General features: G+C 50.5%; 3 protein-coding genes across 10 annotated transcripts; 1 reads left to right on the forward strand and 2 right to left on the reverse strand.

The window, feature by feature from the left end:
• Nucleotides 1-1,157: 1,157 nt before the first annotated feature.
• VTN (vitronectin) lies at nt 1,158-4,137 on the reverse strand. The gene is made up of 8 exons (XM_059147600.1): nt 3,963-4,137; nt 3,745-3,864; nt 3,348-3,668; nt 3,128-3,267; nt 2,710-2,866; nt 2,354-2,506; nt 1,597-1,941; nt 1,158-1,356 (listed from the first exon to the last, which is right to left on the reverse strand). Exons 1-8 carry the CDS (start codon nt 4,024-4,026, stop codon nt 1,244-1,246), a joined length of 1,413 nt encoding a protein of 470 aa, XP_059003583.1. The 5' UTR covers nt 4,027-4,137; the 3' UTR covers nt 1,158-1,243.
• A 1,084-nt stretch (nt 4,138-5,221) lies between these two features.
• On the forward strand, nt 5,222-28,514 carry SARM1 (sterile alpha and TIR motif containing 1). Of its 7 annotated transcripts, XR_009347824.1 has the most exons (10): nt 5,222-6,242; nt 12,716-13,334; nt 13,770-13,982; nt 14,244-14,335; nt 14,433-14,668; nt 17,219-17,424; nt 17,511-17,690; nt 22,988-23,088; nt 23,456-23,577; nt 23,667-23,684. XR_009347824.1 is itself a non-coding variant. In XM_059147597.1 (9 exons), the coding sequence occupies exons 1-8, from the start codon at nt 5,773-5,775 to the stop codon at nt 23,043-23,045; spliced, it is 1,971 nt and encodes a 656-aa protein (XP_059003580.1). In that variant the 5' UTR covers nt 5,225-5,772; the 3' UTR covers nt 23,046-23,088; nt 23,456-23,569. The 7 variants fall into 7 exon arrangements, 5 of the variants coding, with proteins under 5 accessions (XP_059003580.1, XP_059003582.1, XP_059003581.1 ...); XM_059147597.1 differs by lacking the exon at nt 23,667-23,684 and having other exon boundaries at nt 5,225-6,242; nt 17,322-17,424; nt 23,456-23,569; XR_009347825.1 differs by lacking the exon at nt 22,988-23,088 and having other exon boundaries at nt 5,231-6,242; nt 17,322-17,424; nt 23,667-23,683.
• Nucleotides 26,984-33,789, reverse strand: SLC46A1 (solute carrier family 46 member 1). Of its 2 annotated transcripts, none has more exons than XM_059147601.1 (5): nt 33,493-33,789; nt 32,176-33,028; nt 29,957-30,040; nt 28,128-28,284; nt 26,984-27,586 (listed from the first exon to the last, which is right to left on the reverse strand). In XM_059147601.1, the coding sequence occupies exons 1-5, from the start codon at nt 33,718-33,720 to the stop codon at nt 27,529-27,531; spliced, it is 1,380 nt and encodes a 459-aa protein (XP_059003584.1). In that variant the 5' UTR covers nt 33,721-33,789; the 3' UTR covers nt 26,984-27,528. The 2 variants fall into 2 exon arrangements, with proteins under 2 accessions (XP_059003584.1, XP_059003585.1); XM_059147602.1 differs by having other exon boundaries at nt 33,444-33,580.
• Between the last annotated feature and the right edge of the window lie 29,049 nt (nt 33,790-62,838).

The raw sequence follows: 62,838 nt of genomic DNA on the forward strand, positions 1-62,838 counted from the left end.
CAGGAGGCAAAATAAAATCCCTGTCTCTAGGGCTCCCGGGGCTTCACCAGGTCCTTCTAGAGCCCTCACTGTGCTGTGCTGGCTGCCTTCAGGGGAGAGCGGGTGGACTCCTGTGCCACAGTGGAAGGCTGGGCAGGATGAAGAGGAAGACTGGGACGGCAGGGGAACTGCAGCCACTCCGCCCCCAGCGGGGCCGGGGAGCAGATGTCACCACCAGCCTGCCCTCAGGTCCACCTCAGAGATTCATCTGCATTCAGCCGTTTCTCCATGGCCCCTTGAAAGCCCAAATGGGCTTCTTGGAGTCCAGGAACCTAGAAGCAGAGGAGGTTCCCCGGAAACAATTGAGGAGTTCTAAGGAGATGTTTGTTTTTATAGAGTATTCATCCTTTTAAGGCTTCTGAACCACTTTCCTTTTCTTTTAAAGATTTTATTTATTTTGACAGAGATCACAAGTAAGCAGAGAGGCAGGCAGAGAGATAGAGAGAGGAGGAAGTGGGCTCCCTCCTGAGCAGAGAGCCCGACTCGGGGCTCAATTCCAGGACCCTGGGATCATGACCTGGGCCAAAGGCAGAGGCTTTAACCCACTGAGCCACCCAGGCGCCCCTGAGCCACTTTTCTAAGAGAAGTGGGTCCATTTGAATACCCTTCTAGTTCTTGCCCTTCCCCCTCCTAACATCAGTGACCCACACCCTAGACTCGACAGGCCTCAAAGAGAGGATCATCCTAGAGGTGCGTTTGGGGGGGTGGGGGCACAGCAGCCTCCCAGACCAACCACACTGCAGCTCAGGACAGGCAGAAAAGCTAAACCAGAACCCCACTCCCTCCACCCCTTCTCTCTCTCCAAGACCCTAGTCAACTCCAAGAGGCAAAGCAAGCCCAGGGCTGGGAGGGGCACCGGTGGGCATCATCAGTGGGGTTCAAGTTCCTGCTGATGTTGGTAGGTTGGTAGAGGCTGCTTAGCTCAGGCAGAAGGCTAGCACTCACGAGGCCCTCCCCAGCCCAGAGTTTTGGGGGTTCACAGGGCCTGAGCCCAACGTGGACTGGACACAAGGAGGCTCTCCTCCCCCAAGACATCATGACACTCCAGCCTCCCCTCCTTTCCCAGAGCAAATCCGTGCCTCCTGTCTGTCCACCCCAATCAGGACAGTAGTCTTAAATTCAGGGTCAGGGGATCTTTATTGGGCTAGATGGAAAAGGTTGAGGAAGGAATAGTGGAGGGCCCAGCTGTGTGGGCTCAAGATTCCTACTGGTGGCCGGGGCCTGAGCAGCCCAACCAGTACTGGGCGATGGAGCGTGGGTAAGGAGGGCTCACTGTGTCCACTCGCCGTGTGCGAAGGTTGACTCGGTAGTACTTGTCTGAAAGAGAGGTTGGGAGAGGGTGTGTGAGACCCAGCCCCACCCTGCCCATCCCTGCCCTGAGAAGGAACATGTGGATGTCTCCTGGAAGGGTAAGTGAACATCCAAAATGCAGCTAAGGACTCCCACCCTGTCTTTCTGGAGTCACCGCCCAAGAGCCATGTTCAGCCCACGGGGGACCAGGGACAGCAGGGAAGACCCAGCTGGGCGAGGAGCTGCAAGGATGGCAGAGACCCCCACCTTGTGAGAAGAAGTAAACACTTTGGATGGGTTCGCAGGTGGCAGGCACAAGCCAGTCCATGTCGTAGTCATAGTTATAGGTGCCCAGGCCGCTCTCCTCACTGGAGAACCAGGACAGCCAGGTTGAACGGGATTGTCGGTGGGGGTTCTGGCTGCGGCCTCGGCCACGGTGACGGTTACGGCGTGAACGGTAGCGCTTACGGTTGCGGCGCTTAGACTTGGCCTTCTTGGCCCAGGATCGGGGAGCTGAGCCCGAGATGTAGATGCGGCCGGCCATGGCCGCGTCCACCTGCGTGGGCACACCGGGCCAGTCCTGGCTGATGAATCGGGGCTGTCCAGCACCACCTGTGGTGGGGGATGGGTTAATGAAAGCCCTGGGGACCTGTAGAGTTCATCTGGTACCCAGCAATAGGCTGTTCCTTTGCCCAAGGACACCGCAAGCTCATGGCAGAGCACAGCACCTGGGCCCTCTGACTCCCTGTCCAGTACTCTTTCTCCTGGCCTTTCTCCACGACAAGCCTCCCCACTTGCCTCAGTCACAGCCCCTCCTCCTGCCGGCCATGCCCTTGGCTGTGCTAGGCAAAGTCCAGTGTGCGGGGTCCAGGTGGACCTCCCCCCAAAGGTCAACAGAAACAAAGTCTGGCCTGAGCAAACAGCTTTTGACCCATTGCTCCGCTATCACAGCCCCCTCTGGCTGGCAGTGCCCTGGCCCTCCTGGCCCCAGGAGGAGAAAGCGAGACTTGCCCGCCCTCCATACCGGAAGGTCTGTTCCAGAAGAGAAGCTCGAAGATGGTCTCCCAGCTGTCCCTCTGCAGCAAGGCAAAGTGTTCAAACACGGCAGACAGGGAGCTGCCTTCACACTCCTCCTGACTGGGCTGCTGCTGGAATTCATACTCCCAGTACTGTCTCCCTGAGTGAGGAGCCGGGATGGGGGAGGGAGGCCGGGGGTGGGGAGGAAATGTGTGAGCAAGGCTGGAAAGCCAGCCTCAAGGCTGCTGAAGATGGGAGCTCCTGGCAGGGGGTGAGCCTAGTTTGACCTTGCCACTAGAGGGGTGTGGAGGCAAACCGAGACCACCCCACTGCCTGCTCTTTCTCCCACCCCTCCCTTGGTACCCTTGAAGAAGTAGACTCGCTCCCGGCCACTGTAGCTATGAGCAGGGAGAGCCAAGGCTGCATCCACGTTGTCTGGAATGCCCTTGAAGCCTTCAGAGATGTTGCGGGGGAAATCGGGGTCCAGGACACCATCCTCAAAGCGCCAGTACTGATTACCCTAAGGGGTAGAGAAGGAGGAGGGAGTTAGGAGGTAGCTGGTTGGGTACAGGCTGAGTCCTCCACCCAAGGTGCAGCCATCCCAATTCTAAGCTTGTCACCTGGGATCTAGAGCCCTGGGTTTCCCTGTCCTCAAGAGCCCCAGTCACGAACCACAGGCTGGGATCCTGCCTTCTCGCCTGCCCTAGTCCCGGGCACAGCAACCCTCCTCCCCTGCCCAGATTACCCTTGACCCTGACCCTCAGCCTCCAGGGCCTGATACCTTGAAGAGATAGGTCTTCCCCTGACAGTTGATGCGGGTGAAGGCAGCATCAATGGGGCCCTCAATGCCCCAGACATCTTGGATAAGCTTGGGATATCCAGGCCTCACTGCCTCTTCATCCAGCTCATAACAGTACCGCCCTAGAGTGCGGGAGGCTGTGTGAGGGAGGGGAGGTTCCAGGGGCAGACCCCTACCCCCCAAGACGTGCCCCTGGAGTCACCTCGAAAGGCAAAAAGGGAGCCATTCTTGAGGTCAGTGAAGGCATCAAAGGGCTTCCCACTGCATAACTCCTCCTCTGCTGGGGACTCAGGGATGACTTCAGCCTGTCCCTCAGGCCCTGAAGCCTCCTGTCCAGGTCCCGGCGCCTCTTCCTCTGGGCTCAGAATCTGTATCTGGGTGGGAGTCTCTTCAGGCTGGGGCTGCAGGCCAGGGCTCAGCGTGGTGCTCTCTGGCTGTGTGAGGACGCCCGCCGAGGTCCCCTCAGGGTAGTCAAAGGCCCCGTACTCATCTTCTGGCAGAGTGAACACGTCCCCACGAGTCACTGCAGGCAGAGTGGGTGGTGGTGAGTGTCCAGCCGGAGAGGGAACCCCAGGCCCACCCAGCCCCTCCAGACACACCTTGGGGTTTGCACTCGGCCACGTAGTCCTCGCAGCAGCTCTGGTAGTAAGAGCAGAGCTCATCGCACTGACACTTCCTGTCCGCATTGAAGCCCTCAGTGCAGCGGCCTTTGCAGGACTCTGTGGGGGAGGACAGGTCAGTTGGCATGGCCAAGCCCAGACCACCCTTGCCCACCCTTCATTGGCCCCAAAGGCCACCGGTACCCTCTTTCTTGCACCTTGGTCAGCCAGAACAACCCACGCCAGCAGGGTGAGCAGCAGCAAAGGCCTCAGGGAAGCCATAGCAGGCCCCTAGCTTCCAGCCTGGTGAACTGGGCTCTGTGCTCCTGGAGGTCTCCGCTGTGGATGCTTGAGGAAGGGAGGGAAAGGTGGGGACTGGGAGGGAGGGAACCAGAGAAGAAGAGTTGCCTTCTCTCCTGTTCTGTTTGCTCAGTCTCTGGCCCAGCCCCCAGTGCCCTGGATCCCAGAGGCTGCTGTAGCCAAGGGTCACATTCCTGGAACTCTGGGCCTGGGAGAACTGTGATTGGGATTCTTGCCAAGCTCAGTGTCCTATCCGAAGGGAAGTGGCACAGTGGATCTGGAGGACAGAATGAAGGCCCACTGTGCCCCTCGCAGGCTGTGTGACTTTGGGCAAATGGTTTTACCTGCCTTGGCTTTCTTTTTGGTCAAGTGAGACTAATTAAACCTGCGTCGTGTTGTGATGGGGGTTACACAAGCTAAAGCAGATGAAGCAGGGCCTGGAGTAGGGCCAGCTTCATTCTCCGTAAATGGTTATTTATCTGTGATCTGTTTGATCAGGCACATCCCCGACTGAGTGTCTCACCCACCCACTGTGTATTTAGGGCAGGGAAAGGGGGGTTGGAGGAATGCTGCTAAGCACCCTGGGTAAATGTTTTTATTTAAAAAAACAACAACAACAACAAACAAAAAACAGATTTTTCGTGTTTAGGTTGAACTCTTGGTGCATTGATTTCCCCAAGCTGGGCTTCACAGCATAGCAGAATTGGGTGACTATGGACCATTAGGATTGGATTGGATTCCTTGGTCTCCCAATAATTCACTGCTCCTTGGCAGGTACTGCTCCCTGTCTCCACCTCCACCCACCTTCTGTGGGTAAAGAATAGCCTTGTTCCCCACACTTTTAGACTAAGTGGCATCCCTCTTTCCAGAAAGAGAAGGTCCGATTTTGTGCCCACTCTCAGGGGTCCATGGGGCTCCTGAAATCCTGCCACCACCTGGAAAAAAATTATTCTTGGCGTTTCCAACAGACTTTTTCCGTTCCATAATCAGAGAGGGCTGTGTCACTTTGGGCAATCTCTTTTCTATGAGCTCCAGTCAGTTCTGCTGTTAAATGGGAACGCTAACCCCTATCCTGTAGGCCTGTCACAAGGCTTCCCTGAGAAACAGGCATAAAGTTGTAGAGAATTGTTCTTATGATTGCTTGAACCAGGGGAGGGGGCACGCTCCATGGTGTTGCCTTCACGTTGCAGTGTCGCGGGATTTGCGGGGAAACCGAGGCAGCCCTCCCGCTCTGCACCCTCTCGCCCTAGTCGCCACCCCACCCCTCAGCTACCGTGTGGAGGTGGCTGGGGGAAGCCTGGGTGTGAGGCTACGTAGGCCGCAGGGGAGGAGTCCCACGTGACAGAGAGGCGGGGTGTCAGCTCCGCGACTGTGACTTCTCAGGGGCGGGGCCGCTGCAGAGCATCTCCCAGCCGGAGCCCCCCTTTGTTCCTCTTGCTGCCTCCTGGATCCGCCGGCGTCCGGATCCATCCCTCGCTCCCCTCTCGCTCCTCCCGCTCACCCCTTGCATCCGGGCCCGCACCCCTTCACCCAAAAGCTCGGTCCCAGTTCCTGCCCTTTTCCCTCCCCCAGACTTCTGGCCAGCGCCTTTGCCTGGTAGGTAGCCTTCTGTCCATCCCTCCCTCCTGCACCTTCTTTTCCCTGGATCCGTCTCCTGTCCCCCTTATCCCCAAGTCCCGAGTCGCTCCGCCCTTTCGGACCGGGGATGTCCCCCGCAGCCCCGCGCCCATGGTCCTGACGCTGCTCCTCTCTGCCTACAAGCTGTGCCGCTTCTTCACCATGTCGGGCACACGGCCAGGCGGCGATCGGCTAGCGGTGCCGGGGCCCAACGGGGGCGGCGGCGCGGGCCCATGGTGGACCGCGGGCGGCCGCGGGCCCCGCGAGGTGTCGCCCGGGGCGGGCACTGAGGTGCAGGGTGCCCTGGAGCGCGCGCTGCCCGAGCTGCAGCAGGCGCTGTCGGCGCTGAAGCAGGCGGGGGGCGCGCGGGCCGTGGGCGCCGGCCTGGCGGAGGTCTTCCAGCTGGTGGAGGAGGCCTGGCTGCTTCCGGCCGTGGGCCGTGAGGTAGCCCAGGGTCTGTGCGACGCCATCCGCCTGGACGGCGGCCTCGACCTGCTGCTGCGACTGCTGCAGGCGCCGGAGCTGGAGACGCGCGTGCAGGCCGCCCGCCTGCTGGAGCAGATCCTGGTGGCTGAGAACCGGTGAGGGTGCTCGCGGGCTGGAAGGTAGAGCGCGGGGTGCTGTGGGGTGACAAGGGCGGTCCGCGGCCTGGGTCTCTCGTGTGAATCGCCCTGTGCCTTTTCCCGCCTCACCTCACCAAACCCCTGTACTACCCGTCTGTTGGGGATGAGCGTGTCCGTTTTACAAATGAGGCTTGGGAAAGTTTCATGCCTGTCAGGGAGTCACAACACAGTGAACTGATGGTTCAGCCAGGATTCTCCTGGGACTGGTGGGGTGAGGAATGAGACAGGGAGAGGAAGAATAGAGTATAGCAGGACAGGAATTTGTCCCTGGTTCTGAGGGTGGAGCTGAGACCCTAAACTCACAGACCTCCTCCCCACAGGCACAAGTGCCCTTCTAGGCTACCTTCTCACTGCCACTGAAAGGAGGAGAACACACTGCTCAAGAAATGGGGTAGGATTACTGAAATGAGTGCTGATCTGAGGGTTACTTGCCTCCTTTAGGCCACCCCCAATCCACCTTCTGCTTCCTCCTTCTTCATTTTGGCCCACATAACAAGCCAGACATGATCTCATCCTGCGGCTGCTCATGGGGAACAGAAGGGTTTCTAGTGGGATCAGTGGGTGAGAGAAGAGGAAACAGGTGAGGAGCGAGGCAGGGGCCAGAGTGTGTGTTCTCCGTCCCTTCCCCACATTGGGTCGAGATACAGTAGGGGTTGTCCAAGTGGGGCCTGGAAGCCCCTCTCTTGCCTGCCTCTTGAGATCTCCCCCAGAATATGAGGACTCTTGCACTCATTTTCTCTCCCCTTCTATGCCAGAGCAAATCAAACTGTCACTCAGTAGTCATGTGCTGAATTCTCAGGCTCCTCAGATTTAGAAGGGTTTGGGAAGGGTCACTTTCAATTCATGCAGTTTTGTGATGTGTGATGAGTTAGGGATGCTTTCCTTACCATTTAAAAAAATTAAACATAACCTGTGGATGATGGAAATGAGAACAACCATCAGAAATACATGAATGGAGCAATTTAAGTTGGGAGAGCAAGTTAGGGTTCTGCTTATTCAGAAAGTCACTAATTTCCCATCTACCATCAACCATCAGTACATTTGGAGGACTAGCAAACGGAGTGGGTGCTCCCTGGATGTGGTGGGGCACAGGATGACGGCGTACCTGGTAGCCTGGTATGTGGGGTGTGGCAGCTATAATTAGAACCCTTGGAGAAGCGGTGCAGCCAACACCCTAGGAAGAGGAGGGCGGCAAGAGGCAAACTTCACTGATATTTTTTTTCAAGGTTGAAAATAACAACACTCACCTCTTACAGAATTACTGAAGGGAGGAGTCACACTCACCATTGTCCCTGATCTGACTGGTCCTGACAGCACTTCAGCACCAAGGACAGAGCCCAGCAAGCCCCTTGGCTGTCGGATTTTTTTCCCCAAAGAGAGGCAGAAATCTCCTCAACTTTTAGTCTACTTTGGGTGGAGGCTGGAAGGAGAGAAGGGAGGTGACACACTGAGAATTTGTGTTGATGAAATCTTGCCCTTCATCAGCCAACCTCCTCATAAAGGAAGTCCCTCAATCAGTGCACCGCTCCTTTTCCCATTCCCTTCTTCCCAGAGCGCTGCTACACCTGTTGACCAGGAGCCTAGATCACAGCGTCCCGCACCCCCAAATGTCAAGAGAAATCCAACAGGGTAGGACCCTCTGAACTTGATCCCATGACACCAGTGAGGGCCCCATGTGACTGCTAGCCTTTGAAATTTATAGTCCAGCCCCATCAGGAGACCAAAATTAGGTTAAATGGTTTAACTCTGGTTGAATGAATGAATTTCCCCAAAATACATAGTTAGTAAGTGGAGGAGACATGTTTAAAAAGTAAAACAAGGGACGCCTGGGTGGCTCAGCCGGTTAAGCCGCTGCCTTCGGCTCGGGCCATGGCCCTGGGGGCCTGGGATCCAGTCCCACATCGGGCTCCCTGCTCAGCGGGGAGGCTGCTTCTCTCTCTGCCTGCCAGTCTGCCTGCGTTTGCACGCTCTCTTTCTCTCTAACAAATAAATAAGTAAAAATCTTAAAAAAAAAAAAAGGTAAAACAAAACAGAAAGCTATTGCATATAAATTCAAAAAGTGCAAAGGTACAAAAAAGTCCCACACTTAAGAACTTTTCTTTCTACCCAGACCCCCTTCCTGATGCAAGCCAGAAAAACAAGTTGTTGTTGTTGTTTTAATATTTCATTTATTTATTTGACAGAGATCACAAATAGGCAGAGAGGCAGACAAAGAGGGGAGGGGAAGCAGGCTCCCCGCTGAGCAGAGAGCCTGATTCGGGGCTCTATCCCAGGGCCCTAGGATCATGACCTGAGTTGAAGACAGAGGCCTTAACCCACTGAACCACTTAGGTGCCCTGCAAAACAGGTTTCTTGCACGGTATGTCCTCCCAGAACAATTATATACGTACAAGGATTTACACATATATGTATATTATATATACATGCTGGTACGTGTATGTGTATGAATTCACCCCTCCTTTGAAGCTGGAATTTGAGCCCAGACCCACAGCCTCTCAGGCTGAAGAAGCTGGGAGCTGAGTGTATAGTTCTCATTACAAGGACATAGTCCAAGTTCTGTGAAGGTGCCAAGGGCATAGGGAAAGGGGAGGGCTGGGGGGTCAACAGATTCAGAATAAAGTCCTCTTAACAAAAATTAAAAATGGGGTGCCTGGATGGCTCAGTTAGTTAAGTGTCTGCCTTCAGCTCAGGTCATGATACCAGGGTCCTGGGATCGAGTCCCAGGTTGGGCTCCCTGCTCTTCAGGAATCTGTTTCTCCCTCGTTCTCTCTCTCTCAAATAAATAAAAAAAATGTTTAAATAATAAAAAATTTAAAAAACAAAACAAAGCAAAAAAAGAATAAAGTCCTCTCTGCATTAATATTCCTGAGCAAGCCCTTCCCTTCACTCGTCCTCAGGAAATGAGAGTGTTGGATTAGATTATTGCTTAAACACATCTCTTGGTTCTGATATTCTCAGAGTTTATGTGGCCAGATAGTTCTGGAAGCACAAAGTATAGATGAAGGATCTTAACCTTGGATGGAAGACAGATGCAGGTTTGGACCCCACCTATGCCTCTCACCAGCTGTGTAACTCTAAGCATGACATGTAACTTCCTGAACTTTGGCTTTCTCCTTGGTAAAAGGAACAAGTGAATGATTGGAACCCACCTGTTCTTTTGGACTTTAGGGAAGCTCAGTGATCAACTCAGAAAAGTTGTTGTGCCATGTTATGGGCTCAGCTGGGACCTACAGTGGACACAAAGTCACAAACGTCACTGTGATGCTCACTGGGCAGGGACTCCCTGCCTGGCTGAGTCTCTTAAGTCTTTAGGGGTAATGTCAGTTGTGGAGGACATCATTTGTGGAGGTCAGGGAGATAGAAAACTTTCACCTCTGCCTAGAGTGTGCCAGCTTTCCTGCCTGCTGTGCTGGCATCCACGCTCCCTCCCTTGGACATTTCCTCCCTAGAGCAGTCAGTTTCCTAAAACCCATGTAAGAGCAGGTTACTCCCCTTCCTGAAGCCTTTCAATGGCTCCTCATTTGCCATCGAAATAAAGTACAAATGCCTGGAGAAGGCTCAGAAGGAACCCAGGACCCTTTCCCTGCTCTCCCCCTTTGAATTTTCCACCTCAGCCACTAGAAATGGCTTCACTTCCATGTGGCTGAGGTGGGGGCAGATCCCCAAATGCACCAGCTCTCAGATACCACCCAAGCCTTTGCATACATCTGCGCCTATAATACAATGTCCACAATCTCCCCTTCTCCTCTTCATGAATGTCCCACCATCTTCCCCAATTAATACCCTAGGCACCCAACCAATATACTTAATGTGTGTCTTTATATCTGTGTCCCGGTAGGAACTTTATTCTTGTTTTGTGTGCATGTATTTTTAATTTACACAAATGCAGGGATGCCTGGGTGTCTCAGTTGGTTAAGTGTCTGCCTTTGGCTCAGATCATGATCCCAGGGTCCTGGGATCAAGTCCCTCATTGAGCTCCTTGCTCTGGGGCGGGGGGGGGGGGGGTCTGCGTCTCTCTCTCCCTCTGCAGCTTGTGCTTTCTCTCTGTCAAATAAATATAATCTTTTAAAAAATTTATACAAATGGTGCTGTTATATAGCACATTCCAGTTCATATTTTTATTCACTCAGTAGTATTTTTTAAAGATTTTTATTTATTTATTTGACGCAGAGAGAGATCACAAGTAGGCAGAGAGGCAGGCAGAGACGGGGGGTGGGGAGTAGGCTCCCCGCCGAGCAGAGAGCCCAATGCGGGGCTCGATCCCAGGACTCTGAGATCATGACCTGAGCCAAAGGCAGAGACTTAGCCCACTGAATCACCCAGGTGCCCCAGTAGTACGTTTTTAAGATCCTTCCTTCATGTGCTATGGTATCATCTGTTCAGTCCCTTGTAACTGCTCCATAGCCTTCCAGAGTGGGTAACTGCCATGTTACCTCTCCACTGTCCCAGGCTCGACACCAGAATGCCACTATCTTCCCCCCTCACAAACAACCCTGCAGCCTTTTCCACATTCTTTTATGGATCTGTGACAATTCCTTTTTTTAAAAAAAATATTTTATTTATTTATTTGAGAGAGAGACAGTGAGAGAGAGTATGAGCGAGGAGAAGGTCAGAGAGAGAAGGAGACTCCCCGTGGAGCTGGGAGCCCGATGCGGGACTCGATCCCGGGACTCTAGGATCATGACATGAGCTGAAAGCAGTCGCCCAACCAACTGAGCCACCCAGGCGCCCAATCTGTGACAATTCTTAGGGATATAAACTCAAGAGCCCCACGCATCCCAGCCTGCTTTCCAAATTGACCGCCCCAGCAAGCACCTCTACCCAGAGAGCTTCAGGGTAGTTCATGGCCCCTCACACTGCCAACCTTTTCTGTTACCCAGCTTCTGCTTTTTGCCTATCCAATAGGTGTAAAGTGATAGCTGATTTAATCTTCACTTCTCTAATTACTAATGAGTTAGAGCATCTCTTAATTTGCTTGTTAACATTGTGGATTTCCTCTTTTGTAAATTGCCATTTATATCCTTCGCCATTCCCTATTGAATTTACTGTCTTCTTCTTGTTGACTTGACTATTCATATCTTCTATATATGAAATCTTGTTGCTTTTATATTTTTCCTTATAGGTTTTAAATATTGCAAATATCTCTGGCCTTCTTTCTATTACTCAAACATGCCAAGCTCACCAGCCCTCAGGGCTTTTGTCCTTGCTGTTCATTCTGCCTGTTACATTCTTCTCCCAGACACCTGCAGACAGGAGTCTCTGGATATTGCACTCTTAGATTTCACCTCCTCTGCCGCCCACTGTCCTCCTCCACTGTCCATTACATCACCTGCATTTGCTAGCATAATAGCCATCTCACTCTTGTCCTGTTCACTCATTGTTCCCTTGCTTATTGTTTGTCTCCATATTAGCTGTATATAAGTTCCAGGCTCTCTTAGGCCCTGCTCAGCTTCAGTCCCTAGCATAATGCCTGACACACAGTAGTTCCTCAATAAACATCTGTTGAGTAGATGGATAAATACACCCCAGTCACACCACATGAAGTGAGAGGTTTGAGGGCAAGGCAAAGAGGGGTGTACTTAGAGTGATGCTTCAAATGATGATAAGAAGTTAACACTTAGTAAGTCTTCCCGATGGCAGGCTTCCCCTGTGGGAAGCACTTTTTTGTTTGTTTGTTTGTTTGTTTTTTTAAGATTTTATTTATTCATTTGACAGACAGAGATCACAATAGGCAGAGAGGCAGGCAGAGAGAGGAGGAAGCAGACTCCCTGCCAAGCAGAGAGCCCGACGCGGGGCTCGATCCCAGGATCCTGGGATCATGACCTGAGCTGAAGGCAGAGGCTTTAACCCACTGAGCCACCCAGGCGCCCCAATGTGGGAAGCACTTTACATGGATTTTCCACACTGGTACTCATAATGACCCTGTGGGGTGGGTACTCCTTTTATCTTATTTATGAGATGAAGTTCCTTATTTAGGAACAGAAGTTGAATAAAGGAAGGCACTCAAGGTCCCACACATTTCTAGACCAAAAAACAACAACAACAACAACAAAAACCACACCCCAAAACAAACAAACAAACAAACAACAAAAAAACAAAACCCAACAAACAAACAAACAAACAAAAACCCACCAGCTCCCAAGGGATCTTCTCCAGAGTTAGGGTTCTTAACCACACACACTGCAGGGCAGGAGGCAGCGTTAAGGGAGGAGTTGGGTGTGGCCAGGATGGAGCACCCTTATAATCGTAATGGGAGGAATCTGTCCTTGCAGGGCAGGTGGAAGGGGGAAGCAGGGAGGTTAATGCTCTCCCTCACGTTCTATATGACACCAATGAGGCCAGAGAGGTTAAATGACCGGAGAGGTTAAATGGCCGGCCTTCACCGGTGGTACCGCCATTCCATCATCCCTTGTCCCACTTTGTTTCGCCAGGGACCGCGTGGCGCGCATCGGGTTGGGCGTGATCCTGAACTTGGCAAAAGAGCGGGAGCCGGTGGAGCTGGCGCGGAGCGTGGCCGGCATCTTGGAGCACATGTTCAAGCACTCGGAGGAGACGTGCCAGCGGCTGGTGGCGGCTGGTGGCCTGGACGCTGTGCTGTACTGGTGCCGCCGCACGGACCCGGCGCTGCTCCGCCACTGCGCGCTGGCGCTGGGCAACTGCGCGCTGCACGGGGGCCAGGCGGCGCAGCGGCGCATGGTGGAGAAGCGCGCGGCCGAGTGGCTCTTCCCGCTCGCCTTCTCCAAAGAGGACGAGCTGCTGCGGCTGCACGCCTGCCTCGCGGTGGCCGTGCTGGCCACCAACAAGGAGGTGGAGCGCGAGGTGGAGCGCTCTGGCACGCTGGCGCTCGTGGAGCCGCTTGTGGCGTCGCTGGACCCCGGCCGCTTCGCCCGCTGTCTTGTGGATGCCAGCGATACAAGCCAGGGTCGCGGGCCCGATGATCTGCAGCGCCTCGTGCCGCTACTGGACTCGTCGCGCTTGGAAGCGCAGTGCATTGGAGCTTTCTATCTCTGTGCCGAGGCTGCCATCAAGAGCTTGCAGGGCAAGACCAAGGTGGGTGAGGAGTGGGAGTGGGGACAGGAGTTAGAGAGCATCTGGGAAGGCTTCCCAGAGGAAGTGACATTCAACTGGGACTTGAAGTACACATTAGAGTTAAGTGAAGCAAGCAGAAGGATGAGAGACCAGTTACTGGCCTTGAAGGCAAGACCGAGGGTTTTAAGCAGGGAACATGCCTGGCATTCGTACTGAGAGCTCAGCCTTTATCCCAGGGAGATGGAAGCTGTTAGAGGGGAGACATGAGGGGGAGAGTCGAGAGAGTTTCAGGAAAGGGAATGAACGGAACTAGGTGATCTATAGGATGAATGCAGGGCTAGGGCAGATGATGGGAGTTTCAGCGCTGAGAAGAGGCGAGGGGAAGGACTGGGAATCTTTGTGGGGATGGCTGGTGAACTGGGGGACCCTAGACACTCTCTCCCCTCCCCTCCCTAGGTATTCAGCGACATCGGAGCCATCCAGAGCCTGAAACGCCTGGTTTCCTACTCCACCAATGGCACCACGTCGGCGCTGGCCAAGCGCGCGTTGCGCCTGCTGGGCGAGGAGGTGCCGCGGCCCATCCTGCCCTGCGTGGCCAGCTGGAAGGAGGCCGAGGTCCAGACGTGGCTGCAGCAGATCGGCTTCTCCCACTACTGCGAAAACTTCCGGGTAGAGCAGCGCATCCCAAGGGCGCGCGGCCGCTAGGGGCGCCCTGAACGAGGCAACAGCGCCCCCTTGCGGCCCGAGCGCCCGCGGCGCCAGGGATGATTTTGGGGGTGGAAGCCTGTACTCCACCACTTTCAGGGTAACACTAATCCGGGTCCCATCCGCCTCCCCCATCGTCGTCTCCGGTTGTCTTTTTTTGCATCTTATGCTTGGGGTCCAACGGCTGAGGAGGAGCGCTCTTCTTACGTCTGACCCCTCCCTTAGGAGCAACAGGTAGATGGCGACCTGCTTCTGCGGCTCACGGACGAGGAGCTCCAGACCGACCTGGGCATGAAATCCGGCATCACCCGCAAAAGGTACGGCACCTCCTGCCCACCAGTCCTCACCTTCTGCCCCTAGCCAGTCCTAGGTCAGGACCTCAGCGTCCTCTTCTCCCCCTACCCCTGGCTGCAGATTCTTCAGGGAGCTCACGGAGCTCAAGACTTTCGCCAACTACGCTACGTGCGACCGCAGCAACCTGGCTGACTGGCTGGGCAGCCTGGACCCGCGCTTCCGCCAGTACACTTACGGCCTGGTCAGCTGCGGCCTTGACCGCTCCCTGCTGCACCGCGTGTCGGAGCAGCAGCTCCTGGAGGACTGCGGCATCCGCCTGGGCGTGCACCGCGCCCGCATCCTCACCGCCGCCAGAGGTCAGCCTACCCACCGGGGAGCCCAGCCCTCGTCCAGCCTCAGCCCGGGGTGCTTACAGAGGGTAGGGGTGGGAAGACAGGGGGCTTAGGCGATTAGCCAACAGCTTACCAAGTACGGGCCTGGAGGTGCTTTAGGAAGGTCACGAGGGCAGAATGGAATCTAGGGCTCTAGCAACCCTTTTAATTTACTAATTTATTTTAATTTGCTAATTTACTATTTCGCTAATATTGTCAGTTACTATATATAAAGTTTTAAATATTATCTTATTAATATCTATATCCATTCTATTCAGTGGGTATTAATTTTAATTTTATTTACTTATTATCTTTTAAGATTTTATTTATCTGAAAGAGAGGGAGTGAGCCGGAAGAGGGAGGCGAGCAGAGGGAGAAGCAGACTCACGGTTGAGCAGGGAGTCCATCCTGGGGCTCAATCCCAGGACCCTGGGATCATGATTGAGCCGAAGGCAGAGGTTCAACCAACTGAGCCACCGGGATGCTCCTGGGTGTTAATTCTTTTAATCAACTTGTCACCATGTTGTGCATTACATCCCAGAACTTACTCATCTTTTTTTTTTTTTTTTAAGATTTATTTATCCATTTTAGAGAGAGAGAGAGCAAGGCAGAGAGCAGGGGTGAGGGGCATGGGAAAGAGAGAATCCTCAAGCAGATTCCCCATTGAGTGTGGACCCCGGCTAGGGGCTCACTCTCACCACCCTGAGATCATGACCTGAGCCAAAATCAAGAGTCAGACACTTAACCGACTGAGCCACCCAGGTGCCTTTCTATAATGTACTTTTTTTTTTTTTTTTTTTTTTTTAGATTTTATTTATTTGTCAGAGAGAGAGAGAGGGAGAGAGCGAGCACAAGCAGACAGAATGGCAGGCAGAGACAGAGGGAGAAGCAGGCTCCCTGCCGAGCAAGGAGCCCGATGTGGGACTCGATCCCAGGACGCTGGGATCATGACCTGAGCCGAAGGCAGCTGCTTAACCAACTGAGCCACCCAGGCGTCCCTCTATAATGTACTTTTTAAAAATTTTTAATAATGAGAGCTACAGCTTAAAAGTGTCCAATTTGAAGAGTTTTGAAAAATGCATACATGTGTAACTACCATCATAATCCATCAAGGGTGTTCTTTTTAAAGATGATGAAACTAAGTTTTAGGGAATTTAAATATATTTCTCAAGGTTATCCCTTGGGGAATCCCAAATACAAACCCCAGAGCCATTAAGTAACAGAACTAGGATTTGAACCTCTGTCTTTCTGCTTCATAAACAGACAGGGGCTGACTGTGAATACTGAGACTGAATATTATATGAAGATGGATTCTTTTCATTCATCTCAACAAGTTCAACCAAAGCAGATCAGCTTTCATTATTTTCACACTGCAGGTCTCAGTATAACCCCAAGATTTCTTTTTTTTTTTTTTTAAGATTTTATTTATTTCTTTGTCAGAGAGAGTGAGCACAGGCAGAGGCAGAGGGAGAAGCAGGCTCCCCACTGAGCAAGGAGCCCGATGCGGGACTTGATCCCAGGATACTGGGATCGTGACCTGAGCCAAAGGCAGCCGCTTAACCAACTGAGCCACCCAGGATTCCCTAACCCCAAGATTTCATTTCTTAAAAACAAGGAGGGGTGCCTGGGGGGCTCAGGTTTGCATTCAGATTTCTCCTGCTCCGAATCCTTTCTGGAGTTCCAAATGGCACATTTTCCTTCTATGTTGCTGGCTGAGTCCTCTGGTTTGGCTTTGGAGCCAAGCTTCTGCGGGTTGTCCCCTCATAACCCAGCCTGGGGTTAGGGTTAGGGCCAAGGAGCATGGAAGGTCCGGTCTGCGGGCATTGTGGCAACCTTCCCGGAGGGCTGAGTTGAGGGCGTGGGTTAGGGTTAGGGTTAGGGATCCAGGGGAAATTGTGACCTCGGCCAAAGGCAGACACCTAACCAACTGAGCTACCCAGGTGCCCCCCTCCGTACACCCTTTTTAAGTGGATGCAGTGACCCACTGAGACTTAGATTTTAGAAGGACCCCTGCGGTTGCTGTGCAAACAGATTGAACTGGGCAAGTGTGGATTTGGGGAGACCACTGAGAAGGCTGAGTTGGGGGCCTGGACATAGAGAAGGCTCTGGGACTGGAGTCCAGGATGTTTAGTAGGAAGAATGCAGAGCTTGGAATCAAGTGTTGTGAATGTCTATCTGTTCTGTTCACTGTCGTATTGCAAGCCCAAAGGGTAGTGCCTGGCACATAGTAAGTACTTAGTGAATATGCGTGGAATGAATGAATGAGAGGTAGGGGTGGGAGCCGATACCCAGGTTCTGGCTGTGGTGGGAACTAGGAAGGCAGGGGCCTGGGGAAGACTTGGGATGTGTTGGGTGTAGTGTCTGTGGGCAGCTGCCCGTGCAAGTCGAGTTCTGGAGGGAGAACAGGGCTGGAGGTGCCGATCCGTGTCCCTAAACACAATGCCTCTCTCCTGAGAGGGACTCACCAATAGTGAGCAGCCTTCCTTCCTGTAGGCCCAGCTCTCTATCTCAGTGACTCTCTTTTGCACAAGCCAGGTGGCCCGGGCCAGGCTGCGCTGAGAAGGCTGAGTAGACAGCAGGTGACACCCCATGGGGAGTCAGGGGGGACTCTTACTGAGCGGTTGTCTGTCTGCCTCAGAAATGCTACACTCCCCGCTGCCCTGCACTGGCGGCAAGCCCAGTGGGGACATCCCAGATGTCTTCATCAGCTACCGCCGGAGCTCAGGCTCCCAGCTGGCCAGGTGAGAAGGGGTGGGCAGGTGGGCGGCCCAGGGGCTGGGGGTCGGGCCGGGGCAGTGATGTGGGACCTCTCCCCAGCCTCCTGAAGGTGCACCTGCAGCTGCACGGCTTCAGTGTCTTCATTGATGTGGAGAAGCTGGAAGCAGGCAAGTTCGAGGACAAGCTCATCCAGAGTGTCATGGGTGCCCGCAACTTCGTGCTCGTGCTGTCGGCCGGGGCCCTGGACAAGTGTATGCAGGACTATGACTGCAAGGACTGGGTGCATAAGGTAGGTGCTGGCCTCCGTGGTCCCAGTACTGGCCCATGGCCAGAGGACAAGGTCCTCCTCCCTTTCCTTCTCATTCGCACCCCCAGCCATCTCCGCGGTCCAGCGGCGAGGCAGGAGCCACAGCTCTGTCTGTAATTGGTCTTTGGCAAGTCACTTAGGCTCTCTGGGCCTCAGTGTTCTCATGCAGAAAATGGGGATAACGTGCCTGTCTTACTCACCTTGTGGGATGACCATGAGGGTCGGAGAAGGAGGGAAGCGCTTTAATAAATAACCTCAGTGAGGGAAGAGGGGCAAGAGAGCCTGCTGACAGGCACAGTGGGATCGTGAAAGGCACAAAGCTGTGAGTTTGAATCCCAGCTCCGGCCTTGGGCAAGTTGCGTAACTGCAGCGAGCTTCGAGCTTTGTTTTGACTACTGTGAAGTGGGAGAAGTATTGTCCCGGATTCCCTAGGATATTGTTGTAAGAATTAAAAGAGCTAAAATCTGTCAAGTCCTTAGCAGAATGCCTAGTTCTATAGTAATTGCTCTATAATGGCAGCATTTATCCTTGTAATTAGTATGAGTGCTTCCCGTTGTTTAATTAATGCCGTTCTATCTTCAGTGCCTGGCATATACTAGAAACTTACTGAATACTGGCAGAATGGATGGATGGATGAAATGGGTTCATACCACATCTGTGGATTATTAATTATTAATCAGTGAGGGATACAGCAGTCATCTGATCTGGAACCCTTGTCCTGAAGCAGCTAAGGAAACAAGACGTGTCGAGATCATATAGGGGTTGGTGTCGCCGCTAAGCTACGTAGGTGAACTCTCACTCGCCATAGAAGCGTGGAGAAGGGGGAGAACGTTAAGGGCTGGAATAACCGGGGAAGGCTTCGTGAAGGAAGCAGAACTTGAGAAGAGACTTAAGAATTTAGGTAAGGGGAAGAGAAGGCATCCCAGGCAGGGCGACTGTGCGAGCAGAGGACAAAAGTGGGGATGAGGAAGGTGCATCCCCGGCGATTGCTTACAGATGAAGCGGAGGCTCAGAGCAGTAGAATTCTTCTTCCGCTGGCCACGCTGCTGTAGAAATCCAAAAAGCTGGCCTCTGAACTCCCATCGCTCTGACTCCAAAGCCCATGCTCTTTCCCAGCACCTTGTGCTCTTTCCCAGCACCTTCCGTGGCTCAGACCTGAGGGGGTGGGTGGGGAGGTGGGGGGATGGGGCAGGATTCTGCTGACACCAGAAATGGCCGTTCGCATCCCTCCCCAACTCCATGTCCGGTGAGGCCATGTTGGTAGCCTGAGATCAACCCTGGTGGGAATATTTGCACAAAGGAAATTGGTAAAGACTACAAAGCAGGATTTTATTTGGTTAGCTGGTTGTTTTTTGTTTGGTTGGTTTTGGGTTTTTGTTTTTGCCCCCAGAGAGTTATTTGTTAAACATTTGCCAGCACACCGCTGGGGTTCCCCGCGTGGCTCAGTTGGGTAAACACTGACTCTTGACTTTGGCTCAGGTCATGATCTCAGGGTGGTGAGATCGGGCTCCACACTGGACGTGGAGCCTGTTTAAGATTCTCTCCAGCCCTCCCCTCTCCCCTCCTCACTGGCTCTCTCCCTCTCTTAAAACAAACAAACTACAGAACCCGTTCCCTCAGCACCTAAAGGTTGGGAGAAGACTTGTGTTTAAAGCACAGGGGAAGGGCGCCTGGGTGGCTCAGTGGGTTAAGCCGCTGCCTTCGGCTCGGGTCATGATCTCAGGGTCCTGGGATTGAGTCCCGCATCCGGCTCTCTGCTCAGCAGGGAGCCTGCTTCCTCCTCTCTCTCTCTCTCTCTCTCTCTCTCTCTGCCTGCCTCTCTGCCTACTTGTGATCTCTCTCTGTCAAATAAATAATAAAATCTTAAAAAAAAAAAAAAAGTTAAAAAAAAAATAAAGCACTGGGGGAAAGGGATCCCACAAGGGCAGTGAGGCCAGGCCAGCCAGGCCAGGCCAGGCCCTGGAAGCCGTGTTTTAGAGGCTGAGTACTGGGCTTGGTTGGATGGTAGGCCAAAGAGACACCTGGAGGATCATGGTTAATGGCCCAGAGCAGGTGGCAGGCGGCCTTCTGGGATAAAGAGAGGAGTAGCTGCGCTCCACGCGAGGTCATACCTTGCTGTGTTCACTCTATATCCCGAATGCTTACAAGCCTGCATGGTACGAAGAAGGCTCTTGACTAGTTGATGGGGTACTTGAATCAGTGACCAAGCAGAGGAAGCTGAAATAACTGGGAAGGCCATACAGGTCCACCAGGTTCACCCGGCCAGAACACTCGACTCTGATCAAGTTTTCTCTTCTTTTTTTTTTTTTTTAAGATTTTATTTATTTATTTGACAGAGAGAAATCACAAGTAGGCAAAGAGGCAGGCAGAGGAAGCAGGCTCCCTGCTGAGCAGAGAGCCCGAAGTGGGACTCGACCCCGCGACCATGACCTGAACCGAAGGCAGTGCCTTAACCCGCTGAGCCACCCAGGCGCCCTCAAGTTTTCATTCGTAACCTGCTGGATGACCTTGAACAAGCCATTCTTCCTCTCTTGCCTGAAGCATGCTGTCTTTGGTTTTGGATAAAACATATGTCTAAAGGCTCTCAAATAAATTTATGCAGGGTCAGAATTCAAACCAGGACTTAGCTGAAAGAGCCCTGGGCTTGGAATCTGAAGGCTTGATTCAGAAGCCTGGCCCTGCTTGGGCTGGGATTTGTGTGACTTGGGGGCAAGTCCCCTCTCTGGGCTTTCTTCTTCTCATTCATAAAATGAGAGGTTCCCCCCAAACCAATCAAGGCTGGAGTTATGTGGGTTTTTTCCCCAGGAAGGCTCTGGTCCCCAAGGGTGGTTGACACCCATCTAGCTGACTGCATTGAGGGAGGAAGGATGGGGGGAGCCTCTGCCTTGGACCAGTCCCAAAGGCCCCATTAGCCTTCCTTGGTTGTTAGTGCTTCACTGCCTCTGGTTTTAAGACTCCTTTCCCCGAAGCCACATTTAGTGGGTAATCAATACAGAAAACCACAAGTGAACTGCACTCAAGTAATTCCAATCCCTGAGGTTCCCCCTTGAAAAGAAAAAATAAAATTCAATAAGCACTTACCAGAGCACCCATTAATAGTAATATCCTCAGAAACACCTTGTGAGGGGGGTTTATTATCCTCTTTTACAGAGGAGGAAATCATAACACCTGTGATTGATTGATTAAGCAGAGGCTACATGCTGGGCACTGGCCTAAGCACTTGCCACAGGACATGGCAGGTACCCCCCAACAGAAGAGAAAACAGAGGCTTTGAGGGCCCGTTGGTTGCCTCATGCCACAAAGCCTATGTCAGAGATTCGATATGAACCCCAGTCTCAGGGTTCTGGAGTGCAGCCCCTAACAGCTGTGCTTTGTTGTCCCCCTCCCCACCTCCCTTCCTTCATGCATTCCAGCCATCCAGCCATCCATTAAGTATTTGGCAAGGACTGACTATGGGCAAGGCTTTGTGAAAGATGCTGAGATACAAGATGGATAAAAACCGGACATGTTCCCTGTCTTTATGTCTGGTGGGGAAGACAGATATTAAGTAAATTACTCATTAATTAAGTTTGCAACTCTAGCATGTGTTAAAGAGCCTTCGAGAGGGGCGCCTGGGTGGCTCAGTGGGTTAAGGCCTCTGCCTTCGGCTCAGGTCATGATCCCAGGGTCCTGGGATCGAGCCCCATGGTCCTGGGATCGAGCCCCGCATCGGGCTCTCTGCTCGGCAGGGAGCCTGCTTCCTCCTCTCTCTGACTGCCTCTCTGCATACTTGTAATCTCTGTCTGTCAAATAAATAAATAAAATCTTAAAAAAAAAAAAAAAAAAAAGAAGAGCCTTCGAGAGCCTACAATAGGGAGATGGTGCATGGTCAGAGATGGGAGGGGAGACTTCCTTGGGAAAGTATGGATTGAGCTCAGATCAGAAAAATTAGTAAGCTAATAAGTAACTCAGATCAGAAAAATTAGTTAGGGGAAGGGGCCAGGAAGAACCTGTGCAAAGGCACTGCGCAGGGAGGGAGGGTGGCTAATCTAAGGGGGGCAAGGTCTCTGTGGCTGAGAGAACAGTGCAGGGCTGGAGTCTGGAAAGGGAGCTGTGGCCAACCACACGGAGCCTTCAGAACACAGTATGGAGGGGTTTTTTTGTTTGTTTGTTTTTTAAGACTGTGTGTGTTTATTTGACAGAGAAAGAGCACAAGCAGGGGGAGTGGCAGGCAGAGAGAAAGAGAAGCAGGCTCCCTGAAGAGCTAGAGGAGCCCGATGTGGGACTCAACCCCAGGACCCCGGGATCATACCCGAGCCAAAGGCAGTCGCTTAACCAACTGAGCCACCCCGGTGCCCTGAATTTTATTCTAAGAGCTGTGTAAAGTCTTGAAGACTTTTAAGGAGGGGGGGACATGATCAGATTTGGATTTTGGAAAGAGCAGCCAGGTGAAGGGGCAATGTAGAGAACAAGTTAGAGGAGGCAAGAGTGATGAGGAGAGACCTGGTGGGGGACAAAGATAAAGGGGTTGGAGCAGCACGGTGAGGGTTGTGTGTATGGAGGAAGAGCCAAAATGGGTAGGTCTGAGAAATGAGGACAACTGCAGGGCTGATGATGGATCAGTTTGGGTCCAGACAGGGATGTTTTTCTCCTGACACCAAGTTGTGTGGGTTTTTCTTGCCAGCACTAACCACCATTTCTCCAATCTGCCAACACCAACTGGGTGTCCCATAATTCAGTTCTTTTTAAGAAAAATTTTTAGATTGATTTATTTATCAGAGAGCGGGAGGCTGCGCCGCAAGTGTGAGGGGGGCAGGGGAAGAGGGAGAAGCAGACTCCTTCCCCTGAGTGCAGAGCCCAACATGGGGCTCCATCTCACGACCCTGAGATCGTGACCCGAGCTGAAACCAAGAGTCCTACGCTTAACCGACCAAACCACTCAGGCACCCCCAGTTCAGTTCTGATACTGACTCACCCAGAGCGAGTGTCAAACTCCAGAAGGGCTTAGTCCCACATGTCTGCGCTCACTTCAGACGTCTGAGAGTCCCGGGTTCCTTGGCCACCCGCACTTCTGTCTGACTTGGTTACTAAGTCAGGAGTTCCCATGACACACATCCCTCCCCTGGCCAGTGCAATCATTTGCTAGAATGACATGCAGAACTGAGAAAGCACTTAACTATATTCCGGGTTCATTGTAGAGGCTGTAACTCGGGGACATTCGAATGGGGGCCATGCATAGGGCAAAGGTATGGGGTGTGGGGCACAGGCAGGGAGGCTCAGAGCTCCCATGCCCTCTGCAGGCCACCCTCCCAACACCTGGATGTGTTCACCAAACCACCCCATCCTTCGGGGATTTGATGGAGGGTTCACTGTGGAGGCATGGTGAAGTCATTGGGCCCTGGTGAGTGAACTCAACCTCTAAGCCTCTCTCTCCTGCTGGGAGGTGTGCCTCTGTGACTCTATGTGGGATACTTAGTTTCCAACTTTTTCATCATAGCTTGGTCTTCCTGGCAAGCAGCCCCCATCCAGAAGCTCTCTAGGCAACCCCCATGCCCAACCTCCAGTCATCTGGGGATTCCCAGTGTTTCAGGAGCTCTATGCCAAGGACTTGGGGCAAAAACCAAATATTTGATTTTTATTAAAAAAACAAGGGGTGAGGGAAAAGCCAAAGCGGACTTCGGCACCAGCACCCCTCCTACGGACTGCCTGGCACCAGGGTCCCTAGATGGGGGACCCAGGTCTCTTCCTTATCCCGTTTGTTCCTGCAGGAGATTGTGACTGCTTTGAGCTGTGGCAAGAACATTGTGCCGGTCATCGATGGCTTCGAGTGGCCAGAGCCCCAGGACCTGCCCGAGGACATGCAGGCCGTGCTCACCTTCAATGGCATCAAGTGAGGAGAGGGGCGGGTGCACAGCCCCCAGCCAGCAGCTCCCCCCACCCCCACGCGGCCCCCTGACCCACCAGCCCCTGTGCCCACAGGTGGTCCCACGAATACCAGGAGGCCACGATTGAGAAGATAATCCGATTCCTGCAGGGCCGCTCCTCCCGGGACTCATCGGCAGGCTCTGACACCAGTTTGGAGGGGGCCACACCCATGGGCCCAACTTAACCAACTCTTAGATCCTAGGCCCTGCTGTGACCCCCATTCCCATAATCCCGCTCGAAGAAACTGCTCCTCGACCTGGCCTCTCTCAGCTGCAGCCACCTGGGCCCTTCTCTGGAAATTAATGTCGCTCTGCCCCCATCCTCACGGTCCACCTCAAGCCCAGCCTCCTCCGTGTCTGCAAAGGGAATGGGAGCCAGGCATTGGGGGTGCTCAGGGCCAGACACCTTCCCCCGCCCCATCCCCAGGTCCTGCTACCAGGTTCTCTATCTCAGGTGTAGGAGAAACCCTGGACAATTGAGGGTTTGCCACACAGGACACCCCCTCCTCCCCAGACAGCAGCCAGCTTGAGTAGGGGGAAGGCTGGCAGCCTCCCTCTGACGAGTTCGGGGCAACGCTTTCCCCTCTGAGCTAAGCCGGGGGGGGGCCCAGCAGCCAGCTGGAGATCAGGCTCCAGTGATGGCTCTCCACCCAGATTGTGCCTGGCTTCTGGCCTCACCGCATCCTGCCACCCCGTGGCCTTGACCTGTAATCACTGTGTCCTTAGCTGGCCTGGTCTCCAGTCCCCTCCCAGCCTTCCTGAGGTGCAGTCCTCTTAGCCACACGGGAGGTCAGGGTCGGCCAAGCCATCCCTCACTCTGGCTGGCAGCTGTTCACCAGGCCAGGGCCACCAAGGCCGTCTCGACAGGCAGCTAGCCACCCTCCCCGTGCCTTGTTGCTGGGCCTTGTTGCCAGCTCCCAGCCTGGCTCTGCTGGCTTGCCCAGCCCCTCCCCACCCTTTCGCTCAGAGGGCAGCCGGGGGAAACAGCCCCCTGTGATGGCAGTGCTGGGCTGGACAGAGCCCGCAGCAACACGGGAAGAGGCAGGATCCTGAAGAAGGGTGAGGGGTGTGTTGGAACCACCCGGAAATTTTGCAACAAGGACGTTCAGGAGACCTGGTCAGAGTTTGGGTTTCTGCTTTTCTCACAAATTCCCAGGTGGGTGGGTACAGACGGTCAAGGAATGAGACACCTGATCTAGCGAGCCTCTGAAACACAAATCCCTCCCCAAACCTTTGCCATTCCGCCTCCCACCCCCACCCCTGCCCCTCTTCATGCCACTCCACGGATCTTGTAGCCCCACTCGGTATTATGTCCCTTGCATGGAGAAGGGACTGAATGACTGAATGACGGGCCACTTCCCAAATCAGCAGCGGCCACCCCAGGATCCGGACCTGGCCTTCTGGTGCTCAGTCCAAGCCATGTCTAGAGAACCATCCTAGAAGCTGTGCTCAGGGCAGGACTGTTGCTATCCCCATGGCTGGCTTCTCGGCCCCAAAGGTCCGGCAGAGAGGGACAGGTTTTCACCAAAAAAGGCTGGTCCAAGAGCTATACAGAAATAAACAAGCAGGAACATCCCTATGCCCCTTTCTCCACTTGGGTAGGAGAGCAAGAAAGTATCTCCCTGCTCCCATAAACCCGGGCTTCGGCTAAAAGGGTCAGCTGGAACCCGCCCTGCCTCTCCCCTCCTGGGGGCAGTGGGCAGTGGCCTGACACCTCAGGCTGGCTCAGCTTCCAGAGTCACCTCACGCGGGGACCAGCCAGGTCACTCCTAGCTCCTGAGCCTCACGGTCAGAAAGTCAGAGGTCTCACGCTGGGCTTGGGACACCTTCCTTCTACTCCCCCTCCTGCCAAAGATTCGCTCTCTAGCCAGTCCCGGCCCCAGCTCTGGCCTTCACTGCTCTTGACCCTGTCTCCTTCAGGCCACAGGAGCGGCCACCAGTGCCAGGCCCTGGATGCAGAGTGGACATTGCCCTTGCAGAGCAGCGTCAGTAATAATACCCGGGCATGAATGCTCTCCCAGGGAAGCTTTCTTTTTGTCATCATCAGTCCCCCTCCCTCCTGAGGTGCTCTGCGGGTGGTATTCAGGGAGGCTGCCAGGCCATTTCTTCTGTTCCTGCACCCTCAACTGCTGCCCCTTCATGACTGGGGAATCCGAGCTCAGCCTCCAAACCTGAGTGATGACCCCCACCCCCAGCCAGGCTTGGCCCCACAGGGTTAGTCCTGAACGGGGGCTGAGAAACAGCCTTTCCCCCAGAGCCTGCTCTGACATGGGCCTGCAGGGTCAGGGTTTTCCGTCTGCAAGTCCAGGCTGAGTGAGCAAGGCCCCTACCTACCTCACCCTAGCCGTCCCCAGGGACTGAGGACTGCTCAGGGACACCCAGAGGTCAAAAGTTCAGCTCCAACTCCTTCATTCTTCTCCCCTGCCCAACAAGAGAGGCATTTCATTCTAGAATGTATGAGGTGGGAAAGGTCTCAGCATGTCATCTAATCCAGTGTTTCCTAACTTGACCACCTGTGATCAGATAGCTCAGAGCACTGCTGACCCAGCCCTTCGGAGGAGGGCTTTGCTCAAGGTCACAAGCAAGCCCAAGGCAGTGCCCAGAGCAGAGGCCAGGCCTAAGGCCAGACCAAAACCTTTTCCCAACCCTTCTCACTGCCTTAGGCTGGGACAGTGAAAAACCGTATTCCCCGCCTTGCTTTGGTCGGTAAATTGGGAACGTGGCAACAGGCCCGAGCTGCAGAAGCCACAGCTGACCCTGGTGGGGTCACAATTCACACCTGTGTGATTTCTAAAGCAGGGAAAGGAGCCAAGCCCTGTGGCCAATGCAGGCAAGTGCCACCTGATCTGGGTCTATGGAGGGGCTGGCAGCCCTCAACAAAGGTGGTGCCTTACTACTTCTGGGCCGGGCTTCCCTAACAGCCTGGAAAAGGGCCCCTTGTTCTCTGAGAAAGTGCAGCCCCGATCATATCGGGGAGTCAGGCCCCTCTCCGGGTTCCTGTTGAGCTACAGAAGTAGGAGGACAGTCTCAACACACGGTCCCACTGAAAAGCGTGCCAACAGGAGCGTTGGAGGGCATAGTATCAAAACCCGATGCCTTCAGGGGTGGATCTCTGGTGGACCCTCGGGAATGGGCTCTGTCCCCAATCTCTCCACTGGCCTAAGGCCAGCCGGGCAACCCTCCAGTCTCTCCAGCAGCTCAAGAGAAGAGAATGAGCAGTGAGATGCGGTGTGGGCCAGCCCACGGCAACTCAGGGGGCCCCTGCCCAGCCCAGAAGCTTGCTGCTGTCTGACTGCTGGTGGGCAGACCGGGAGTGGGAAAGCAGACAGCCCCAGAGCCCAAGGCCTTCCGGGCCCAGAAGGTTCACTTCAGTGTGATTCTTTGGATTTATTGTGATTGGCATTGCTAAGTTCAGAGGGTCGATCCCAGCCCCAAATGGCAGCACCCTCCCCCAGAGGGCACCCAGCCCTGCCACAGCCTTCCCCTCAGAACCACATCCGTCACTGAGGGACTACTGGTGGCTGCGCCCCAGAAATGGCCCGGTGAGCTGTGCGATCTGGGCTGAAGCAGAGATGCCAGAGATGCCAGCCCTTGCGCTTCAGCTGCTCCCTGAGGTGTCCCTCCGTCGGGACCTCCACTCTCCTGGAGGGTTCCGTGTGACTGCTGGTAGGAAGGGGGCACCCACCCCCGTTAAAAATGGCTCCCCCACTGCCTCCTGGAGTAGGACCGTCTGGGTTCCAAGCCTAGGTTGAAGTCCTGGGCTGGCACAGCCGTCTAGCTGGACCACCCTGTCCGAGGCAGATGCGCGCCCTCTGAGGGGCGGTGCCCGTGTCGCGCGGGCCGGGATCCAGATGCATACTTGGGGTTGCTTTGTGTTCGCTTCGCTCCCTTTGCCCTCTGTCTCCGGTGCAGGCGGATCAGGGGCTCTGAGGAAACTGCTGGAATTCAGGGTGAGGATTAGCCTTTTCCAGCACCCTGTGAGAGAGACCAGATAAAGGGTTCAGATTTGACATGGGGAGACATCCTCAGCTCTTAGAGATGGGACACAGGCTTTCTCGCGTGGACTGGGACAGGTATTCCCTCCCAAAGCCGAGAGGTGGAAGACAAGGAAATGTCCAGAGACAGGGCTCTGGAAAGCAACTCTTAAGGCTACAGGGGGAAGAACCCAGAAGGTCAGGCTAGCCTGGGGGCTAGCTATATTAGCTGAGAAAGCTCTCCAGGCTTCTTGTTAGCACATTCCCGCCACCTTACTTCCATCTGCAAAATGGGAGTGGAGGAGGGGAGCTGAGGGAGAGAACACAGCCTTGCCAGCAAGCAATGGGAGCCTGTCCCTTCCCCTACTGCCTCTCCACCCCTCAGCCTTGCCCTTGGGGAACGGCCCCTGGAAGATTAGGCAGCTGTCCTCACAGGGAGAGTCAAGGGGTTCCATGAATGAGTTCTGGTTGGGAGGAGAAGAAAGTGGAATTCTTTGGGATAAAGGGCATTATTATGATCAAGAGTCAGAGCCCTGCATTACCCAATCAAAATGGCCGGGATGAAGAGGAGGGCGGCTCCCAGGAGGAAGGGGAACCCCTTCATGAAGTTCAAGGTGGCTGGGTAGAGCGAGTTGAAGATGCCAGAAGCCATCAGCATGGCCAAGCCATTGACACAGGCCACAGCAGAAAAGAGAGCACCTGCGAAGAAATAAACATCATACTTTTACTTTGAGATGGAAGACATAGGTTCAAATCCCAGCATCACTAGCTCACTGCTGTGTGCCTGGGGCAAGTCACTTAGCGTTTCTGAGTCTCCCCTTCCTCAATAATAAATCCTACATCATGTGTTGTGATAAGGGTTCAATGAGGTCGTGCATGGAGAGCGGTTGGCACACGGGCTACCAAATAAATGACTGTTGTTAAATCCATGTGTTCAAAGTATGTGTGCTATCTTCTACCAAAACCCTGATAAAATGGGTTTTGGTTTATGTTCTTTGGGAATCATCTCCTGTTTGGATTAATTGCTGGCTTAATTCCCAGTTCCAACACTTATTATCTGTGTCATCACTGAATAAGTTGCTTATTCTTCCGGGTTTCTGTCCCTCTTCTGTTGAACAAGGACAATACCTATTTCACAGATTGGCAGCAAGAGTAAATTCACATGTAAAAACATCCATCACAGGCCCTAGCCCCCTGCAGGCAGGCAGGCAGTGAGGGCTGTTCTTTTCTCCGGTTCCCCTTGGGGCCTCTCTGGGTACAGTGAAGGTGCTAGAAAAAAGGCTTACTGAGTGAATGAATGAAGGTACATGGGTTCAGGGTGGGGGTGGGGGTCATACAGAATGAACCCGTAGTGGGCTGCACATGGCACCAGATCCCCCTTCTAGGCCAGATGGGGGGAAATGGATGAGCCAGGTATTTCCAGACTAGGATCTAAAGACCCAGAGGCCCCAGAAGCTATTCCTTAGAGAGATGCCAGCAGAACCCAAATTTTGCAAAACGAGCAACAACCCAACAGAAGTTGAGTTTGCACTCTGTCAGAGTGTCAGAGCCAGGAGGACCTTGTCATCAGGAGCAAACCACTCACGTTACACAAGAGGAAACAGGCACCAAGACAGAAAGGGACCTGCCCAAGATCACACAGCCAGTGGGTGACAAAGCCAGAACCTGCTGCTCTTAAAAACAGAGCTGGGGGAGCGCCTAGGTGGCTCAAGCCTCTGCCTTCAGCTCAGGTCATGATCTCAGGGTCCTGGGATCGAGCCCCACATGGGGCTCTGTTCAGCAGGGAGTCTGCTTCCCCTTTTCTCTGACTGCCTCTCTGCATACTTGTGATTTCTCTCTCTGTCAAATAAATTTTTTAAATCTTAAAAAAAAAAAACAAAAAACAAAAAACAGAGCTGGGTTTGCATCCTAGCTCTACCACTAACTGAGGGACCTTGGCTGTCCCGATTTAACCCTCTGGGTCTCTGCTTCTTCATCTGTTACTTGGGGACAAGGAAGTATCTAAAGGTTGCTTGCTTCCTCTCTAAGCTTGCACACTGGCCCTAGTGAAGCAGGGAACTCTGACATCATCACATCCATTTTACAGACAAAAAAGCTGAGGTCTGGAGAGAGTAAATCCTGTGCTCGGGTTACCCAAGAGAACAAGTGTGCTCTGCTGACTGCAAATTCCAACCCCGTGATCTCAAAATCCAAGGTCCTATGGTCCTCTGCCAGCCCTAGGCAATTTGATAGAAGCGCATTTGTCCTGGCTACTAACGTGTTCTGGGTGGGAGGGAGGAAGGTAGGTCCCTCCTGGCTCACAGTTGCTCTCTGCCCAGTTCGGGCAACACCGGCTCTGAGCAACCAAATGCAGGCTGACCCTGGCACTCACCCTGCTCTGACTCGCCCACCAGCCTGGAGAGCTTGGCCCGAATGATGGGTGTGATGACTAAGGACAGGAACAGGAGTCCATACCCTGCAGAGAAAGAAACAAACAAGAAAACAGGGTCAGGGAGTGGGGTGCCTAAGCACGGTGCACAGCAGAGCTCCTCTACATGCATAGCCCACGTGGGACTCAGGATGGACACAGGAAAAGCTTCCCTATTGAAGGAGACAGTGATCATGGAGGGTCAGAGACCACCTTTCTCAAGGCTTGACCCACCCACTACCTCTTTTGTGAATGAATGCTGATTTCCCTCCAATTATGTTCTTGTCAGAATGCCTCTTGCGGTCACAGCAGGCACGATGCACCCACCTTGAGTTTCAAAGGGATGGCAAGGCACAGAAAATAAGCATGGGCTTTGGAGTTGGCCTTGAGTTCCTAACCTGATGCCATCTCTTACTAACTGTGTGGCCTTGGACATGACTCCCATCTGTGAAATGATAACAAAGCCTTTATCACAGAATGGCTCTAGGGTCTGTAGGAGGCTGAATAATGGTCACCTTAAGACATCAGGTCGTAATTCCTGGAATTTGTTAATGATGCCTTATTTGGAAAACGGGTCTTTGAAGATGTGATTAAGGATCTTGCAATGAGGCGATCTTCCTGGATTGGACTGGGCCCTAAATGCAATCAAGTGAATCCTTAGGGGGAAATGGAGGGAGATGTGACAGAACAGAGAAGGCTCACAGAAAAGAAAGAGGCCATGTCACTACAGAGGCAGAGATTAGGGTGACTTGGCCACAAGCCACAGAATGCAGGCAGCCAGCAGAAGCTGGAAGAGGGGAGGGAGATCCTCTCCCAGAGCCTCCGAAGGCAGCATGACCCTGCTAACCCCTTGCCTGAGGCCCACTGACACAGATACTTCACTTCCGGCCTCCAGAACTATGAGAGGATACATATTTCCATTATTTTAAGCCATCCAGTTGGTGAAAATTTGTTACAGTAGCCCCGGGAAATGAAGTTCCTTTTCCCCTTGCGTTTGTTACTCAAGGGCTTACAAGCTTTCTTTCGTAACAGTTTCTCTCCCTTCCGTGGCTGTTGGTCCTAGAGCACAGTGGACCCTCACAAGTGGGTATCTGAGGTAACCCACGGCCCCTTCAGGTGTCCAGCCCTCAAACCCCACTCCGCTGAGGCTCCCCAGAGTCATGACAGTGTCTCCATCATCTCTGCACTCCTGAGGGCACTAAGCCCAGCACCGGGGCCTCAGGAGATGCTGTGGGCAGGAGAGGAAGGTACCTGGTCCCCTTCAGCATCACTCTCCATGCAAGCAGCCAAGTTAAGACATCTCTGATTACTGATCAGCTCACTTTGTAAACAATGTATTTAAGGACTCGAACAAAATTCATCTGTCTCTCTAAAAAAAGTTAACTTCCTCATTCCTAGCCACCCCTCTCCTACCAAAAGAAAAAGGGGGAAGAGAGAGGGAGGAAGGGGAAGGGGATGAGGGAGAGGAAGAGAAAGAAAAAAAAGAACTAAGGCAGGCAGAAATTTGATATCTGTGTCAGAGAAGACTTAAAAAAAAAAAAAAAAAAACTCAAGGAAGGGGTGCCTGGGTGGCTCAGTCATTAAGAGTCTGCCTTCTGCTCAGGTCATGATCCCAGGGTCCTAGGATTGAGCCCCACATCAGGCTCCCTGCTCAGTGGATAGTCTGCTTATCCCTCTCCTATTCCCCCTGCTTGTGTTCTCTCTCTTGCTGTGTGTCTCACTCTGTCAAATAAATGAATAAAATCTTAAAAAAAAAAAAAAAAAAAAAAAACCTCAAGGAAGGTGATCAAGGATATTTGAGGTAGGGCCTGTGATTCTTATCAGAGAAGTGAATATTAAGGCATTAATGGCATGGACTTTGTTTAAGAACACCATAAATGCTGGCTGTGGGAGGCCAACAAGTGAAGTAATCAGTGTATGAGCCATACTTGTGTCTTTTGCTCTATCTTACTAATGATGTTTATAGTTGACAACGTGGATTAATGACCGAGGTCTGTCTTTTCCAGCTAACAAGGATGGCATTTTTATGAAGATTCTTGGTTGTCTGTCCTCCAGTGCAGGCAAGGAGCCTAACAATGATTCTAGACACAGGCACGAACCACATTTAAAGGCCATGAGTGTCTGACCCCCAATTTTCACCCAGCACCTCTGGGACAAACCGTCCCCGAGCCCACCCACTTAACCTGTAAACATGAGAGGGGTGATGGTAGCAAACGCAAAGACCCCCATTCCCAGAATGTTGAAGGCCAGGCCAATCTCGGCCACCCAGGTGTCGGCCAGGCAGTGCTGCAGGAGCCGCAGGCCCACCAGGCTGGTGAGGTATGGCAGATGCTGCGCGGCAGAACCGTAGCCGATCAGCTTGGAGTCCCAGCAGAGGGGTCTGCTCAGCTCGTAGAGGGTCAGGATGTCCTGGGCTCCAAAGTGCACAGTAACTACCATGAAGATGGCCAAAGAGTACAGGGCTAAGTGTCTCCTGGACTTCTCTGGGGCCGGAGACGCATACAGCTGGACAATGGACCGGTGATGGCGGAGCGTGAAGAGCCGTGCAGGTGTTGGCTCCTTTACCGTCTCACCAAAGCAGAAGGCTGCATAGAGAGTCATGGCTATCAACAAGGCCAAGGCCAGCCAGAAGGGGTTAGCATAACCCTGGGCCCTGAGCCAGTGGCCCCCAAGGAGACTGGCCAGCATCCCTGCCACCCCAATGCATGCCTCCAGCAGGGCCATTCGAATGGTGCGGCTGCGGCTGGAGCTAACATCCGCCACCGAGGCAAAGCCTGCAGCCAGCAGGCCACTGAAGTCCCCCAGTAGTGCGCAAAGGATCCGGCCCAGCACGAAGTAGCCCACGTGGAGCTGCAGCTGCACCACGAAGATGGACACCAGCGCCTGCAGCAAGAGGCCCAGGGAGGCCAGCACCAGTAGGGGACGGCGGCCCACGCAGTCACTCCAGGCACCCAGCAGGGTGGACGAGAACAGCCCCACCAGGAAGCCGCCCAGGTTCATGTAGAGGGTCCAGTGGGAGGTAAGGGTCTCCACTTCCTGTGGGGACATGAATCATAAACAGGTGCTATTCCTCACTGTGGGCTGCCCGTCCTGCAAAACACCACCATCCTGGGAGATACAGGGATAGGGACTCTCCTCGAAGCCCTTAACCTCAGAGAATCTTAGTAAAACTCCCAAAAACTTGGCCCTGGCTTATGGGGGAATGGACCACGGTCCCACTCCCTTACTTTCACTCTCTTTTGTTAATTCTCATTGCCTCGCTTTACCCAGAGCGACATTAAGCACAACACCCGCCCCTTTTCCCCCCGCAGCGGTCGCTCAGGCCCCAACTTTGCTCTGGCCCCGTCCATTACCTACCCCAAAACCAGCCCGCCCTCTCCCGGACGCAAGCCCCGCCCCTCGGCCGCCCCCACGATCCCGCCCGGGCCACCTCCCCCCGCCCCCACCGCACCGCCGGTGCCCGGCTCAGCGCGCCTCCCGCGCTCCTCCCGCGCCGCCACCTTCATGACGGGGTCCGTGCTGTGGTTGCTGCAGCCGGGCCTGTCGCGGGTCCCATTGTAGCCGAGGTCGGCACTGAAGCGGTGCCACAAGTACTGCGTAGTGAGCGGGCCCTGCAGGACCAAAGCGAAGTTGGCGAGGAAGACGAGCGGCTCCACGGGGCCGCGGCACAGCACCGCGGGGGTGAGGCGCGCGCGGGCCTCTCCCGAGGGGGTCGCGCACCCCTCCATGCGCGTGCGCCTCAGGGGCTTCGCCAGACGGGTGGCTGGGCTTTCTGCGCCTGCGCCTCCGCCCAGCGTCCCTTTTTAAAAAAGTCTGACGGGGCGGGGCCGCTGTCCCCCTCACTCTCGCCCCGCCCGCTGTGGGCCGGTGAGGGCGGGAGAGGGGCCCCACACCCCTGCCCCAGAGTGACCTCATCTGCAGTCTGTGCGACGATACCGCCCTGCAGCCCTCCTTTCCAGGCCCAGAAACTCTCCAAACGATAACAAAAATATCAATAATTAACATTTATTGATCATCTGCTGGGCACTGTACTAAACTCCGCATGCATTATCCTTCCAACAACCCTATGGCTAGCCATTATTAATGGTCACCGTCTACAGATGAGGAAGTCGGGACATGGGACACTGCAAGCAGAGCCCGGGGAGCACCTAACCTCTGATGCCCATGCTGATGTTCTGCGCAGCAGCAGAGGCAGCTTAGTTCTGTGACTTTGGCTCTGCTACCACCATGGCCATGGCACTTAACCACTGTGCTCCATTTCTTCATCTTTAAAGAGAGGATGCTAACAGAAGCTGCCTCAAAGAGCTGCTGTGGAAATAGTTTGGTACATTCTAAATGCTATTATTGTTATCAATGGGCTGTCACTTGCTCCACATCTGCCATAGGATCTTTTCCTGGGAAGCCAGTCTTGTTTCGGAGGCTCAGGACTGGCTCTGCCCTCCGAGGAGCAGAGGAGAAGCTGGAGGAGGACCTGGGAGGCCATCAGGTGTGGCCCTATGCTCCTCCTACTGTAGGAACTGGGCCAGAAGGCAGTCACACCTGTCTGGGCATGTTTTATTGCCTATAAAAGGGGAAAACATTACCTGCCTTTCTCCTTTATCATTGACTCACTTAGCCCATTTCTTGAGCACCCCTTATATGTCAGGGACCATGCCCCGCATGCTCCAAGAACGCCTTTACCAGGCCCTGTAGTTTTTAGAACGGTGGGGTTAGAAGCATCAAAGAATCCTACTAATCTCCACAAGAGTTCCACTGTGGAAAGAGCTTTAAAGGGGAGGAGCTGTGGGACTCCAAGGCTGCTCATTTGAGGGCCTGACCAGGTCTAGGAGGGAAAGGACCAAAAAAAGGCCTCCTGCCCTGACAGTAGCGCAGCTGAATGTATTTCTGGAAGCAAGCTTTGGGCAGTGACCCACAGGCCTGAATTTTGGGCATGGTGAAGTTCCCTTTCCGGATACCATGACTGTGTTTGGTGCTTGCTGCTGGCTTATTGACCATCCCCCACCTCCCCGCCCCCACCCCAACCCCACCTCCACCCCCAGCCAGAAGGTGTCCTAGGCTCACAACTGGTAGATGCTGGCTAGATGCTGGTGGACTGAATGAGGCCTGCACCGCCCACCCCCAGAACCATTAGCACCCTGTGGTCATCCCAGAGGTAGTAAATTCCACATTTAACATACAAGCCCCAGGGTTGTCTCCCTCCCCTCCCCACTACCTACAGAAAAGCTTGGCCCGGTTATGTCAGCTGCAGGAAGGGAAGAATTCCTAGCTGAAATTGGATTGTTCTTTCCTGGAGAACTAAGGCCAAGTTCCCTCAGCTGGGAATGGGACAGGGTTTAGACCACTCCGGAGCTGGAGCCTATGGTGGTCACTAAACCAGAGGCCACCACCTCCCCTTTTCCTTCTCCTCCTCCTCCTCCTCCGCGTTCCCCCCTCCTTCTTTTAAAATTAATTTATTTGAACTATGCAACACATTGTGCCTCCCTTTTGTGCTAAGCCACAGCAGGATAAAGGGGCCTAAACCCAACTATATGTCCCATCCGAGGCACCCCTCACTAGGGCACTGATTTCTGCAGTAGTTGCTACTTTATTATTGGTGCCTAATCTTTTGCCTGTATTGGCCCTTGGGCACTTGGGGTCCATGTGTTTTGTTTGGTAATTAAATGTTCAATAAATTCACAAAATAAAACAGCTAAAAAATAGTAATAATAAAATAAAATTTATTTATTTGAGAGAGGGAGACAGCAACAAGCAGGGAGAGGGACAGAGAGAATCCCAAGCAGACTCTCTGCTGAGATCATGAGCTGAAATCCAGAGTGCAATGCTTAACCTTTGAGCCAGGCACCCCTAGACCAGAGGCCTCTTCTAACCCCTTTAAAACCTAGCTGCAATCAGGTCATTGCTCTGCACAAAACCATCCAGTGGTTTCCATTTCATTCAGTGAAAGCCAAACCATTAAGAGTGCCCTAAGACGATTTGCCCTCTCTGACCCTTTCCCTACACACCATCCCTTGTGCTCCTTGGCTTTAGCCAACCTGGCCTCTTTGTTCCTTTAATCAGTCCCGCAGGTTCCTGCCCCCAGGGTCTTTGCATTTACTCTTTGCTCTACCTGCAGTGCTCTTCTACCAGAAGAAGGTGTGAATGAAGCTTCCTGGCTTCATTCACATCTCTGCTGAAATGTCACCTGAGCCTTCTAGATATAGTGGCAACTTCCCTCCCCCATCTCCTGGCACTCCCTAACCCCTCAACTCGTTTATTCTCTCCATAGTATTTGCACTATCTGAATTATTATAACTCTCTGGTTTCTCTGTTTTCCATCTCTCCTTACTAGAAGGGATGGCAGGGGCTTTATTTACTTTGCTACTGTATCCTCAGCACCTAGAATAATGTTCAGCACAGGGCAGGGCAGATGCTCAGAAGGTGTTAGTTGAATGAATAAATTAGTTCCTCGAGGAGAAAGGAGCCCCAGTCCCCATGGAGAGGGTTGCCAGTGTCAGGCTGCACTGTAGAGTCCAGAGTCCAGGAATCCTCACCCAGAAGGAAGCCTAGAGATCATAGCTTTGCCTACCCACCCTTTTAAAAGGTGAGGAGGGGTGCCTGGGTGGTGCACTTGGTTTCAACTCAAGTTGTGATCTCAGGGTTGTGAGATCAAGCCCTGTGGCGATCTCCATGTTCAGCGCGGAACCTGCTCAAGACAGTCTCTCCCTCTCCCTCTGCTCCTCCCCTACCCCAAATAAATAAATCTTTAAAAGTGAATAAATAAATTAAAGATAAATAAAAGAAATTGAGGTCTTACTAGAGGGAGTGAAAAATTCTTGCCCTTTCAAACCTTTAAAGGAAAGAAGTGATTGTCAAGAAAGAGCTAGGTAGGGGTGTCTGGGTGGCTCAGTGGGTAAAAGCCTCTGCCTTTGGCTTGGGTAATGATCCCAGAGTCCTGGCATCCAGCCCTGCATCAGGCTCTCTGCTGAGCGGGGATCCTGCTTCCCCCCACCCCCACCCCTGCCTGTCTCACTGCCTACTTGTGATCTCAGTCGGTCGAATAAATAAATAAAAATCTTTAAAAACGAAAGAAAGAAAGACGTAGGACTTAACTCCATCAGAATTAAACCCCTAGATTAACAGGCAAACAGAGTGGGTACCTGGGTGGCTCAGTTGATTAAACGGCAAACAGAAAACAAAATATTCCTTTTAGCTCTTTTTTAAGTGTATTTGATAACAACTTAAGATCTCTCCCTCATCCATCAAGTGGCTAAATAAAAACCAAGCCCCGAGAGGTTGGAACTCGGAACTGTGTGTGAAACACACATGTGTGCTTTTCTCCGGCTTTTGGATAATGAAAGGAAAGCTGTGCCTTTGCTTTTGTTTTTTGTGGCCAACACATTAGCAGAGATTTTGTTTTAAGGGAGAATGCCCAAAGCTGGTAAAGCTGGTGTGAACCAAACACAGCTGAGGGAGTTTGAATGCACCCTTTCAAGAGACAGGTGGCTAATGTTGCATCACGATTCTTAAATTCTCGAGTTACTTTGAGGCTCTAGCTTAAGGAAATAATATGAAGTACTCCCCACCAAAAAAAGCCTTATGAGTCAAGACATTCTCTATCATATTATTGATTGAGAACAACATATTTGTCCAACAAGCAGGAAATTCGTGGAGTAAATTATAATAGATCCATTCAAATGGCTATTCACCGTTAAGATGATATATTCAAAGAGATTGTCGTAATATAGAAACTGCTTATGTCACCATTTTTATGTGGAAAAACTAGAGAAGTTTTTGTCCATATGGTACGGTCATGGGTATAGAAAAATCTGCTGAGGGGCGCCTGGGTGGCTCAGTGGGTTAAGCTGCTGCCTTCGGCTCAGGTCATGATCTCAGGGTCCTGGGATCGAGTCCCACATCGGGCTCTCTGCTCAGCAGGGAGCCTGCTTCCTTCTCTCTCTCTCTGCCTGCCTCTCAGTGTACTTGTAATTTCTCTCTGTCAAATAAATGAATAAAATCTTTAAAAAAAAAAAAAAGAAAGAAAAATCTGCTGAGTAAAGACGAGAAGATACCACACCAAAAATATTCACAGAGATCTCTCTGGGTGGAGAGGCAGTGAGGTCATGTTTTCTTCTCTTCTTTCTCCTTTTAAAATATTGTCAATTTCCCTAAAATAGGCATGTATTTTAATCATGGAAAATATCACATTTTTAAGTATCTGATGACGTTCCTCTACTTTAAACCCATTCTAGCTCAGTTGCCATAGATCAATTTCATGCCCATTGGCATTCTGGAACCGTTTGTAGAAGCTGCCTTTCACTGAACTAGGAACTGTGTGAGGTCATTACATATATTATCTTATTCAGTCCTCAGCACTTAAGAGATAGGCACTATTATCGTTTTTACAGATGACATATCTGTATTAGAGAAATGTAGGAAAGAGGTTCTTCCCACTTTGAGAGTCGATTTTCTTCTCCTGACACCCATTCCAGGGCTTTCTGAATCCCAAGCCTTAGTATGTGTTAGTTCCTTTGCCAGGAATGCCTTTTCCACATCACTTGGCCTATTCAACTCCTATTCATCCTTCAAAACCCGCTTCTGTGTCACACTGCTATGAAGAATTGGTCATTGCCTCATATGAACTTCCACAATACCATGTTCATAATTTAGCCCTGGTTTTATACATAACCTGGCTGTAAATATGGGTTCACAGTTTTGCCTACTCCCTGCCCCTACCCGTATTTGACTTGAGGGCAGAGACAGTGTGTTATTCATCCTTGCATCTCCTAGCAAGGGGCCTGGCATGCAATAAGGTAAAATGTTGACTAGGTTTGTTGGCATGCACCCACTCCAGTCAATTAGTTGCGGCTACTTGAATTGCTGCATTGATAGGCTATTTCTCTGGCTTGGTGGGAGGGAGTCCTGTGATCCATAAGTGATGTCTGCCATAGTCTTAGGAATGAAAAGTCTTGGCGCTAATGACAGTGTTGTCCAACCCTGGGTGTGTACTCGGTACTTTTTGTTGAAAAGCTTTAGAGAAGTTTTTGGAAGCTATCCTGGCTTCTTCACACCCATCTGGGTAATGCCTGTAGAAGACTGTGTTACAGTCACGGTGAGAGGTGGTCGCAACAGGGATTCCTCATTTAAATGGCAGTCTGGGGGATGCTTGGGTGACTCAGTCAGTTGAGCTTCTAACTCTTGATCTCAGCTCAGGTCTTGTTCTCAAGGTCATGAGTTCCAGCTCCTCGTTGGGCTCCACGTTGGTGTGGAGTCTGCTTAAAACAAAAGAAAACAAAACAAAAACTAAACGGCAGTCTGTCCCAGCTTCCACCCAAAGCTCGTACTTCCTTTCCACAGGTCATCAACCACAGCTTCTGAAGAGCTATTTATGTTTTCGGATCTTAACAGGGAATGCAGAGAGAGCATGAGGGGAAAGCCTATTCCCATTTTGAGTTGTATTTCTCACATGCCAATTCTAAAGGTCAAAGCAGCATCCATATCATGACCACGGGTGTCCCTAGCACTAATATGGAAGTGGCAAGTACATCTGTCTCCTGATGAGACTTCGGCCGAGTGCCTTTCTGACTACTGTTTTTTCACCTAGTAAGTTACGTCTGGCCTCTGTTTCCTTGCCTGTGAAAAATGAAGTCATAACATCCGTCTAGGGGCATGGTTGTTAGGATCAAATGAGAAGACGTGTGTGGCTGTGTCCAGCTGCCAGGGACGGTGGTTTCTGTTGATCTGATCTTGAAGGTGGGGAGGGAATTCACCAGAAAGAACTGAGGCTGTTACAAACCAGGGGGCCAGCTGAACTGCAGACAGGAGTGCTGGCTAGAGGCCACAGAAGTGAGGGGCTGGAGGGGGAGCTCCCCAACCACTTACCCCACAGGAGCAATTCCCCAAACCACTTCTTGTCTTGGGGCTCCTACCTTTTTAAAAAAGATTATTTATTTATTTATTTGACAGAGAGAGAGAGAGCAAGAGATCACAAGCAGGCAGAGAGAGAGAGGAGGAAGCAGGCTCCCCGCTGAGCAGAGAGCCCGATGCGGGGCTCGATCCCAGGACCCTGGGATCATGGTCCGTGCCAAAAGCAGAGGCTTAACCTCCTGATCCACCCAGGTGCCCTGGGGCTTCTGCTTTTGATCTCATTTTCTTTTTCTAAGTTTAAAAAAATATATTTATTTATTTATTTTAGCAAGTGAGAGAGTGCGTGCATACACACATACAAGGGGGGAGGAGCAGAGGGAGAGGAAGAGAGAATCTGAAGCAGACTCCCCGCTGAGCATGGAGCCTGATGCCGAGGCTTGATGCCAGGACCCTGAGATCATGACCCGAGCCGAAATCCAGAGCAGGCCACTCTACTGGACTGAGCCAGCCAGGCTCCCCAACACTTTGTTCTTGCTAGAGCCTTCTCATCTCTCCTTCCCTCCCTCCATTCATTTCCCATCAACAGTCTGCCAGGACCAGGCTGGGTGCTGGGGTTACAGACAAGGGTTTCCCCAGTCTCTTGCCTGGAGGCGTCCCCAGGCCAGCAGAAGGTGCACTGCCAATCCCAAATCGCAGTAGTAAACGTATGCAGCAATGCAAATTAGTTCAGAACTTCCTCAAGAGGAAGTCAAAGAAGGAGTCACAGCAAAGGAGCTGAATTGAAGAGAAGTTGCTAGAGGAACAGGGAAAGGAAATGAAGAAGGGCTTTCTGTGCTGTAGAGAAGGCAGTTCCATCTAATTATCCATGAATACCACAGTTAAATAGAATTATTGTGTGTGTGTTAAGCTAATTTGTTCAATGTAAATATTTATACTGCAAAAGCTTGTCTTGGAAAGTGTTCATTTTTTTAAAAGATTTTATTTATTTGACAGAGAGGGAATATGAGCAGGGGGAACAGCAGAGGGAGAGGGAGAAGCAGGCTCCCCAGTGAGCAGGGAGCCCGATACGGGACTCAATCCCAGGACCCTGGGATCCTGACCAGAGCCAATGGCAGATGCTTAACTGACTGAGCCACCAGGTGCCCGGCAAGTGTTCATTTTTAATTTGCCTGAATCCTCAAGTGAGGGAAATGGTTCCAGGCCTCTTGACCTCTGGGAGACCATGCAGGGGCTCCTCATGGCCAACATAGTTTGAGGCTGACAATGAAGGTCATGTCTAGGGGTTCTTGGGAAGGACATATTTTGGCCAGGCCCTCCCTCCAGTTCCAGGCTCAGAACCCCGGCACTGATGGCCTGGAGCATCTGGCTTTTCAAAGCGCGTCGGAGAATGAAACATAGACAAGGCTGGGGGACAAATCAGAAGGCTGTGCCTACACTGTACAGCCACGTGGCTTATCCAGAGATGCTCATTCCCAGTCCAGGGGAAATGGGCAACAGAATTACTGAGCAGCGAGTGCTTGTGACTGACCCTCCCCTTCCTTGGTGTGTTCATATACCCAGTTGTCCTATGCTGACCGTGTCAACACATTCTTTTGATATACATGTCAGTCGTGCTGATGAAGTGAAAACAGACTTCCGGGCGCCTGGGTGGCTCAGTGGGTTAAGCATCTGCCTTCATTCAGCTCATGGGCCCTGGGATGGAGCTCTGCATCGGGCTCCCTGCTCACTGGGGAGTCTGTTTCTCCCTCTCCCCCTTCTCTCCTAATCCTGATTTCTCTCTCCCTCTCTCTCTCTCTCTCTCTCAGATAAAGAAATAAAAATCTTAAAAAAAATTGACTTCCATTTAGGGCACTGCTCTGGACCCGTCGTTTCATAAATACAATCTCTTATCCTCATTACCACGCAGGGAAATATTTGAGCTGGTGTCTGTCTGACCCCCAAGCCCCACACCCACATCTTCTATTCACAGACACAGAGCCTGCACCCAAGACAGGGATAGCACGGTGTTCTTAAAAAATTATGTGGCTCACATAGTATATTTTTAATTCTGAATTCGTTGCCACCATTTAAGAGTTGGAAGATTCACATGAAAATCTAGATTTCTGGATTCTCTTGAAAACTCGGGGTCGTGGCTACGTGCACACAAGCCTACTCCCGCTGAAGGAATTGTCCCCTCCTTTGGGGTGGAGCCTGTGTCCTCCAGCTCACCACCGCCCCGCCACTCGCCTTCACTCAGGGGAAGGATGCCTGGCCCCTTGAGGCGCCCTGCTATTGTCCGAGAATGAGATCCCAAAGTTTCTATAGGATCTATACTGAGACTTTCTGAACATAAAGCAGATGGGATCACTGTGACATTATGCCAAGCTGCTATTCTAAGGGTCTGAAAACATTCTGTTGCCTTCCATATTCGTTTGATTTAATTAGCTCTAAGGCCACGTTCGTGCTGAGCCCACCACAATGTGGGAGATCGTGAGGCCAGAGACATCTGTGGGGATCAGATGATGCCTCTAAGGAGTTCCGTTTGGATCTGTCTGAGTTTGCAGTGCCTGTGGGACATCCTGGTGGAGGAGGGCTCCCAGGGCCAGCTGTCCCCAGATTCACAAAGAAGGGCCGGGCTGGGAGCCATCCGCTGTTGTCTGATGGAGTCCTGGGAGTGAACAGCCCATCGTGAAAGGACAGAAGCGACAAAGAGCCCGGGTTGGTGGGGAGCCGGCCACTTCAGATGAACGGACAAAGAGGGAGCAGGCAGAGAGGGAGGAGGAGAAGCAGAAGAGAGGGTTGAGGAAGCCAAGAGAAGAGAATTTGTAGATATGAGTGGGGACGTGCTGGTCACTAAAGAGACATCTTGGTAATCAGGGGTCTGTGCTGGACACCCTCGAAGTTCCAGAAGCTGAGGTAAGGGAAGGGAAGGATAGAAAGCAGATCACAATGGGTTCAGTATCAGCTGGACATTTAGCACAGAGGAAAGAATCGGAGGTATCCCTTGGTAGGCTCTCCCTTGGAGAATGTAACAAGCAGGATACAGCACACATGTGTGAGGTGAGCTCCTCTCTCAGAGGTGGAACTGAGGAGCCTAAGGGACAGGTAGGCTTAATCTCAGTGACCAGTGCAATCTCAAAGAAGCATATCTGAGGTGGAAACCTAGTCACGGGGAGTAGGAAAGCGAAAGGTGCTGCAACCCCAGCCAACCCTAGCTGGCTACAAGGACGACAGCAGGAGACGCGTTCTCGAATGTTCCACGGCATTCACTGGCCAAGGCAGCTAGCTGCCCTCGAGGGCCCACAAGCTGACCCTTTCATACTTCTGTTCCAACACTCCTGGGTCACCTGTCAGAGGCTAAGCTGGGACATCGTCACAGCCCTGCCAAACCAATACTTCAGGCTGTTCCACAGTGCCTTCCTCCGTAGCTTTTCTAGGCACTTATCTTGATGTTCCCTCTTACTCTATACTGCTGGGGGAAAGGGAAGACACGAAAAAGGGAAAACACAGGGCTGACTCCAATGCTGTGTACTTCAGATAAAGAAGAAACATCAGCAGCCGCTGGAAAGGCACTTGGGGCCGAGGGTGAGTGACAGATGTTCAGTGGTGAAGGGAAAAGGCAAATGTAAGGACCACGTGTGACATGATGGGCCTGGGTTTCCAAGGTGTGTCTAATACTTGAAGAGATGGGATGTCTCTAAGAGGACGATTGAGGATCAAAACACCTACCGCGATAAACCACCTTAGGACCCCTGGTATGACTGGTGATGAACACCGATCTAGGGTTCTGGCAGGATTCCTAATTTTTTCCCCCAGCTTTGAGATATCATTGACCTATAACATTGTGTAGACTGAAGGTGTCATATGTGGATATATTGCAGAATGACTACCACAATGAGGTTAGGTAACACGTTAATCCCCTCACCTTTTGTGTGTGTATCTGTTGAAAACTTTTCAGACCTACTTTATTTTTTTTTTAAAGATTTTATTTATTTATTTGACAGACAGAGATCACAAGTAGGCAGAGAGGCAGGCAGAGAGAGAGGAAGAGAAGCAGGTTCCCCGCTGAGCAGAGAGCCCGACGCGGGGCTCGATCCCAGGACCCTGGGATCATGACCCAAGCCAAAAGCAGAGGCTTTAACCCACTGAGCCACCCAGGCGCCCCCAGACCTACTTTCTTAACAACTTTCAAGTATATAACAGAATATTTTTAACTAGTCACCATGCTATATATTACATCCGTGAATTTACTCATTCTTTTTTAAGATTTATTTATCCATTTTAGAGAGAGAGACAGCAAGAGAGAGAGTGGGGAGGCCAGAGGGAGAGGGAGAGAGAGAATCCCAAGCACACTCCCCACCGAGTGAGGAGCCTGACACAGGGATCGACCCCAGGACCCTGAGATCATGACCTGGGCCAAAATCAAGAGTCAGATCTTGGGGTGCCTGGGTGTCTCGTCGTTAAGCGTCTGCCTTCAGCTCCGATCATGGTCCCAGGGTCCTGGGATTGAGCCCTGCATCAGGCTCTCTGCTCTGCAGGAAGCCTACTTCTCCCTCTCCCACTCCCCCTGCTGTGTTCCCTCTCTTGCTGTGTCTGTCTCTGTCAAGTAAATAAATAAAATCTTAAAAAAAAAAAAAAAAGAAAAAGAAAAAGAGTCAGAGCTCAACTGACTGAGTCACCTGGGAACTTCTCATCTTTTTTTCTTTTTTTTTTTTTTTAAGATTTTATTTTTAAGTAATCTCTCCACCCAATGTGGGGCTCGAACTCAAAATCCGGAGACCAAGAGTAGTATGTGCCACCTATTGAGCCAGCCACGTGCCCCAGAACTTATTCATCTTAAAAATACCTATTCATGGGGACGTTTGTACCCCTTAAGCACCCATTTTTCCTACAACCCACCCAACTACTTTCTATTTCTGGGAGTTTTGTTTTTTTCAGATCCATAGAAGTGAGGTCACGCAGTATTTGTCTTTCTCTGTTTGACTTATCTCACTTAGCATCATGTCCTCAAGGTCCGTCCACGGGATTCCAAACAGCAGGGTTTCCTTCCTCTTTATGGATGAGTCCCATTCTATTACCTCTGCATACCACCTCGTCTTCATTCATTCATTCATTCATTGATGGACATTTAGCTTGCTTCCATATCTTGACTACTGTCGATAATACTGCACTGAGGGTGTCTGGGTGGCTCAGTGGGTTAAGCCTCTGCCTTCGTCTCAGGTCATGATCTCGGGGTCCTGGGATCAAGCCCCGCATCAGGCTCTCTGCTCAGCAGGGAGCCTGCTTTTCCCTCTCTCTCTGCCTGCCTCTCTGCCTACTTGTGATCTCTCTCTCTGTGTCAAATAAATAAATAAAATCTTTAAAAATAATAATAATAATACTGCACCGGACGTGGGGTTTCAACAAGCTCTCTGAGACGGTGGTTCATTTCTTCCCATACATACCCACAAATGGAATTTCTGGCAGGATTTCGAATTCTTTTTTTTTTTTTTTTTAAGACTTTATTTATTTATTTGACAGAGACACAGCGAGAGAAGGAACACAGCATGGGGAGTGGGAGAGGGAGAAGCAGGCTTCCTGCAGAGCAGGGAGTCCCATGTGGGGATCGATCCCAGGACCCTGGGATCATGACCTAAGCCAAAGTCAGACACTTAGCGACTGAGCCACCCAGGCATCCCAGAATTTCTAACTCTTGACCGCATTTGCATCTGCAGTTCGCCACTGCCAGAAGCAGTGCCTTTCCATACAGCTCACCTTGTTCCCTCCCTCGCAGGTCTCTCTGTATCTTTAGAGCCTAACAAATGGACAGGTATAAACACGGGGCTTGTGTGTCATCAAAGAGAGAAAAAGGAGCTTCCCAAAATCAAAGCACATGATATGAGACCTTCTAAATGTTAATAACGCTGAGTGAGAACCATGCCCCTCTTTTTAAACGTATATGAATTTCCTCTTAGATATGTACTTTATCTGTGTACTGCAATTCCACTTGTTTTCAAAATGTATAGTTGAATCTCTCTCTTTTTTTAAGATTTTACTTGTTTGACAGAGAGAGACACAGTGAGAGAAGGAACACAAGCAGGGGGAGCGGGAGAGGAAGAAGCAGACTTCCTGAGCAGGGAGCTGGATGCGGGTCTCCATCCCAGGATCTTTGGATCATGACCCGAGGTAAAGGCAGACACTTAACCAACTAAGCCACCCAGGTGCCCCTGAATCTCTTTTTAAGTCTACATTTATTTTATTTCCTCTGTTATCAAAGTGTGGACTTGAATTTCTTTCCAAATATATACTTTAAATAAGAGTGTGCTTTGAAAATTCAATGAGAGGAGTGCCTGGTGGCTCAGGCAGTTGAGAGTCTGCCTTTAGCTCAGGTCATGATCCCCCCACCCCCGTCCGGGGATCCAGTCCCTCATTTGGCTCCCTGCTCAGCGAGGACCCTGCTGCTTCCTCTGCCTGCTGCTCCCCTTGCTTCTGTTCTCTCTCTCCCTGTCAAGTAAATTAAAAAAAAAAAAATCTTAAAAAAAGAAAATCTTAGGACAGCTGGGTGGCTCAGTCGTCAATCCTCTGCCTTCAGCTCCTGTCATGATCCCTGCTTCTCCCTCTCCCACTCCCCCTGCTTGTGTTCCCTCTCCCACTGTCTCTCTCTGTCAAATACATAAAATATTTTTTAAAATCTTAAAAAGAGAAATTACCCTCGAAACTTAATTTTGTTGTTACTTGTATTTAATACTGTCATGTAATCCAGCTTTAATTTCTTTTTTTTTTAAGATTTTTTTTTTTTTTTTTTTTTGACAGAGAGAGATCACAAGCAGACAGAGAGGCAGGCAGAGAGAGAGAGAGGGAAGCAGGCTCCCTGCTGAGCAGAGAGCCCGATGCGGGACTCGATCCCAGGACCCTGAGATCATGACCTGAGCCAAAGGCAGCGGCTTAACCCACTGAGCCACCCAGGCGCCCCAGCTTTAATTTTTATATGATTACGAAAACGTACACACACACAAAATAGATTAGTGCAAAGAACCCCCATATACTCATAACTCAGATTCAACAATTAATCAAATCTTGCCACAGATTTGCCTAGTTTTGTCCTTTGTTAGAGTATTTTTTTATACTTTATTTATTTATCTGACAGACAGATCACAAGTAGGCAGAGAGGCAAGCAGAGAGAGAGGAGGAAACAGGCTCCCTGCGGAGGACCCTGGGATCACCCAAAGGCAGAGGCTTTAACCCACTGAACCACCCAGGCGTCCCTTCTAGACTATTTTAAAACAAATTCCTGACATTATAATGTTCTGTCATTTCTAAAATATATAGACATTGTCTCACATAAGCATATGTTATTATCACCCCTTAAAATGTAGCAATTTGGAGCACCTGAGTGGCTCAGTCATTAGGCATCTGCCTTCACCTCAGGTCATGTCCCAAGGTCCTGGGATCCAGCCCCAGGTCGGGCTGCCTACTCAGTGGGAAGCCTGCTTCTCCCCCACCACTGCCCCTGCTTGTGTTCCCTCTCTCACTGTATCTTTCTCTGTCAAAAATAAATAAATAAAATCTTAAAAAAAAAAAAAAAAGTAACAATTCTTCAACATGATCTAATACTGGGTATTCAATAACTGTTGCCAAAAAATGTCTTTTTACTATTGATGTGCTTGGATTAGACTTCAGACAAGCCCACACAGTGCATTTTAAGGGCATGTACCGGCTCTTAAATCTCTTTTGTTCCGGAACAGTCTCTTCACTCCTCATCATCCCCCGTGTCTGCTTTTCCTGAGTTGTAAAAAAACAATAACCATAAACATTTATATAATAAATACAGGTTTTACAACACTTGTGGGCTCCAGGAATGGGCTCCATCCTATGACGTGTAAACTTAATTCTCAATTTTTGCATCCATCACTGTCACAATATGTAAGAAACAAGGCACTGCTTATAGTGGAAAATGTATCAACAGAAAAGAGGGGCCCAGAATAGGTTGGGAGGAACATCCGGAAAACAGAGATCGAAGGGAAAAATGAAATTTGGCAATTTATGCACTCCAGGGTGAGAGGTGTTGAACCCAGCAGACGTGGGCATTCATTTCCCAGGCAACATGGATGCCCCAGTGGACAGCAGTCTTCACCAGCAAGCGGCTCATGGTTGTCCTAAAGAGCCTTACAGGGACCCCACAATCCCACACTTTCATTCTCCTTCTCCCTTGGTGACCTCTGATGGCCCTTCCAGGCCCCAGAGTGAGGGAATAGAGGTGCCTGGTGAGCGGCAAGTGAACGCTGTCCCTGTTTAGATCTGTTTAGGTTTACAGTAGTTTGAGTTTCTTTTCTTTTTTTTTTTTTTCCCTTAAGATTTTATTTATTTATTTAACAGACAGAGAGCACTAGCTAGGCAGAGGAGAAGGAGAAGCAGACTCCCCATGGAGCAAAGAGCCCAATGCAGGACTCGATCCCAGGACCCCAGGATCATGACCTGAGCTGAAGGCAGACTGAGGTCTGCCTGAGTCTGACCCAGACTCCACTGAGCCACCCAGGCTCCCCAGAAGTTTAATTTTCTCCTGGGAGTTAACACATTGACATTTGAAACTTTGAGGCAGTCCCTGTTGGGCTCGGTTACTGTGCATCCGCCTCTGAAAACCAGATGGTCTGGCTGTTCTGACAAAGTGGCATTGACCAGCCAAGCTTCCATTGCTGTGACCAGGATGGGGCTTTGGGAGGCCACCTGCCATCCTCATCCCTCGATATCTTACCTGGTGGACAGGCCTTCTGTGACCTCATCTTTTCCCATCCTGCCACCCCAGTAACCCTCCAATGGTTCCTTCCCTGTCCCCACTGCTCTTCACCAGCCTAGACCACTTTCTTCCTGGGACTATTCCAACCACCTCCTGGCTTGTCTTATACATTCCAGTCTTGCTCTGCTTCCAAATCATTTCCACAGTGATTTTTTTTTTTTTAATGCAAATATCATTTGGTTTCTTCCCCCCTTAAAAACCTTCTGTGATTCCCTTGGCCTGACATCCGAGGGTCTTTCTGATCTGATGCCAGCTCCATCCCCCTCAGTTCCCATTCCATGCAAGACACCATGTCTCCTCCCATACAACCCTGGCACTGGCTACTCCCCTCTCCCGTGTCCATCCCCCTGGCAAGGGTAACTCCTTCCTACACATCTTTCTAGACTCACGTTAAATAACCCCTCCTGCAGAAAGCCCACTCCCCATTCAGAATAGGCAATACCACAGAGCCCCATACTCCCCACACTGGGTTACTAGACTGTTAGTCCTCTGAAGCCGAATATGTCTTGCCTTATCCAGCAGTGCCCGATGTGCCAGGAATTACTGTCGGATGACCGAAAAAGTGACACTTTAAGATTGAATGCCTTCTTGGCTCCAGGCTAAAGCCCCTGGGCTCCTATCACTTCTTCTCTTTTGATGAGATGTCCAGATCCCTCCTCACAGTGGCCCTTCTTGCAGGAACAGAGCACCCTGCAGATTGCTGCCTAAGCGTCCCCTGGCTTGTCCAAGTTCTATGCCCCATTAAAGAAGCCATAACTGGGGAGGGAAAGTGCATTCACACTGCCTGGCTGGCTTCTGCTGTGCTGTTCCTGGGAATCCCCAGGCTCTCACCTCACACTCTACCCCTGGGTCTGCTTTCACCTCCTGGCCCACACGCAGGTGGGTTTTGAACCCATCGTCAGGTTCATACAAGTATCCCTTACATGTGATGTCACCTTCTTCGATTTGGCCCATCTGGGTCACTTAGCGTTCTCTAGTTGCAAGGAAAAGAAATACATTCTGGCTGTCTTTTTCAAACGGATTTGTTTGAAGTTCCTGGAAGGGTAAACTCTCAGAATACAAAGAATGCTGAATGGCCAGGTCACAGTTGGGACAAGAAGCAGGACAGTTCTGGGAACCTGGGCAGCAGAAACCATCAGACACACTTACAGGACATCGCTGTCAGGAGAAATCAGCTATATCCCATTTCTATCATTCTCAAGATTCTGGTTCACGGGAAACAGGCTGACTGGCCTGTTTCAGTGGGTCATGCACCCACCCTTGGGCAAGGAGGGAGGTTCTTTAACTTTTCCATGGCTGCACCCAGTAGGGCAGGCAAAGCAAGATACTGTTATCAGAAGGCGAGTTGGTTGCTAGTCAGGGGGAAACACTGATCTCCATGCTGCTGGCCTTTTGCTCTAACTTGGACAAATTCTAGAGATCAAGGAAGCCAGGATGGGGACGATTCAGTGCAATGTTCAAAGGGTAACCTTGGGTCAGGCTCCAGCAGGGTCCACCCAAGGCTCTCTTCTGAGTAGCTCAACACTGTGGCAGGGTGTCCTAAGGGTAGCTGAGCAGCCAGTGTGGCGCTATGGCACCAGTCTGGTTCAGAGCCAACCCCACCAAGGGACAGGCTAAGACTTATACAGTGTGCATGGGCTTTGTGCTCACCACCCAAAAGTTAACACCAGGAACCAGCAGCAAGACAATCCAATCTCCACGGCTTAGGAGGTTTTCTTATCTTCTGGTGACGGAAAGCCTTAGCCTCTTTCCATTCCTTGAGTCCTGCTTCTAATGGATTCTCTCCAGACTGGGTCCCAGCTGCTCTTGCTTGCTTCCTGGTGGCCATGCCTGGTATGACAATACTCTCCAGTTTCTGGGAAGAAGTCCCCAACTGGCAGGGACCTAGCTCTACATCTTGATAGTGAGTCTACCAGATTAAGCAAGTGTATTTTCCACAGAAAGAACCATCAAGACAGAAGGGCTTTTTTTCCCGAGGGGTTGACTTGTGTAATGACAGTCCTATAAAGGTATGAATGAACAATTATATGGACCAAGCCACGGTTTAGTCCCTACACTGAAACAAGAAGAAGTGCATGACACCAGGACTCTCCTGGAAGAATGTTTCTACCGTCAGAGACCAGCCCTCTTGGCTCTGTGGGGCTTTACACTGGGGGAAATGGTCTACACTGATGAAAGGTTAGCCTGTCAACACGTCTCATATGCTTCTCCAGAAACTTCCTTCTCAGCACACACACATCCATCCCCAGCTTCCTTGATCACAACTCCTCTTTGGTCACAATTCCTCTCACCCCCTCCAGACCTGACTGCCAGTATTTCTCCTCCAGATCCTGTCAGCCTTTGGTCCATCAAAGGCAATTTTCAGCCCCCCTGTATTAGGCACAACCAGAAGATAGGCTATACCTCATTGTCAGAGAGAAGAAAAAGGAGGAGGAGGAAAAAGTGAGAAGGAGAAACAGATATTTCACAAAAGACAATGTTCAGACGTCGGGTAAACATGAAAAATTGCCCATCTTCACTTGTCACCAGGGAAGCACAGACTGAAGCCACAACATAGTATCACTCCAGACCTGATGAGCTCAAAGGAAAGGGAGATAATATCAAGTCTTGACTAGGGTAGCCAACCATGTGGAAACAACTCAAATATGTGTCAAGAGAAGTTGTGGGTAATCACACAAGCAAATATTAAAGAGCAAGCACTACATGTGACAACAAAAATCAGATACAAATGAGTACATACTGTGTGAGTTCACCTACATGGCCTTCAAAGAGCCAGTAAGACAAATCTATTTTGTTAACTGTCCACACAGTGGTTCCTCTTGGCAGGGTGAGGCAGGAGGTGGTAACTGGGAGGTGGTACTGGGATGGCGGGAGGTGGTAGCTGCGAGGAGCTGCTAACATCCCTTCATGTGGGTGGTGGTTACATGGGTTCTATCTGTGGCAAGTCATCCCACTGAATACTTAAAATTTGTGTACTTTTCTGTATGCATATTTTATCTCAAGAGAAAAAATGTTAATCCCCTTTCCTCTATTACTTTGATGTTTCTCCATTTTTGCCCCCCAAACCTCTCCTCCCCCATTCTTCTTGACACCAGTCACCCACTTGGGGTCTTTTCGTTCCTCCCTCTCTCTTTCCACCACCCCAATCTTATTATCCTTTCCCCTCTCCCAGATAACATCACATCATTCCTACAAAACTCCCCACACCACCTCCTTGCTTCACTCATTGATTTCTCTAGTTTTCACAGGGAGGCCAGGAGCTGAAGGGAAGAAAGATACTGACAAGGGTAGTCCTCCAGGGACAGGGGAGAAGGAAAGAAGTTGCAAATAGTTTTGACATTTTGATAATTTGTGTCCTTTCAACAAGTCAGGAGTGGGGGCATCTGGGTGGCTCAGGCAGTTAAGCTTCTGCCTTTGGCTCAGGTCCAAAGGCAGATCAAGCCCGGCATATGACTCTCTGCTCAATGGCAGGATCCTTCTCCCTCTCCCACTCCCCCGACTTGTGTTCCACCTTGCTCTGTCTCTCTCTGTCAAATAAATAAAAAGTCTTAAAAAAAAAAAAAAAGTAAGGAGTCATGTTCTGATGTTTAACACCCTTATTAAGACCTTTCTACCAGTTGCCTTTTGTTTTGTTTTATTTTAGGCAAAAGGAGAAGTTATTGATTCATCACACAGTAAAATGTGGGGGTAGCATGCCTCAAGCCATGACTTGATCCAGAGGCTCACAGACCTCTTCCAGACCAAGTATCTTTACATCTTACTTTTGTTTTCCTTGGTGCTGATTTCACTGATGAAGGCTTTGCACACCTGCTAGCGGCAGCCCCCAGCTTAGATCCCAAGGGATGCTTCTCAGCCTACCCCTGGAAGAAATAGAACTCCTCTTCCAACGAAAGTTGCTTCCAGCAAAAGTCATCATTAGTCATGGGTTATGGACCTGTGAATTCACCTCCTCTTTTAAATGTATTTATAACCCCAAAAATCAATGCCAGGCACTTTCACCATGCTTTCAAAGTCATTTGTACACATGTGTGGAAGAAAATTTTGAGTCACCCATGGGGACTGCATAGCATGGGCGGGATAGAGGGTTAGATATGTTATCTGTAACCAGTACAACCCAAATAAAACTTGGCAACCTTTGTTTCTCTTTTGCTTCCAAAACAGAAGAAAAGAAAAAAGATTTTTGAGTCACCTAGCACACAGGTTCCCAGCTGAGATCCAATAAGCCAACACTCTCTCTTCTTGCTTTTGCTCATCCTGTAAACAGCTGCCCCTTTTGCAGTCTATTTAGTGCTGTGTTTTGGGCATTGTTGTGTTTTTTCCTGCTGATTTCACTATTTTAAATGGCCCCAAAGATAACACTGACGTACTGTCTATTGTTCTGAACCACGAGCAGCCTGCCTCTAACGTAACTTAGGGAGAAAATGCACGTGTTAGAGAAGCCTCCCTCATGCATGAGTAATAGTGCCATTGGCTGTGAGTTCAACCTTAGTGACTCGATCATATATTAAATAGGATGTCTAAACAGAAAGACATAAATCAAGATTATGTATCGATTGGTTGAGGAAAATGTGAGCAGAGGCTGATAGGAACCTAATCATTTATTTCCCCTAGGAGAAAGGGTTCTGTATTTGCTAATTTGCTGTTTCCGCCAACTTGATGGAACATAATGATCCCAGATAAAGAGAACCGAATGTACTAGCATTAAGTGTCTTTAACCAGGCCGGAGGGGTGTGCTGTGAGTACATCACCTGAGCAGGAGGAGGGAATGTTCTGATTGGCTAGGCCTGCATCATCCCTGGATCTGTCCAGTGGAGTCTGCTTCACCCCTACTGCAGAGGCTGAATGGGAGAGGGGGGACAGGTTCCCAAAAAGGAATCAAAAGGAGAGGAGTGGACGCGAGGCAAACAATATGACAAATGCCCACTACTCCCAGCCTCTGTTTTGAATTCTGTCTTACCTTACAGACCGCAATTTACATTAAATGATTGGGTAAAAAGGAGGAGTGAGGTGGGTACAAATCTATTGGCAGCATAGATACTGATCAGCCAACTTAAGCAGAAAGGCTCTGGAAGGTCATTGAGGAATTCAGAGAACCGGCTAGGAGAATGGAAAACCAGGCTTGGAAAATGATGAAACTGCAGCCATGGCTTGCCCCAAGAACTGTCGGGTTGGGACTCAGCTGGTCACTGCTGTGGGCAGGACACTGATAGACACGGACCTTGCTGTGAAATACCCCGAGTGGACATTGATCCCATGCATGGAAATACACTCTGCGTCTCTTATCACCAGACATAAAACTACATAAGTGGCAGAGACTGTAAATTGGTTTACTCAGTACCATTCCAACCCATTTCTATCTTGCCTTCCTGTATTATAGAGGCCAGAAGAATTTGCACTTTCTAGACTCCCATGCAACTGCAGTGATCTAATCTCCCTCCAGCACAGGAGAGCAATGAGCTAGAGGTCAGAGGCTGGGAGTCTGGAAATTCTGCAAAGCACAGTGGTGCACCTATCTTTTACTTTTGGGGAGTAGCTAGAGATGAGGCTCCAGGGTTCAAACTTCCCATCAGCATGTGAAGCAGATACCATATTTTTAAAAGTCCATTAGCCGTATATTCTCATATACCTCTACCCTCTTCTACTTACGTCAAATAAATCAATACATATTCAAATTCAATACAAAATTCAGAGGACTGGCTAAACATTTATCTATGCTGATTAGAGGCTAAGAAACCCATGGGGCACCTGCGTGGCTCAGTGGGTTAAGCCTCTGCCCTTGGCTCAGGTCATGATCTCAGGGTCCTGGGATCGAGCCTCGCATCGGGCTCTCCGCTCAGTGGGGAGCTTGCTTCCCACCCGCACCCCTGTCTCTGCCTGCCTCTCTGCCTACTTGGGACCTCTCTCTCTCTGTCAAATAAATGAATAAAATCTTCAAAAAAGAAAGAAAGAAACACAGAGAATAAAATAAAATTTGAAGTCTACTATAGGTCTAATCTGGAAGCTGGGAGCAGAGTCTAAAGAGTGAAAAGAGGCCATTTTTGAAGAGACATGGGCTGAGGAGTTCCCAGAATTCAGAAGGACACAAACCATCAGAATCATAATAAGTTCAATCTAGGATAAATGATCCCCAAAGCAGGTATGAGATGGAAGAAGGAGCTGAATGCCAATAATGGGCAAGAAAACATGTAAAATCAAAGCAAGCATTAACTGTATGTACAAAGGAATCTTATGATGACGATGTTTAATTTGGGAGGAAGGTTGTAAAAAAAAAAACCCACACAAATCAAATAACGAATGACAGTTACATGTATGAGAGGAGCGAGTGATTGGTGTTAAGGAGAATGGTAGAGATACTGAACAATTCTCGATTTTATTTCTTTTTTTAAGAAATAAATCTTGGAGTCAGGTTGTGAGTTCAAGCAACTCACAGCTTTGGGTGTAGAGTTTTCCTTAAAAAAAAATCAGAATGACTTTATTTATATTTTTAAAAAGATTTTATTAATTCATTCAACACAGAGAGAGATCACAAGTAGGCAGAGAGGCAGGCAGAGAAAAAGGAGGGAGCAGGCTCCCCGCTATGCAGAGAGCCCAATATGGGGCTCAATCCCAGGACCCTGCGAGCATGACCTGAGGGAAGGCAGAGGCTTAACCCACTGAGACTCCCAGGCGGCCCTGACTTTATTTTTTTTTTTTAATTTTTGATTTATTTATTTGAGAGAGAGCACAGAGGGAGAGGGGGAGGAAGAAACAGACTCCCCACTGGGTGGAGAACTGGTCACAGGGCTCGATCTCATGACCCAGAGATCATGACCTGAGCCAAAGGCAGACACGCTTAACTGACTGAGCCACCCAGGCACCCCCAGAACGACTTTAAACGTCTCAAAAGAGTCACTGGAAGCAAGAAAACAATGCAGAAATGACTTCAAAATTCTAAAGGCAAATGATTTCCTACCTAGAATTCTATAACCAACCAAGCTGTTGTTCCAGTGTGAAGGAGCAATCGGGCATTTTCAGATATGCAAGTTCAAAAAGTTTACTTCAGGGCTCGCTTCTGCAGCGCATATACTAAAATTGAAACAAAAAGTTTACTTCATATATCCTTTCTCAACGATCTATGGGAAGTTGTCCTCTACCAATAGGAGGACGTAAATTAAAAGAAAAGAAACGGATACAGGAAACAGGAGATTCGACACCGAGGAGGAAGGAAGGAAATCTCCAGAATGATGATGTAGGGAGATTCCAGGATGACAGTAGTGCCCCAGATTATAAAGGGCAAGCCCCCGCCCCATGGGTGGGGTTATGATCACCCTCAATAGAAATGCCTCGTGAGTCACCCTATTGAGGGTGGTCATGAACACGCCCTCTGCTGGCCAACGTGCGCCACTAAAAGAAGGAAGTAAATCAAAGAGGAAAGCCTATCACCCAACTCAGGAGAAAGGCAAAGGAAGCACCAAGAACACGACAAAAGTCCCAGGTAGATAGCTGTGCAGCAGGGCTGGAGAGCCACTAGACTAGCCTGAAGGAGACTGGATGTCTCCAGGAGGGAGGAGAATGAAGATCTCTAAGAAATGATGTGAAAGCGGCTTATCACCTACTGTGAAGAGCATTTGGGAAAACTGTAGTAAGAAGAGGCTTTTAGGTGGCATGAGAGGGTGAACAATGTGTACAAAGACAACTATGCTAACAAGGCACATATTAACTTTAATAAAAATAAAGGAAACATAATCATCATCCACCACAACGCCCAACTGTGAGTATTTGCATAAGCATTCTAAGGTAAAAACTAAATATTGATTCAAATTCTTTTAAGATTATATTTGTTCCTTTGCCAGAGAGAGAGACAGAGAGAGAGAACAAGAAGGGGAAGCAGCAGGCAGAACGAGAGAAGAAGCAGTTTCCTCACTGGAAAAGGGAGCCTGATGAGGCGCTCGATCCCAGGACCCCGGGATCCATGACCTGAGCCAAAGGCAGATGCTTAACTGACTGAGCCACCCAGGCATCCCTGACTCAATTTTAAATTATAATATAAACAGGGGCGCCTGGATGGCTCAGTTAAGCGTCTGCCTTCAGCTCAGGTCATGATCCCGGGGTCCTGGGATCGACTCCCTCATTGGGCTCCTTGCCCAGTGGGGAGTCTGCTTCTCCCTCTCCCTCTCTCTCTCAAGTGAATAAATTTTTAAAAAATTATAATCACATTTGACTTGAGAGAGCTAAGTATTCTCAATATAGTTGTATTATACTGAAATGATTCTCTAATGGGAAGCTGATGGATAACTTTCAAAATTGATAAATGAAATATGATATGTGGGGCACCTGGGTGGCTCAGTGAGTTAAGCATCTGCCTTTGGCTCGGGTCATGATCCTGCAGTCTTGGGATCACGAGACCTATGGTGGACTCCCTCTCAGTTGGGAGACTGCTTCTCCCTTTCCCTCTGCTGCTCCCCCTCTTTGTGCATACTCTCTTTCTGTCAAATAAGTAAAATCTTTAAAACAAAATAAACTAAAATATGGATGTATGCATTCTCTTTAGAAATAAGGATTATATAAATGCTCAAACAAATGGCTAAAAGATTTGAAAATGTCTGATGCTAAGAAGGGATCCTAGGGGAGTGAGAAGGAGTGGGACCAGAAACTTCTATATTTTTTAGCCTTTCAGAATATTTGGCTACATGAATGTATTATATTGTATTTGGCTATTAATGTGGTATTTTGATAAAATAAAAATTAGCTTAGAAATGCCATTTAATCCTAAAGAGAACAGGAAAACATAAAAACAAAGCACAGAAAAAGCAAGAAAAATGTAATTTCAAAAATAAGAGGAATATCTCCAAGTAATTGATTAGAACAAGCAGATGCTAAATCAGAAAGCATACAGCTGCCGATTTGCATAATACTAACAACTGACTTAACCTGACTGACATTTATAAAAAACACAATCTACAACAGCTGTGAAATACACCTTCTCTTCAAATAGACACAGAATGTCCACCAAGGTAGACCATAATCTGAGTCATGGTCTATTTGATGAGAATCAGCAAGTTTCAGAAGAATTCTGTTTTAAAGATTTTATTTTATTTTTTTTTTAAGATTTTATTTATTTATTTGACAGACAGAGATCACAAGCAGACAGAGAGGCAGGCAGAGAGAGAGGGGAGGAAGCAGGCTCCCTGCTGAGCAGAGAGCCTGACGTGGGGCTCGATCCCAGGACCCTGGGATCATGACCTGAGCCGAAGGCAGCGGCTTAACCCACTGAGCCACCCAGGCACCCCTAAAGATTTTATTTTTTAAGTAAGCTCTGCACCCGAGGGGCTCAAACTCATGACCCTGAGATTAAGACTTGTACGCTCTTCCAAATGAGCCAGCCAGGCAGCCCTTTGGAAGACTTTTTAAAACAAGGGGGGTGGGGTAAAGTCAACATGATGACCCTTCCAGAGAAATGTATAGCTTTAAGTGCCTATACTGGGAAACAAAAGGGTTTATCCTAAACTAGATCTTAAACTAAGAAATTGGAAAAAGAACAATGTGGGGCCGCTGGGGGGCTCAGCCATTGGGCGTCTGCCTTGGGCTTGGGTCATGACCCCAGGATCCTGGGATGGAGCTGATGAAGTTCTAGAACCTAGGTGAGGTTTGGTGGGCTGAGGTCCGGAGCCGATGACCAAGAAGGAATTCTTGAGACATCTTTGGTGCAAAATGGTGGTTTATTAAAGCACGGGGGACAGGACCCGTGGGCAGGAAGAGCTGCTGCCCCGGGTTGTGAGGGATGGCAGGTTCTGTACCCTGCTGTTGGGGGAAGGTGAGGGAAGGGAGGTGTCAGTGGAGTTTTCATATGCTAAAGAGGGCCTACAAGGTGCCAGGATGTTCCAGGCCTGCCGAAGGCCTTGCCCTTGCTGCTGGATCAGTGTTGTCTTTAGACCAGCCATTAACATTAAGATAGTTGGGAGACTTTTTGGTGGGGTGTCACAATCCTGCTATCAATCGTCTTTGTTAGTGAGATTTAGGACATTTGTAAGCCAAGGGAGACTCCTGTCTAGCAGGATTGTGAGCTCTGAAAGTTAACGATTTGCTTATTGTTCATGGCAGTCAGGGCTGCCTGAGGGATGCTACACTTATGGAGGGGAAAGGGTGAAGAGGGGGTGCAAGGCGCCAGCTCCTGCTTTGTCCTCAGCCAGCCTCCTGCTCCCTCATCAGAGCCGCACATCAGGCTCCCTGCTGGGGGAAGCCCGTTTCTCCCTCTCCTTACAGCTTATGCTCTCTCGCAATCTCTGACTCGCTCTCAAATAAATAAATAAAATATTTTTTTAAAAAACACACACAAAAAGCCCTTCATATAGACGATTAGTACCATCATCCCGTTGGAGACCAGGAAATCAAGGCCCACAGGAATGAAAATGACAGATGGGAAGGAGGGTGCGGGTGATGCTTGCGCTGCAGGACGTGTCCCCGGATGGGAGGCTCAGGAGCCAGGCCTGAGCTGGGGGTGTGGGACCCAACCGCTACCAGGAAATCCTGCCGGGCCTGCCTACTCTCAGCGGTCCTGAGCCAGGGAGCTGCCCTGCAGCATTCCTGAGGCCTCTGAGGCCCGGTTTGCTTACAAAACGGTGGTTTCATAAAAGCATGGGGACAGGACCTGTGGGCAGAAAGAGTTGCTGTCCCCTAGGGTTGTGAGGGGTGACTGATTATATATGTGGGAGTTGGGGGACATAAGGAAAAGGGAGGTTTCACAAGGATGTTAAAAGACTCACAGGATACTGGAAGCCTTGCCATTGTCAAGTTGAGGTTGTTTTTCCCTCTAGCAAGGTATTAACATGAAGATAGTGGGGGCAGGGGGGCGGGGCAACTGGGTGGCTTAGCTATAAAATGTTTGCATTCAGCTCTGACTCAGGTCAGGATCCCAGGATCCCAGGATCCCAAGATCAAGCCCCACCTTGGGCTACCCGCTCAGTGGGAAGCCGGCTTCTCCCTCTCCCACTCCCCCCTGCTTGTGGTACCTCTCTTGCTGTCTCTCTCTCTGTCAAATACATAAATATTTTTAAAAAGATAGTTGGGGGGCCTGGGTGGCTCAGTAGGTTAAGCCGCTGCCTTCGGCTCAGGTCATGATCTCAGGGTCCTGGGATCGAGTCCCGCATCGGGCTCTCTGCTCAGCGGGGAGCCTGCTTCCCTCTCTCTCTCTCTCTCTGCCTGCCTCTCCATCTACTTGTGATTTCTCTCTGTCAAATAAATAAATAAAATCGTAATAAATAAATAAATAAATAAAGATCTTTAAAAAAAAAAAAAAAAAGATAGTTGGGGGGCTTCCCAGAGGAATGTCCCACGTATCCCACCCAGGGGTTGGGGGAGGGGATTAGGTCGCAGCGTGTCACTTTGTGCTTTGTCCTTAGCTGGCCTTCTGCTCCCTCATCACATATGGAGTGAAGGGTGTCAAGGTTGGGGACACACAGAGGGAGGCCCCATCTCCCCTGGAGACCTGTATGCTTTGCAAATTCAATAGTGAGGAACTCTGTCTTGACATCTTGTTGAGGGAATGAGGTCAGTATGTGGGGGGAGAGGGGGTTCTGGGTGTTTGATAAGGAATCCAGTATCTGTCAGCCATCACAGTCTCTGAGACCTCTGATCTGAGAAGAGCACTGGGCTACACACTGAACAAGTGACCAAAGGGGGACAAATTGGATCCTGGCTCTGCTCGCCGGCCTCTCACCATCCAGTGAAACAAGCCAGGGACAAAAGGTACCACCAAAAGTACCTTCAGTGCGGGAAACCAGAGCAGCTAACAGATCCCCAAAGGAGTTCTGGGGACCGTAGTCAAGAAGAGCCTTGACATCGGGCATGGGTAACAGATGGGGCCCGGTCTTGTGGGATAGGGAGAGTTTTCATGGAGTGGAAAGGGAGGTGGGCAGCACATTCCAGAAGTTAAGGCTCTACTGTGCCCGGTGGAGAGGTGGGGGGCATGGCATGCCCTGAGGATGTTCAGCCTTGGAAGGGTACTCGCCGCCCCCCGCCCCCGCCATCTGCAAGGCCATCCCCACCATCCCCGTTTGAGAGCCCAGCAGGAAGCAGAGACTTAAGAGGAAAGGGAGGAGGAAGGCAACCTTGGCCTCAGGACCTCCTGTGCACGACCCGTCCTCTCTCAGAAACCCCACACCAACCCTTCCAGGCAGGTTGTTCTTGTGCTCACTTTACAATTGAGCTTTGCAGGGACTACACGCTAGTTGTGCAGTTAGCAAGGGGCACAGCTGGGGTTGGCAGCTGGGTCCTGAGCCACAGCCCCTCCTCCCTACCCTTGGGAGCTACTTTCTAGGCTTTGAAAAGTAGAGGATTCTTTCGCAAGAGGGGAAGATGTCTTCTCCCCAGGAGGCCCAATCAGGCCTCTCTCCTCTTCCGGGTAGTCTTCCAGCTGCTCTCAGAGTCAGAGAGTTCTATGATCCAAACAAACACTGTCCCCAACCCTATACCCTTATCGCCACTCCCCACCCAGAACAATCTGATTAAATACTGCTGTCGTCAGTAAAAGGTCTTTTATTAAAAAAAAAAAAAAAAAAAAAAAAAAAAAAAGTCTTTGCTTTCCTCAAGCACAGCCTCCTTGCCGGACAGAACATGCTCCCCGCCTCCCAGCCTTCAAGGTCAGGATCGAAGGGAAGCTTGGTTACCGTCCCATCTGGGAGAGGCTTGATCAGACAGAGTCCTGCTACATTTGTCAACAAGTAATGATCTCCTGAGCGACTAAACGGAAGTTGAACCCTAAGAGAGCCTTGGTGCCTTGGTCCTGACACTCAAGGGACCCTGGGGAATGGTTGTGTTACCCAATACTAGCCACCAAGAAATAATAATGGCTGCCTTTAGGGAGTCCCCACCTCGGTGGACCTGTTTGCCCACCTCCTAGCTCTTTCTACCACCCAGCAAGGTCAATTCAAGTGTTCTCCTCTGGCTACATTTTCAGTTTTTCTGCTTTATAGAGATAGAACTAAAGCTCAGAGAGGTTGTTCTGTCCAAAGCCATGACGGGACTAAGCTTACAAAGAAAGGCAGGATTCAAACCTAGGTCTGTTTGATTCCAGATCTTGGCCATGCTCTTCTGTAAGTGTTCGGTGAATGAATGGATGGATGAATGAATGAATGAATGATGAATGATAATGAATGGAAGGGATCAGGTTCAGAAACCCAAAGATTGGAAGCCAGCATTCATCTTACCATCTCCTCCTGACTCTGTGGCCTCTGCACAATGTTTAGATAGGTGAAATCAGGATAAAACAAATGTCAAAAGAAAGTTTAAATGAGAAAACAGGCCTCAAAAGAGCTGGGTATATGTATCTAAGGCCGCAGTCAGCAGAGTGAAAAGACACCCTGTGGAATGAAAGAAAAATACTCACACATCAATATCTGACAGGGGATCAGTATCCAGCATAAATAAAGGACTCCTACAACTCAACAGCAACAAAACCCAAATAACTTGTTTTATATTTTTTAAAGATTTTATTTATTTGACAGAGATCACAAGTAGGCAGAGAGGCAGAGAGAGAGGGAGAAGCAGGCTCCCTGCTGAGCAGAGATCCTGATGTGGGGCTCCATCCCAGAACCCTTTGATCATGACCTGAATGGAAGGCAGAGGCTTTAACCCACTGAGCCACCCAGGCGCCCCTAAATAACTTGTTTTAAAAATGGGGAAAGGGGGATGCCTGGGTGGCTCAGTGGGTTAAGCCGCTGCTTTCAGCTCAGGTCATGATCCCAGGGTCATAGGATAGAGTCACATCCGGCTCCTTGCTTGGCAGGGAGCCTCCTTCTCTCTCTTCTGCTGGCCTTTCTGCCTGCTTCTGTGCACTCTCTCTCTCTCTCCCTTTCTTTCTGACAAATAAATAAATAAATAAATAATGTTTTTTTTTTTTTTTTTAATGGAGAAAGGGTCAGTAGACATTTCTCCAAAATATACAAATGGCCAACAAGCATATGCAAAGATGCACAACATCACTTGTCATTAGGGAAAGGCAAATTTAAGGCAAATTAAAACCACAGTAAAATGAGACATTAGCTCGTCCCCATTAGGATGGCTGCCTGAAACAGACAAGCAACAAAACAAAACAACAACAACAACAGGGGCGCCTGGGTGGCTCAGTGGGTTAAAGCCTCTACCTTCAGCTCAGGTCATGATCCCAGGGTCGTGGGATCGAGCCCTGCATTGGGCTTTCTGCTCGGCAGGGAGCCTGCTTCCTCCTCTCTCTCTCTGCCTGCCTCTCTGCCTACTTGTGATCTCTATCTGTCAA

This window comes from Mustela lutreola, chromosome 15 (assembly GCF_030435805.1).
Source record: "Mustela lutreola isolate mMusLut2 chromosome 15, mMusLut2.pri, whole genome shotgun sequence".
Classification (NCBI taxonomy): domain Eukaryota; kingdom Metazoa; phylum Chordata; class Mammalia; order Carnivora; family Mustelidae; genus Mustela; species Mustela lutreola.

Bases quoted from the DNA above. Each gene is read 5' to 3' on its own strand.
- SARM1 (XM_059147595.1), top strand. From the start codon at position 5,773: ATGGTCCTGACGCTGCTCCTCTCTGCCTACAAGCTGTGCCGCTTCTTC. The intron at 13,983-14,243 runs GTAGAGCAGCGC...CCCCTCCCTTAG, and splicing joins ACTACTGCGAAAACTTCCGG to GAGCAACAGGTAGATGGCGA. The intron at 14,336-14,432 runs GTACGGCACCTC...CCCTGGCTGCAG, and splicing joins TCCGGCATCACCCGCAAAAG to ATTCTTCAGGGAGCTCACGG.
- SLC46A1 (XM_059147601.1), bottom strand. From the start codon at position 33,720: ATGGAGGGGTGCGCGACCCCCTCGGGAGAGGCCCGCGCGCGCCTCACC. The intron at 33,029-33,492 runs GTGGCGGCGCGG...ATGTCCCCACAG, and splicing joins GCACGGACCCCGTCATGAAG to GAAGTGGAGACCCTTACCTC. The intron at 30,041-32,175 runs GTTAAGTGGGTG...CTTTCTCTGCAG, and splicing joins CACCCCTCTCATGTTTACAG to GGTATGGACTCCTGTTCCTG.
- VTN (XM_059147600.1), bottom strand. From the start codon at position 4,026: ATGGCTTCCCTGAGGCCTTTGCTGCTGCTCACCCTGCTGGCGTGGGTT. The intron at 3,669-3,744 runs GTGTGTCTGGAG...CTCTGCCTGCAG, and splicing joins GGCCGAGTGCAAACCCCAAG to TGACTCGTGGGGACGTGTTC. The intron at 2,867-3,127 runs GTATCAGGCCCT...TCTACCCCTTAG, and splicing joins GGAAGACCTATCTCTTCAAG to GGTAATCAGTACTGGCGCTT.